General features: G+C 49.2%; 1 protein-coding gene and 1 long non-coding RNA gene across 4 annotated transcripts; one reads left to right on the forward strand and one right to left on the reverse strand.

The window, feature by feature from the left end:
- Positions 1-6,660: 6,660 nt before the first annotated feature.
- On the reverse strand, positions 6,661-25,694 carry MEOX1 (mesenchyme homeobox 1). Of its 3 annotated transcripts, XM_004012966.5 has the most exons (3): positions 24,825-25,694; positions 10,070-10,242; positions 6,661-8,752 (listed from the first exon to the last, which is right to left on the reverse strand). In XM_004012966.5, the coding sequence occupies exons 1-3, from the start codon at positions 25,291-25,293 to the stop codon at positions 8,630-8,632; spliced, it is 765 nt and encodes a 254-aa protein (XP_004013015.3). In that variant the 5' UTR covers positions 25,294-25,694; the 3' UTR covers positions 6,661-8,629. The 3 variants fall into 3 exon arrangements, with proteins under 3 accessions (XP_004013015.3, XP_027830262.2, XP_060250885.1); XM_027974461.2 differs by lacking the exon at positions 10,070-10,242; XM_060394902.1 differs by having other exon boundaries at positions 6,661-10,242.
- Positions 25,695-42,791: 17,097 nt separating this feature from the next.
- LOC121820709 (uncharacterized) lies at positions 42,792-52,137 on the forward strand. Its single transcript, XR_006061404.2, has 5 exons — positions 42,792-43,227; positions 43,708-43,815; positions 44,651-44,776; positions 45,036-45,561; positions 49,254-52,137. It is a non-coding gene; the product is annotated as an uncharacterized LOC121820709 (long non-coding RNA).
- The last annotated feature ends 18,767 nt before the right edge of the window (positions 52,138-70,904 follow it).

Raw genomic sequence — 70,904 nt, forward strand, 5'->3', positions numbered from 1 at the left:
AAGCTGATGTGTGTGGCCATAGCATGGTAGTGAGTAGGGGTTCTGCTCTGGGCCAGAGTATCAGAAGCAAGACCCAGCATCCTGTAAACCCTTGACCTTCATTGCTATCCCCTACTGCCTCTCAGCAGTGCTTCTTATCTGGACAGCTTGGTGCTTTGAAAACTTTCTGCCTGTGGTATCTGTTTATCTTTTGTACTCAAAGCAAAGTATAAGATTGTTTTGTTTTTTCAAACCTGGAAATTGGCCCAGAGTGGGTAAGTGGCTTGCTTAAAGTCACACAGCAAATGAGTAGGACAGCAGATGCTAAAACCCAGGCCTCCTTCTCCTTGCTCTGTGCTTTTATTGTTGCTGGTTTGCAGCATCCCTGCAGAAATAGAAGAAAACTCTGTCTAGAACATGGTGTGTGTGTGTGTGTGTGTGTGTGTGTGTGTGTGTGTGTGCTATGTTGGGGAGGGGAGGTGAAGCTGGGGGAAGGAAGGTGGTAAGGAGTAAGAGATTTCTCCTCCTGCAGTGCAGAGCATATTAGAAGAAAACAGTCTGACGAAAGCCTGGTCTCACCAGACAGGCAGCTGGCCAGCTCAGACACAGGTCTGTAGCTCCCTGGCCAGGTGTGCTGGGTGCCTTAGAAAGGATTTGTGTTCCTGGAAAACTGGTTTTAAATCATTTTTAAAAAAGCAAATAAAAACCATCCTTTACAGGCGCTGGGGAAGCCTGCAGCTTGCTAGGAGGCTGCAGCCACGTTTCTTTCGGTACCATCAGGAATTCTTCAGAGACTTAAAATCGCTTGACTGGCTTTTCTCAAAGCATGGTAAACGTGCTGGATGGGAGAGAAAACCCAGCATCAGGCTCTGGGCCAGATGAGCACAGGCTGGATGGTAGACGCCCTTCAGGGGGGCTCTCAGACCCAACCGAGCCTGCTCCTTTCCCAGTGATGCCGGAGTTCAGCCCAGCCGCAGGCCCCAACTCTGGGGACTAGGCTGGAGTCCCGAGCCAGCAGCTCCAGTTAGGAAATTAAAAAAGAAAGAGAATCTCTTGCAGCCAGGCCCATGGTGAGAGACGAGTTAGGTCATGTCTCTTTCTTTTCAATCGGATATTAGTCCCGACCCTGATGTCACCTTCAAGCTATTAAGCATCACACTCAGAGGCTCACATTAGCTGCTCACAGACCTCTTATCAGGCGTGCTTCTGAGTCTTGCTGTTGTCAGTGGTTGGCCCTGGACACTATTTCTTTGTCCACTGCAGGTCAAAGGAAGCGGGTCTTTTAGATCTCAGGGCTCCGGCAGGGAGTAGGGGAGTGAGTGACAGAGGATCTGGTCCTGTGGCCAGATCAGTTCCCTTGAGCTGCAGGAACAAGGTGGGTGTCTACTGTCCCCCTTTTGGGAAAGGGTATTGCCTGCCAGACTTGGTGGGTGCTAAAGGTCTGGGCTGCATCAAGCCAGCTGGTTTAATCGGTCTCTTGGCCAGAGATTCTGCTATGTGGTCCATGTGGCCAGCAATGGGCACTTGTGAACTGAGAAGCCAGTTGACACCACTAATTTAACAATTCACCCATCCATCCATCCATTCCCCCAACCAGCTAGCCAGTGAGCCCTCTGTCCATCCAGCCAGTCATACATCCATCCATTCCTGCATCCATCCATCCATCCATCCATCCCTGCATCTCTGCATCCATCCATCCATCCATCCATCCCTGCATCCATCCATCCATCTTGTCCACTCATGCAGTATCTCTTGAACATTTATTATGTTTCAGGCATCATGCTAGTAGGTGGAAATAAGTGATCAGAGAAACATAATTCATTTTCTTTCCTCCAGCTTGGAATACAGACCACAAGTGATTAAACAAACAACAAGTAAAAGAATTATAAATTGTGGTAACAGCTATAAAGGTACACACACAAGGTGAGAAGACAGATCAAAGGACAGTGGTGGCCAGAGATGGTGGTGGCATCAGAGAAGGACATGGATGTGAGATATTTTTTGAAGTTATATTCAGGGTTTGTAGCAGATGGAACTGAGAAGTCACAACTGTGAGAGAAAGAACGTGACGAGAGCCCAGTGCTACAGTGGCAAAGAGAGGACACCATTTGCAATTGCTACCTTGGTAGTTGTATGGGATTAGTTGGCACAGTCCCCTCTGCCTGGCTGGGGAATATATAGCTCTTAGTGGAAAATATTTCTTTTTTTTTTTTTTTTTGAAAATATTTCTACTCAATGTAAGGAAAAGAATTCACCCACCATGGGCTTTCTTGTTTACTGGAGCTGTGGCACTTTGGGGTTCCAGATAGAAAAGAAGGGATTCCTGCCTGATACTGGTTCTCCTCTTTGAATAGAAGAACTGTTAGGAATGCATCCTTCACAGGGTTTGTGCCAGGCAGGTGGGTAGATTTCTGAAGCCCTGAGTCCTTCCAAGCTCTTTCTTTTGGAAACGGATTCTTTTATCTTGCTTTCTTCTCTCTCCCTCTCTCCAAAGGGCAGTCACGCACTTGCTTGTCCTTGATGCTCTCTGAAGGGTGGAGAAACCCATTACTGAAGAGTTACTCTTGGAGAATTCTTGGTTGTTTGGATTCCTACCAAGCCACCAACTCTGGTCACAGTCACTGGTTCCCATCAGGGAGTCGCCAGTGGGTGGACTTGCTTCCCTCATATAGCTTTGCACTCGAGAAAAAAGCAGAAGGTTTTTATCAACTTGAGGAACAGTTGGTCCCAGCTACTGTTCATCCAGCACTGGCCAATCAAATGCCAGTACTGAAGAGTGGGAGGAGTCAGGGGGTATTCAAAAGAAACCAGAAAACTTGACTGTTGCGTGTGGTTGCAGTTGTTCAGTTGCTCAGTTGTCTTCGACTCTTTGCGATTCCATGGCCTACAGCACACCAGGCTTCCCTGTCCTTCCCTATCTCCTGGAGTTTGCTCAAACTCATATCCATTGAGCCAATGATGCCATCCAACCATCTCATCCTCTGTTGCCCCCTTCTCCTCTTGCCTTCAATCTTTCCAAGCAGCAGGGTCTTTTTCAATGAGTTGGCTCTTCTCATCAGGTGGCTTCAGCTTCAGCATCAGTCCTTCCAATGAATATTCTGATGTGTGTCTGCACATTTAATTTCATGATCAGACTCTCTTCAATGGATTAACTATTATTAAAGAAATTAAAATTCTCCTATTGAAAGAGATTTTCTTCTATTGACTTTAGAAATTGGATAATGTTGCTGCCTGATGTCAAGCATCAGCCTCCTGTTGAAAATTGGGCCATACTGTCCAATTAAAACTTCCTCTGTCTTCCTTTCAAGCTGTGCTGTTAAGTGCTAGTAGAATACCTAAGTCCTTATGGGGTCCAGGTCCGGGAGATCTTTCCAAACAGAAAAGAATGAGCAGTGGATATAGGCAAGAAATCACACTGTATGTGCACGCATATGGAATAGTCAGTGGTTTGGTATTGCTAGAGCACGGGTTCTATGGCACGGGGTACAATGAGATTGTAGAGACATGCAGGGGCCAGAGCACAGGAACCCGGAAGGCATACAAAAGATTTTGAATTATTTTGTCGGTGATAGGAAGTCATTGATAGATTTTAAATCAGAGGTGACAAGGTTGAATTTCTGTGTGTGCAGTTCCTTAGGGGATGGACTTTGAGAGCTATTCAGTTCAGTTCAGTTCAGTTCAGTCGCTCAGTCGTGTCCGACTCTTTGCAGTCCAATGAATCGCAGCACACCAGGCCTCTCTGTCCATCACCAACTCCTGGAGTTCACTCAGACTCACGTCCATCGAGTCTGTGATGCCATCCAGCCATCTCATCTGTCGTCTCCTTCTCCTCTTGCCCCCAATCCCTCCCAGCATCAAAGTCTTTTCCAATGAGTCAACTCTCTGCGTGAGGTGGCCAAAGAATTGGAGTTTCAGCTTTAGCATCATCATTCCTTCCAAAGAAATCCCAGGGCTGATCTCCTTCAGAATGGACTGGTTGGATCTCCTTGCAGTCCAAGGGACTCTCAAGAGTCTTCTCCAACACCACAGTTCAAAAGCATCAAATCTTCGGCGCTCAGCCTTCTTCACAGTCCAACTCTCACATCCATACATGACTACTGGAAAACCATAGCCTTGACTAGACGGACCTTAGTCGGCAAAGTAATGTCTCTGCTTTTGAATATGCTATCTAGGTTGATCATAGCTTTCCTTCCAAGGAGTAAGCGTCTTTCAATTTCATGGCTGCAGTCACCATCTGCAGTGATTTTGGAGCCCCCCAAAATAAAGGCTGACACTGTTTCCACTGTTTCCCATCTATTTCCCATGAAGTGATGGAACCGGATCCCATGATCTTCATTTTCTGAATGTTGAGCTTTCAGCCAACTTTTTCACTCTCCTCTTTCACTTTCAAGAGGCTTTGACAGCCTGAACAAAGGCAATGGTGGCTGGAAGGCAAAGCATGCACAGGTGTAAGAGAATCTACATGAGAACTGAAATCAACAGGATTGGGTCATTGATTGGTTCTGCAGAGGAAAGACGTTATTTTCAAGGATGTGTCACAGGTATGTAGCATGAGTGAATGGGTAGGTTGTGGTGTTGCCAACTAAAATACATGATTCAGAATGTAGACAGAGAAGCCAGCCTAATCCAGAGAATGGAGGGTTCTCCTTTGGGTATTTTGAGTCTGAGGTACCTGTATGTGGCAAAGGGCAGTTGACAGCAGAATATGAAACATGAAGCTCCCAGAGCAGGGGTGGAGAATGTTGATTTGGTGCCAGAATGCCAGGATGCAAATCTCAGTGTCATCAGTGGAGTGGTTGGTCTCCATGTGGTGGTGCCCCAGTGACAAATGACCCTCAAATCCCAGCAGCTTACAACAGCCAGTATTCATAACGTCACTGACAAGAGATGAAGGTTATGGGCTGGCTTTGGTTTTGCTCTATGTCTTTCTCATTCTGGAACCCAAGGTAATGGTGGAACCTCCATCTCAGCCTCGAGCAGAAGGAAAAGAGCAATGTCAGAGCCACAGGATGACTCTCAAATTTCTGCATCAACAGGGCACCCAGCAGGGAACATTCTGTTAGCTGGAGCAGGTGACATGACAAGACTGAAGTCAATGGGGAGGGGCCATACCCTGCTTCCACAAGAGTACAGCTGATGGCAATGGTCAGGGAGACATATTCATCTACAGGGGAGGAAAAAAAAATTGGGACCCAACCATATGATTATGGGGGCTTCTCTGGTGGCTCAGTTGGTAAAGAGTCTGCCTCCAATGTGGGAGACCTGGGTTCGATCCCTGGGTTGGGAAGATCCCCTGGAGAGGGTAACGGCTACCCACTCCAATATTCTGGCCTGGAGAATTCCAAGGAATAGTCCAGGGGGTTGCCGAGTCGAACACGACTGAGCCACATTCACTTTCATATGATAATGAGCTTCCCTGGTGGCTCAGAGGGTAAAGAATCCACCTGCAGTGTGGGAGACCTGGGTTCGATCTCTGGCTTGGGAAGATCTATTGGAGGAGAGCATGGTAACCCACTCCAGTATTCTTGCCTAGAGAATCCCCATGGACAGGAACCTGGTGGGCTACAGTCCACAGGGTTGTAAAAAGTCAGACACGACTGAGTGACTAAGCCCAGCACACATATGATCTGTGATGACCACTAATGGGCTGTAAACCCTGGGGGACATATTCAATTTCTCTGTTTTGCTTACCTTATCTGTAAGACAGGAACAGAAGTACTACCTCTCAGGATTATTAAGAGAATTATTAATTAATAATTTAATTTGTCCATGTAAAGCACTTAGAACAGTGCCCAAGTGACTTCCCTTATGGTCCAGTGGCTAAGACTCCGAGCTCCCAATGCAGGGGGCCTGGGTTCAATCCCTGATCGAGGAACTAGACCCCACATGCCACAGCTGAGATCCAGCACGGCCAAATAAATAAACAAATATTTAAAAAAGGAGAGAAGGAGATAGAAAGAACAGTGTCTGACAGAGAGTAAATGCTGTATAAATGTAGGCGGATGGAAGGAAGAGGGAAGGTAGGGTTACCGTTTAATGGGTAGCAGTTCAGTTTGGGAAGATGAAAAAGCTCTGGAGATAGTGGCAATGGCTGCACAGCAGTGTGAAAGTACTTAATGCCACAGAACTGTACACCTGAAAATGGTCTAAAATTTTGGTTGGGGGCATTTTACCACAATTTAAACAAATGTAGGTAAATGGGATCATCTGGGGAAGGTAAGAAGAGGGAGAAAAGGGCAATGGACAGAAAGATAAAAATCTTGTAACTAGGAATGCTGGCAAAAGCATTGAGAAAGGGAGATTAAGTCTGCATGGGAAACAGAGAAGGAACATTCTAGACAGACAAGAAAACCAACAGAGAGGCTGATGTCCTCTGAAGCCACAGGAATTGAGTTAGCAGCGGGTGTTGGAATGCTTGGGGTGTCTGCTTTGCTTGGCTTTGAACCTGAAACTTCCCTTTGGCACCTTGATTTTGGTGGGTCTGCTTTCTTCTGCCAGCCCCTGATGATGTCATTTCTGGTTACCACCCACACCGGGGCCAAACGGCCTCAGAGCCAAATCCTGGCCAGGACTCTCCTCTGAGCTCCCTCCCTCCTCGCTGTCCAGCCAGGCCTATTTTGTCCATTGCTGACATCTTGGTGAGAGAAATCCCTTGTAATTAAAAAGACACAGAACTGGGGACACTTTTTCTCGTGTCATTTTTATTACTGTTGGTATATACTGTTGCACCCTGAAAAACAAAAACCTCCAAACATTGAATTTAAAAATTAGGGATGGTTAGTTTTATGGTCAAGTTTCCTTTATTAACAAAAGAGTTCACCTTTTGTTTACAGAACTTTGTTTATTTGATAAGCCACAGGTTAGGGAAACTGAAAGCTAAAATTCTCCAGTGGGAAATAAAGATAATACAGTCAAGGAAGACAAGACTTAAAAAAAAAAAATCCATTATATTTGCACCCCTACGTTTTGAAGAACCAAAGGATACCTTGGTTTAGAGCATTTCTGTTTTCTTGTTGTTTCTAGATCTTGTCTGGCTGAGGCTCACATGAGTATCAGAAGACCACATACAGACATGTGGTTCCTAGCTCTTCCAGGAAAAAAGACCTGGAAACTCTGCTCTTTTTTTTTTCTTTTTATTGATTTTATTTCTTGAAGAATTTTCTTACTAAGTGAATTGATCTTACACAGTTAACTTGATGTAATCTAAAGAAAATAGATGAAGTATACTTTAGAAAAAATTACACATGCTCTAACCAGCCATCTCACTTGGCAATCATTTTCCACAGAGTCTGTCCTTTCAAGATAGGGAGGTGGGCTTTTTGCTTTTGTATTTTTTTTACACATGAATGATTACATCTACGTACAAGAACTCAAACTCTTGCTGACCTCCCTCTGCAACACCAGCTGGTGTTTGGGGACAGAGCACTGGGGCAGGCAGGGGCCTCTCTCAAGGTGTCAGTAGCCCCAGGTTGCTGGGCCAACAGTCCTGGGGTGGGGGTTGGGCAGTCCACACATAAATGTGGCAGCTCCTCCCATCATAACAGCATTTGTGGAATGCACACTTCGGAGGGGCTCAGAGGCATCCCATGGAGAAAGTAGGACATTTTCTTGGACCTTTTGCAGCCAGAGTTCTTTGAAAGCACAAGACCCTGCAGCTGGAGAAAGAAACCACGCCAGGGTCCCACATTTCTAGGCCCTCGCCCAGTAAGCAGCCCTAGTATGGCTGCTCCATCCTCGGAACACAGCCCTCACTTCAATAATGTGAGCATCTGGATAGTTTTTCCATCCAGAAATTACTGATTTAAAAGGAATAGCTGTTCCAGAGACTTGGAGTCCAGCTCAACAATCCCAGGTATGTCCCTGAATTGATTTTGAAGAAGCAGGTGCTGTCCTGGGTCCCTTCTCACCCACCCAGTCAAGCCAGCATGAAAAGCCTGTGTGGGGACCACAGAGACCTGTACCAATCTGTCCTCCTGACTGTCTGCTTCTAGCCAGCGCTCATGAACTTGCCCACAGAGCCAGCCAATTTGGATTCATGGATGGCTTATGATTTGTAGCAGCTAAGTTTCTGTCCTCAGACTTCCTTACATTGATTTTTCCTGGGGTTTGGGACAACTGAGGTCCCCCAAAGCCTCAGAACAAAACCCAGAAGGAGAGGTGGTTGGTCTAGGGTGTGTGTGTGTGTGTCTCCTTGCTTTTCTTTGGGGGCATCTGCTTTAGTGACTCACAGCGGTCTCAAGGCTCCTCTCCCATCAGGCCAGGTGTCCAGAACTGGAGAAGGTCTGGCCGGTGTGGGAGGAAGGTTGTGAGAAGGAGGCGTGGGTGGCAGCTTAGACCCGAAGAAACAGTGTCCCTGGAGCTATTCTCCAAATTCACTTGGGTCGGATCTGGGCACTATATGATTGACTCCATGAGAACTGTGGGAAGCGAAGGCCCTGGGGAAGGGGCTGCTAAAGACAGAGTAATGCTGGACAGAACTTTCTAGAAACTTCAAGGCTCCCAGGAACCCTGGGCAGCTTTCTATCCAGGAATCACTGTGAAGTGTGGAGAGGCTGCCCTGGGAGAGTGGGAGGAGGTTAAGGTGGGATTGGGGTGGGGGTCATTGGTAAGGGGCTCAGTCCTTAGTCTTTTTTTTTCTCCCTGGAGAATCTCACTCTGAACTTGGAGAGGCGGCAGAGTCCCCATCCTCAAGGTCCTGCCCATGGGGGGAGATGGGTTGACCCCCCTTCACGCGCTTCCACTTCATCCTTCGGTTCTGGAACCACACTTTGACCTGATGAAGGAAGCAGAGGAGCCTGGTCACTTCAGGGCAGGCGTGACCACCTCACCAATACTGATGCTCAAGGTACCTGGGGTGCAGCTCCAGGGAGCCCAGCTCGAAACTCTGCTTGCCTCTCTCCATGCCTCCAAAGGCTCCAGGTATTGAGACCAAAGGTAAGACTCATCAATCTGCTCAAAGACCTGTCTTATGTCTCCAGATAAAGAAAACCTCACAGACAGAAGAACTGGTACTAAATGTCACTTTGCATTGGCCCCACCCCCTTCACAAGCCCCACCCCTCTTATGTGGACACCCCTCCCTTAAGCTTCTATTACCCAAGGATCTGGGAACACAGAATCACCAGCCTCTCCCTTAGGAACATTTGGAAAGCATTTTTCAGCTTAGGTAGCTCTGGTGTGGGCATTTTCTTATCTGAGCTTCAGCATTTACCTGCATGTAAACCTTTAGGGTGGGATTATGACCCAGCTGGAGACCGGAGAAGTTAGGAGAAGATGTGATCGAGGTCCCAGAGCTATGAAGTGGTACAAGCAAGATTTGAATCTAAGTCCTCTGATTCTAAATCCAGCACTCCAACAGATCACTTTCTCAACTGAAAGCTGCTATCAGTTATTATTAAATTTTACTCCACATCAGAGCAAGAGCATGGGTGGAATGCTCTGAAGAAAAGGCCAAAACAAAGGGCGAGGAAGTTTTTCTCAGAATGTGCTCAGGAACCAGCTGCATGTCTGAATCACCTGGAGAACCTACTAGAAATGCAGATTCCCTCTATTATTGCACTATCACACTGTGGAACCCTGGAATCTGCATTTTAAACAAGGGCCTGGGTGATTCCACTGCGCACTCACGTTTGGGGATAAGCAGAGCAGAGGTTTCAACCCTGGCTGCATGTGAGAATCACCTGGGGGACTTTTTACTTTTTTTAAATATTTATTTATTTGGCTGCACCAGTCTTAGTTGCCTCATATGAGCTCTAGTTCCCTGACCAGAAATTGAACCCCATCACCTGCATTGGGAGCAGAAGTCTTAACCACTGGACCACAAGGGAAGTCCCAACCTGGGGGACCTTTGAAGAATTCTGATGCCTGGACTCCACCCCAGACCAGTGAAAACAATCTTTAGGGGTGAGCTCCATACATCCACCTTGTTAGACTCTCCGCAGGTGATTGTCAGGTACAACCAGAATGTCTGGATTGGGCGGAGGGAGAGGAGGAAGGAGAAGATTCCAGGAGAAGGGGGCAGGGAAGTGGGGGATGAGAGAGCACAGAAAAGGAGGGATGGCCGGAAGAGGAGGGGCTCCTCCATGTTGCACCTGCCGCTCGGAGAGGTCCAGGTTTACAGCGATCTCATATCTGCGGAGCCGGGTCAGGTAGTTGTGATGAGCAAACTCAGCTTCGAGCTCCCGCAGCTGCTCCTTGGTGAAGGCTGTCCGCTCCTTGCGGGCCTTGCTGGCACCCTCTGGCTTCGCTCGATTCTCCTGGTTGTCTGGGGAGAGAGGACCCCAAACAGGAAGACATGAACCACAGGGACCTTGGTTTCCTTTCTTTTGTCTTCAAGCAGAGGCACAGCCTTTCCCTGTCACTCTTATTTCTAAAAGGATGCTGAGAAAGATCCCACTGTGTCCCTTTATCATTCCTTCGAATGTCTTAACCCTAAGAGAAATGGAAAGAATTCAGGATCCCAACCTCAAGTGCCCTGCCCCTCAAACAACTATTTTTAATATCCAGAGCACAAGAAGCTGCCCTTGGCTGCTGAATGACCTCTACCACCTGAGCCACCCTCAACTTGACACTGGTAGTGGCTGTGAGCTTGTGGGGCAAGATGCTTTAAAAATGAGGTTCTCTGTCCTCGGGGAGATCAGCCCCATCTAGGAACTCATTATGAATGCAAATCCTTGGGCATCACCACACACACACCTGCTGAATGAAAAACTCTGGCAGTGGGACCCAGTGATCTGTTTTAACAAGGCTTCTGATGATTCAGACACACAGTCAGGGTTACAAACCACTGCTCTAAGACCTGGCTTCTTAAAGGATGATCTGGTGGCAGTAGCAGCAGAGCCTGGGCACTGACCAGACTTGCATGATCTCCTGCTGCTCACCCCTCATCCTCAGATATCCTGAATCAGAATCTGCATTTTAGCACGATCCCCTTAGGAGTTAGGGCTTCCCTTGTGGCTCAGATGGTAAAGACTGCCCCATTCCAGTACTCTTGCCTGGAAAATCCCATGGATGGAGGAGCCTGGTGGGCTGCAGTCTATGGGGTCGCTGGGAGTTGAACACGACTGAGCAACTTCATTTTCACTTTTCACTTTCATGCATTGGAGAAGGAAATGGCAACCCACTCCAGTGTTCTTGCCTGGAGAATCCCAGGGACGGGGGAGCCTGGTGGGCTGCCGTCTATGGCGTCGCACAGAGTCGGATACAACTGAAGCGACTTAGCAGTAGCAGCAGCAGCAGCCTGCAATGCTGGAGACCCAGGTTCGATCCCTGGATGGGGAAGATCCTCTGGAGAAGGTCATGGCAACCCACTCCAGTATTCTTGCCTGGAGAATGCCATGGACAGAAGAGCCTGGCAGGCTACAGTTCATGAGGTTGCAAAGAATCTGGGACACCACTGATCTACTAACACTATTACTACCTTAGGAGTTGTGTGCACATGTAAATTGAGAAGCGCTGCTTTAAGTTTCTTCCTGGCTTCCAAGACCTGGCTACCCTAGCCTTTACCTTTGACACCAGGAGGTTCCCAGTCTGGAAAGTTCATTTATGAAGGAGGCTCTGAGTTAGACATAGCAGGGGCTCAATCGCAGCTGTTAACAGGGGTGCAGGGACCAAGCACTTTAGGTGTATCAGCCACTTAATCTTCACAGTAATTCAGCCAGGTGAGTTCTAGGACGAAACCCATTTTACAGAACAGAAAACTAAGCACAGAGTAATGAAGTAAATTGTTCTCTTGGCCAGTGAGTGGAGGGGCTGGAATCCACTCAGGCAGTTTGACTAACATACTGTTCTAATGAAATACATGTAGGAGGGCTTTACAGACTGTTAAGTGCTGTATACATAGAAGGGACTGTATCGTGACCTCCCGGAGCAGGGTAAGAGACGGTGGTGGGTGGAGAAGCGTGAAGGAAGGAGACGGACACACCCACACAATGAACTACCAACGCGTGCCACGTGGCCGGGAAAGGGCTTCAGGAAGCACGTTTTACGCAGGGCTCTAAAAATAAGAAGTCTTTCAACTCACTGTCCTTGTTTTACAGACTGGGAAGCTGGCCAAACCGCCAGATTGCCAAGCGGGGTCGGGATTCAGAGCCCCCTCGTCCACTCCGCGTTCCGTTGGGAACTTCAGCCTGCCGGTTCTTTCTAGCTCTTTCCACGCAGTCCCTCGTATTTCAGTTGGCTAGTCCCCCGCCGGGAGCCCGGGAGAAGGGCGGGAAGAGGCGGCTCAGAAGTGGGGAGGCGCGCGGGACAGAGATGGGGGCGCCTCCCGCCCCGGCCGGGCGTCCGGGGGAAGCGGAGAAGGCGGAGGAGGGCCGCCCCCGGGGATCCCCACAGCCCCGATTCCTGGGCTCTCTGCAGCCCCGATGCCCGGCTGTCCGCGCCGGGTCCGGGTGGGGCGCCCACCCGCGCCCGGGGGCCGGGAAGGAAGGGGGCGAGTTCTCCGGCCGGGCTGCCTGCCCAGACCTCTCCGGAAGCAGAGCGGGGGCTGGAGGGGAAGGACGCACCGCCCGGCCGGGGTCCCCCAGGAGTCCTTAGCCTTGGCCGTCGCGGCCCAGGGAGGGAGGGGCGGTCACGGTCACGCCGCGGAGGAGGAGCGAGGCCGCGAAACCTGGCGCGGTTCCCATCCGCTCCTGCCCGGGGGCTCAGTGTTTCCCAGTCCTTTCCTTTCACAGCAGCGGGTGTGTCAAACCCAGAGGACTTGGGCCGAGGTTTGCATCCTCGATCTTCTTGCTGGAGCCTCTCAGGAAGTCGCTTAACCTCCCTGGGCTTCAGACTCCTCATCCAGAAATCTACCTCCCAGCGTTATTGGGAAGCCTGGACAAGCTGCTGTAGGTGGAAGATGCTTTTAAAACTTCAAAGCGCTGATTCTTCAGTTCCTTGAGATGCCATCTGAGGGCTTGGGGTAATAGCAGCTGCCACTTCTTAAAGTCTTCCCTGTGCTAAGATGCAGTCACGGCTTTAATCGTCCCCACATAACACCGGAAGGAGTAGGCAGTATTATTATCCCTTTATCTTTGTCATGTGGATTTGTGTGATAATTTGATTCATAGCTCTCTGTCCCCAGGGATGTAACTGCTTTTCTCACTTGCTACTGAACCCGGCACATAGGAGGTACTTGCTAAATGTTTGCTAAATCCTTCTCAGTATACAGAGGCAGAAGCAACCTCAGAGAGGCCCGGGAACTTGGCCAGGCAGCTTTGGGTCAGCGGAACTGAGATTTGAATCCAGATCCAGCTGATCAGAGCTGTGGCCATCAGCAGCCCTGGTGTCTGGCTGGCTGGCTGGGGGCAGCTCTGTGCATCTCCACCTCCAGGGCTCCCAGAAGCTTTGTCCTGGGTTGATGCTCACACCCCGCCCTCCCCTTCTCCCAGGCCTGCTTAGGTGTGCATAGGTGCCCTATGGACACCTCTCCCCACAGTTATACCCATCCTACACACACATACAGAGTCCTGCACATCATCTTCCCTAGAGAGAAGAGGGGAGATTGGGAAACGAGCCCTTTGTAGCTGGTCTTGGACTGGTTGTGGTGGGGCAACAACCAGGGTAACCCCTCCCTATCCACTCTCCTCTCTCATCTCTTATTATCCTGATTTGGGCACTGGGGCCTCAGGATAAGCTGGGAACCCACTGTCTGAACCCGTATGTGAACCTCAAGGCAACATTTGGCTAAACAGGGTGGCACCGGGAGGACCTTTGTCCCTCATCAGCTTCCCACAGGTGTTAAGAACCCTTTAGAAATGTTAGAAATAACAAAAGGACTAGAAGTATATCAAGGTAGCTATCGCAACCGCTGTGATCAAAAGGCTGCTTCGAAGGTAAAATGAGATGGGAAACGTGTGTTAACACAGCACAGTGCGTGGCATTCAGCTGAGACTCCTTTGAAAGAACCACCAGAAGAGGTTCTCCTGGGGATGATGCTGGAGAGGGAGCGCAGGCAGAGGTGAAACACGATGCTTCTCGGGGCACCACGTCTCAAGAACTGTGCGAAAAGGATGCCTTTTCAACGTCTGGCCTTGTAACTGTTTTCCCTTCTCCCAGTACTTTTGCGTATCTGTGCTTGAATCTGTATCACTATTGCTTCCAGGCACAGTAACTAGAACTGATCTGCATGAGGATCCACATCAATCCTCCTGGTCCTGATTCTTCCTCAGGGCCAAAGGGTGCCTCTTCCATGACAGCAGAGGGAGGAGGCTGGCGTTTAGCAGGCTGCCTCTGTGTCTATGGAGGAGCCATGTGACCCCACCCCATCCTCTGCACACCCTCAGAGGGAGCAGGGCCATGATGGAATGGTCCAGAGTGCCCAGAGAAATGCAAACAGGATGTGTGTGTGTGATATTGCGGTTTCCACCACGAGCTTTCACACCATCCAAGGTAAATTATTTCATAAATAGCTGTCACGTTTGGCAGGCCTTCTTATAGTCAGCAGACAGCTTTATCTGGACTAGAGGGAGGCTCAGACAGACCTTGGGGAATGTGCCTTTTTTGGAGTCCTGTATTCCTATTCCCCAACTCTTACAGCCATTTAACATAAATTTCTATCCAAGACCAGATAGATGGTCACATGCCCCATGTTCAAATAGCACATTGCAATTGACGATTGACAATGGGTTTCTTTCCCCCAGAGATAAACTTCTGTTGGGCTTTCCTCTGTACTACAGAATCATAGAATAGCAGACCTAGAAGGGGACTTAGAGATGATCTGATGTGGCCTTTTTACCTTACAGGTTAAGGTAAGAAACTTGCCTAAAGACATACAGCAAGTTAGTGGCAGAAGTGGGCTGAGAACCCAGATTTCCTTGAGAGGAAGCTATTTCCTTGCTATTAGGTTGCTTCCTATTAGATCCTCTTAATTTTTCTGTGAGGTAGGTAAGGTACACATTAGACCATAGAACAAATGAGGAAATTGAGATCCAGAGATTAAATGGCTTGCCCAAAGTCCCCCAGGACCCATCCAGGCTAGGTCACCCTGGGCTGCGGGACAGTGAGTATGGAGATGTGGTTACTCCAAGGAGGGCAATCTGAATCTGTGTCCAGGTTGGCCTCCCAGGGACTTCCCCAGGTGCTGCTGCTGCTGCTGCTAAGTCACTTCAGTCTTGTCCAACTCTGTGCGACCCCATAGACGGCAACCCAACAGGCTCCCCCGTCCCTGGGATTCTCCAGGCAAGAACACTGGCGTGGGTTGCCATTTCCTTCTCCAGTGCATGAAAGTGGAAAGCGAAAGTGGAGTCGCTTAGTCGTATTGGACTCTTAGCGACTCCATGGACTGCTGCCTACCAGGCTCCTCCATCCATAGGATTTTCCAGGCAAGAGTACTGGAGTGGGGCGCCATTGCCTTCTCCGTAGGTGAGACCTTGGCAAATCCTCTGAAAATGGTGCCTGTAGTTTCCTGGGCTACAGACCAGACCTTTAATGTGCTCATTAGCTCTGTGTGTGTGTGTGTGTGTGTGTGTGTGTGTGTGTGTGTGTGTTTTAATTTGACCACACTGTGCAGCATGTGGGATCTTAGTTCCCTGACCAGGGATTGAACCCACGCCCCCTGCATTGGAAGCATGGAGTCTTAACCACTGGACCACTGGGGAAATCCCCTGCTCATTAGTTTTGATACTTTCAGCTTCAGAGAGAGGAGTCAAAGCCCTCAAAATAGACAAGACCTGGATGGAACCATTCCCCAGATGCCTTTGCATCCAGACCTCTCTGTCTTCCTAGGACTGGCCAGCCTCTCTCTCTGGGCCCCGCCCCACCTCAGTGCCTAGACCCTTTTCCTCTCCCATGGGGGCCTGAGGAGACATGGTAGGGCTCTCAGCTTCTTTGAGGAGCCCAGCAGTGGGCCTGGGGAATTTAGGTTATGTTCTCTGGGATGGGAATGCCTAGGGCTAGAGTCATGTTTGCAGAGAGTCCCAGGTGTTGGTGGTGGGGCAGGCAGTGATGGTGGGCTCTGATGAGGGAAAGTGGAATGGACTGAGCAAGGAGTCGGGGTGTGGAGACCATGAAGTTTTGCAGTAGAGAATTGGAGTGGGGAGGGGCAGTGGAAATGAGAGGTAGGAGCTGCAGTGAGCTTCTGAGATGGTTGGGGAAGGTTCAGGCACCGTTGGGCTATGTGTTTATAAGTTCCAGATGTCACCCTCAGCTGTCACCAAAGGAAGTGTAGGCTTTAGGACCCAGGCCCCACTGCTCACACGGTTCCTTCATCATTGAATTCAAGGAAGATGGGAAAACATGAAATAGAAAAGGCTAGAGTAGGGGTGGGAGCTGGGAGAGGCCAGGGCAGCCTGATTCAGTGGGCAGAGTGGGCACTGAGGAAGCTGGCTCTAGGGATCTCCAGGGGCCTCGAGTCTTGCCCCTCAGAGGTGGGTATGGATTTGCAGTCACTGGATGTGATACTCAGGAGTCATGCTCATGACCCAGGTGACGCTTACTGAGGTTGTCCCTTTATTTTGTTATCACGTCCTTTCCTTCTTTGTCTGTCAAACACCCTGCTTCTCTAGGGATTCATTCCTAAATAGTCTCCACTTTTTCTTCTCTGTTTGTGGGGAAAAGATAAGAATGCCAGGATGGGGACTTCCCTGGTGGTCTAGTAGTCAACACTTCACTTCCCAATGCAAGAGATGGAGGTTTGATCCCTGGTCGGGGCACTAGGGTCCCACATGCCTTGTGATCAAAAGACCAAAACATAAAACAGAAGCAATATTGTAACAAATTTAATAAAGACTTTAAATAACGGTCCACATCAGAAAAAAAAAAAAAAACTTAAAAAAGAATGCAGGATCTCCTTGCGGCCAGAAGCAATACCCTATAGGAATGGAAAAGCTCTAGTGGCCAACAGATCCTGGACTAAGGCTAGGGAAGCTCTGAAAGGGATTTATAACTGGAGCATTTGTGCCACTGCTAGAATCTTGTCCCCGTTTCCTCTGTTTATGGGCCGAATCGTGTCCCCTCTATCAATTAATATGTTGACATTCTAACCCTCAGTACCTCCAAATGCAACTGTTTTGAGATAGGGTCTTTCAAGAGGTGATGAAGTTAAAATGAGGCTGTTAAGTACTTTCACAGAAGTACTTTCTGTACTTTAAGTACAGAGTACGAAAGTACTTTAAATACTTTAGCTCAGTCGTGTCCGACTCTTTGCAACCCCATGTTCTACACAGTCCATGAGGTTCTCCAGGCCAGCATACTGGAGTGGGTAGCCATTCCCTTCTCCAGGAAGGCTGTTAGTGTGAGCCCTAATCCAATCTGACTTGTGTCTTCATAAGAAGAGATGAGGACACAGAGAATGACCACCCCCAGAAGAATGACCAAGTGAAGACATGACGAGAAGGAGGCCGTTTGCCAGCCAAAGAGAGAAGCCTCAGGAGAAACCGAACTGCCAACATCTTGATCTTTGACTTCCAGTTTCCAGAACTGTGGGAAAATAAATGTCTGTTGTTTCAGCTACCCAGTCTATGGTATTTGTTATACGCAAGCGAGCCAAGATGCCCCCCACCTAACTCCCTACAGCTGTGCTTACCACTGAGGCGAGAGAGGGAACAAGGCCATGATGGGCACAAAGCTGATGCAAGACCATAGGGACCTCTCTGCAAATTAGAAAAAGGTGTGCTTTCCTCTAGCCTGGTGAGCACAGCCACTTGTTCACGTGGCAGTTGGGCCCTTTAACTGCCCAGCCAGGAGCCCCGCTAAATGCCTGACCATGGTGGGTCCCCTTTACTGCTCAGCCATAGCAGCTCCCTCTGCTGGACCCAACCCCAGTGCCCTGTAGGGGATTCCTGTGAGTCAGCCCAGCCTGTATGTGGATGTTTACACATCTTTCTGACCCCAGCACTCACCCTGACCCTGCACTGGTTTTATGATCGAAGTCTGGCTCTCTGCACACTTTTTCATGAGTGAGACTATAAAAGTCCTGATGCATTTTACAGAAGCGCAGCACACATGGTGAAAACCCCATACCAGGCGGTGGAGGCACTCTCAGAAAGTGAGAAAATGAATGAGTGAATGCCAGATTACAGTAGAGGCTATTGGCCAGACACACAGCTTCTGTATACAAATGTTACCGTAGGTGCTAGTGATACTGCACAGGTGAATCAGATAGCATTCCAGCCATCTAGACACCTTCCGTTTTAAGGAAAAAGGCTGCTGTATGCATCTATAACTCTGGATATAAGCCAACTGTGGTTTGATGCTAAAATAGAGTTGTCAACAGGGCATGCTCCACGTGTGTGGAGAGAGAGGTCACCAAAGGATTCTTGGATACTCAACAAACCAGGAAGAGAACGAAATTACCTCAACATAATAAAGGCCATATATGAAAAGCCGGTAGCTAATATCATACTCAGTGGTGAAAAACTAAAATAGTTTTCTCTAACATCAGGAACTAGGCAAGGATGCTCATTCTTACTATTTCCATTTGATATAATGCTGGAAGTCCTAGCCAGAGCAATCAGACAAGAAAAAGAAGTTAAGAGGCATCTAAGTCAGAAAGAAAGAAGTCAAATGATCTCTCTTTGTAGATAGTGCAATCTTGTATGTGGAAAACCCCAAAGATTCCACAAAAGCCTTTTAGAAGTAATACATTCAGCAAGGTCGCAGGATAGAGAACCAACATGCACAACTCAATTGTGTTTCTATACACGAACAAGAAACAATTCAAAAGGGAAATTAAGAAAATAATCCCATTCACAATACCATCAAAAGAATAAAATACTTAGGAATAAACTTAACTAAGGAGGCAAATGACTTGTACAATGAAAATTACAAAAACATTGCTAAAAGAAATTAAAGACACAAATGAAAAGAAAGACATCCTGTGTTCATAGATTTTGAAAGACAATATTGTTAAAATGTCCATACTACACAAAGTGATCTACAAATTCAATGCAATCCCTAAGAAAATCCCAATGGCTTTTTTTTTTTTTTGCAAAAATAGAAAAAAATTATCCTAAAATTCATAGGAAATCTCAAAGAACCCTGAATAGCCAAAACAGTCTTGAGAAAGAAAAACAAAGCTGGAGGCTTCCTGATTTTAAAACACATTACAAAGTGACAGTAATCAAAACAATGTGATGCCGGCATAAGAGGAGACACATACATCAATGGAACAGAATAGAGAGCCCAGAAATAAGCCTTCACATAAATGATCAAACGATATTCAACAAAGGTGCCAAGGCTACACAATGGGGAAGGAACAATCTTAAACAAACGGTGCTGGGAAAACAGGATCTCCATGAGCAAAACGATAAAGTTGGATCTTTTCTGCACACCACACATAAAAATTAACTCAAAAATACATTAAAGGCCTAAAAATGCAAGACCTAAAACTAGAAAACTCCTAGAAGAAAACATGGAGAGAATGGATTTGGCAATGATTTCTTGGATATGACCCCAAAAGTATGGTCAACAAAAGCATTCCATAGGGAAAACAGTATAGTGGTTCCTCAAAAGATTAAAATAGTTACTATATGATATCCAACAGTTCTACTTCTGAGTATATATCCAAAAGAATTCACAGCAGGATCTTAAAGAGATTTGCACATCCAGGTCCATTGCAGAATCATTCATAATAATCAAGAGGTGGAAACAAACCAAGCGGCCATTACAGTTAAATGAATAAAGAAAATGTGCATATATGCACAGCAGAATATTATTCAGTCTTAAACAAACTAAAGACATTCTGTCATATGCTACAGCACAGATAAGGCTTGAGGACATTGGGCTAAGTAAACTAAATCTATCATGAAAAGACAGATACTGCTTGATTCCACATATATGAGGTAAAAAGCTGAAACTCCAGTACTTTGGCCACTTCATGCAAAGAATTGACTCACTGGAAAAGACTCTGATGCTGGGAGGGATTAGGGGCAGGAGGAAGAGGGGATGACAGAGGATGAGATGGCTGGATGGCATCACTGACTCGATGGACGTGAGTTTGAGTGACCTCTGGGAGTTGGTGATGGACAGGGAGGCCTGGCGTGCTGCAATTCATGGGGCTGAAAAAAGTCGGACACGACTGAGCGACTGAACTGAACTGAACTGAAAGTAATCAAATTCTTACAAACAGAAAGTAGAATGCTGGTTGCCAGGGCCTGGGGGCGGGGTGGTGCAGGGAAGAGGGTAAAAGGAACTGTTTTTCAATGGATGTAGAATTTCATTGTATAAGATGAAAAAGTTCTAGAGATCTGTTGCACAATTATATATATATAGTTAATGCTACTGAACTGCACACTTAAAAGTGGTTATGATGGTCAAGCTTACATGATGTGTTTTTGATCATATTAAAGAAAAAAACAGATTTCAAATATTAGATATTTGATGGTAAGAAACCTCAGGAGATCTCCTTTATGAAGTTACAAACTGTATTTATAAAATCAGCCACAGGTTCTAGTGATACTGTCATTTGAAACTTCTTAACTGTAACTTTCACTGAAATGATGCTATGTACAAGTGGAATCATGAAGGAAGGATGGAAGGAGTGAAGGATGCTTGGACTAGATGGCTTTCGAGCTGGATGTTAAAATAAGGCAGAAGGGTGTGAGAAGAGAAGGGTGTTTGAGGCAAGGGGAAGCAAGGGGAAGCACTGAACAAATCGGGGTGGTGGGGAGAAAAAGCAGGGTGCCTTTTCAAGGCAACTGAATTGGCTTGGTGTCTTGTTGCATGGTGATAGAAGTGGAATGGGTGGGCTGTAGAAGGAAATCAGGTGGGAAAGAGGCCACTTTGTGGAGAGTTTTTCAGCCTCAGGGGAAATTGAGAGTGTGCATAGCTGGGCAGGGGCAGGGCAGGTGGACATCAGATCTTACAGGGGAGAAAACAGGGAAGGAGGAACCCTGGGAGGCACACATGTCGGAACTTCAGGAGTATGCGGTGGAGGACAAAGCAAGTCTGATGAAGACAGAATGACTATGTGAGAGCATCAGCCAGCAGCAGGGATCCCAGGCACAGAGGCCCTCCCAGGCGGCTGATCAGATTCACCTGTTGCCACCGGGCTGATCACACGCGACCTTCCCTTGAACCCCGTCAGGAAATCACCGTGAAATCCTTCATTCCCATAAATTAAAGACAACCATGGTAGCTGTGACAGATTGGGGGGCAAACAGGAGTGGCAGCTGTCCTTGCCAGCAGGGGTCTTTAACGCTCCCTGGCCCCCCGGAGTGGGGGTGGTTAGGGCATGTTAACATCACAGCCAACTCCTAAATCAGCTTTGTGCTGTGAACCAACAGAAAGTTTCAGAGTGGGGTCCAGGGAGCTCTTCTTTCCTGACCATTTACTTGAGCAAATCAGCTCCACTCCCAGTGATGGCAAGTGATGGGAAAGCAACTGGGACTGGCAGAGCTTTGAAGGAGACTGGGGAGCAGAGAACGTTCATTTCAAAACGAACTTTCAGTAACTTTCTGTTACCGGACCCTTCCTGGCCAGGCCAACCAGCTTGGGACACATTTACTAGGCACGACTCACTCCCTCCCCCAGCTTCTCTGGTGGCTCTCTGAGCTTCAGGCTCCTAATTGATGGCAACTGGATTTCAGGACCAACAATGATTTTGAGAATTTTCCATATTTTATACCCCAGGCTCAGGAATTTCTGAGACAGCATGTTTGAAACGTTCAATTCCACTCTCCCCCCAAACAAAGGACTATTTGTCAGATTCTATGTTTTGGAGACTAGCTCTGTAAAGACAGGCCTGATACCATTCACAACCACTATTTATCGAACTCATGTGCCAGGCACAGGGTTCATCTCACGGATCACAGCGTTTAACCTTCGCAGGGACTATGGGGAGGATGATACTGTTATAGTCCCATTTTACAGCTGGGGAGACAGAAGCTCCAAGAAATTAAGGACTTTCCCAATGTCAAGCAGTGGGAAGTGGCAGTGCCAACCCGCAACCTGTCTGCCTGATTGTGAAGCATGATGGAAAACACACTTCTGATCAGTGCTGGTTAACCTTCAGAGATGGCCTAGCAGGGGCCGGGGTGAGACACTCACATTGAGCACAACATGCAAGGGGTGCCAAAAACCACTGTAATGAAGAGAAAGAATATTTTAACGCAATGTTTAAAAAAATCAAAATTCTTACAAAAAGTCCATGATGAACAGGATATCAAAGTTTAAAACAGACAGTCCAACCAGTGGATCAGGATTGATAGGGTGGGTGGGGGTTCTTTGTTTTGTTTTTCAATATTTATTCTGGCTGCGCCAGGTCTTAGTTGGGACATGCAGGATCCAGTTCCCTGACCAGAGATCGAACCCCAGTCCCTTTGCATTGAAAGTGTGGAGACTTAGCCACTGGACCACCAGGGAAGTCCCAGGGTGGTGATTCTTTGTGGATTTGTCTCTTATGATCTGAATTCCAGACTCCTTGAGTTAGTTGTGAGCCCGGCCCATCGCATTCCCTTTTCTTTAGGTTCTTACAAAGCTGATCTTTCCTGCCTCTTTAATTAAATCCAAAAGGACGATGCAAGCCACTGGGGGATAAAGATTTCCATGTTGACCAGAGAGTATCTGGAACCCCAGAGAATAAATGAGAGTCAGCTAGCTGTGCCCTGCCTTGTGTGACTGCTGCTGCCAGTGCTGCTTCTGAGAGGACCTTGAGGGAAAGCTCAGGGCCCCTCCTGGGTGGGAGCCTCTCCTGACCAGAAATTGACCCTATGAAGAGGGTGCCCTGGGGTGGCCAGCTGCTTGGCATGCGAGAAGCACCATCCACGGGCCACTCATCAAAAGGAAAGATGGTGCATTTGGGTCCAGCTGAAACATGTAATGACCTTGTCTAAGCCTGGCCCTTGGCTGTGTCCATGCCTTCCCAGTACCCTTGGCTCACAGCTCCCTGGAAAGTGGCTGGATGCAGCTGAGGTGGGTGTGGGCAGAGATTGAGGAGTTACAGTGGCAGGCGCTGTAAAGGGGCGAACTCTTCAACTAGGCACAGAGCCAAGGAGCTGAGAGTTCCTTGGAGAGGAGAAGCAGAAAGTGTCCCATTCTCAGCAAATTTCCAGCCAGGCCTAGGAACAGTTCAGGGTTTAACCGGGTGAGAATTTAAAGAGCCCTTCTGTTCATAGCATCCAAGAGGGCTATGTTTTGTTTTGCTTTGCTTTTAACTCAAAGAAATTATTATTTTATTTATTGGTCTTGAAGCATGGCACCTGGAATCTTAGTTCCCTGACCAGGTATTGAACCCTTGCCCCCTGCAGGGGAAGCACAGGGTCTTAACCACTGGACCACCAGGGACTGTGGTTTTTATCATCCACTGTGAGCACACTGAGGGACTTCTTCAAGCATGGAGACCAGATATTTCAAAATGAGAATTGCGTTTGAGATCTACTGAAGGGTGTGGGATTTGGGGTCTGAAGTCTGAGGTTTGAGCTTTCTTCTAGGGTGACCAACTGTCCTGGGGACACTGGACTTTCAGTGCTAAAACCAGGAAAGTGCTGGGTACATTCGGATGAGTGAGTCACTCTCTGTTAACTCCATGTTAGCAGAACTCCTCTCAAGCTTTTCAGTCTCTTCTTTTCCACATGTAAAGAATCGAGGCACTGATAAGACCTGATAGACCAAACTTGAACCTGTGTGACTCAGAACTATCATATGTTTCTTACAGCACCTTGAACCCCCTCAGTCATAGCATATCCACTGCCAGTGGCTTCTGCTGGCCTCCCCTCCCTCTCAGTTTGAGCTGTTTAGGAGTGAGAACACCTTATTCATCCCTGCAGCCCCAGGGCCTCTGCCAAAACTCAGCAAACAAAGATGCTCAGGAAATCTGGGCTACTTTGAAAGCACTTTGTAAACTAAAGCAGAGAGTGTTCTCTTTGGTTGGTCTTCTCATTTGCTGCCTGCTCCTCATTAGCCCCATGAAAACTCTTCTGTAGGTTCAGACAGATAGATGTACCCTGAGGGCAGTCGTTAGGAGGACATAGTCGGGCAGTGGGTGCAGGAAGCAAGGGCACTGTCTTGTTCTGGTCGAGATAGAGACGGGGAATGAGACAAAAGGTGAATGGGTGGTGAGAAAAGTTGGGAGATCCCGTGGGGAGATGAGGAAACAACAGTCCCCACCACCAGGAGCAGATGGACATTAATGGGGTCTGAACAAGCAGGTCAGCTCCATCCTCTGGCCTCTGATACTCCACCAGGGCTTACCCTCTGCTGCTTGCCTCTCTGACTCTCCCCCAAATCAGTGACTCCTCAGAAGGGCTCCTCTGAGGAGTGGCCTTTGGGAGATCACCCAGACCTTAGCAGGTTGTGCTGCCCCTCGGCCTGTACACACAGCCCAGCAGGGCAGTGCATTCCTCACGGTCAGTCTGCCCCAAACCCTAGCATTTGCCTCTCGCATCCCTGCCCTATGTCTGCTTTGCTGCCTCTAGACTTCCAGAGACACAGAGTCCTGGTTCTGTTTGATTGCCCAGGGTCCCAGCCTTGGTCCTAGCCCTCTGAGCCTTGGGGAGTAAACTAACTCTCCTGGGGAGTAAGCCCTGGGGCTCTCGGGGCCATTTGGAACAGGCTGGGGCATACTGGGGAGAACTGTGACCCAGACACAGTCCAGTTCAGAAAAGCTCCCTCCAGCCTTTGCCAACCTGTACCCAGAGGCTCCATCCCACCTGCCCTCCAATCTTTGTGGATCCTGTTTCATTCTCTTTCCAGCACATCCTTCTCGGAACCCAGGAGAGGTGAGGACACAGACATAGCCCCCATCACCAGAGAATCCTAGAATTCTGAGCAGAAATACCCCCAAAGGTAACTGGTTTAAGTCTCCGGCCTTTGGGGAGGTTAGATTATATTATCCCCCATTCACATCAGGCTACCTAGGCTCAGAGAGGGCAAGCAACTTCCTCAAAGTCACACAGTAAAGGAACAGTCATCTGTTCCTCAGCCACCTACCTGAATTCTCCTTTTTCCGTCTGGTTGACTTCTTCTCCGTCTCATTGGCAGTGCTCCCAAGGACCTCATAGTCCTCGCCTGGGCCTCCCGTCGTGTCCACCAGGCCTGGGCTGTTGGCCCCTATCTCCTTGGAACCCCCCACGGGGCCTGGGTTGAGCCTACGCCGGGCCTCTGACACAGGGAAGTGCCAATCGGGGGGTTGTGGGAAGGCAGGGTGCTGCTCAGTAAAGCCTCGCTCCTCCTGGGGCAGGCTGTGTGGGGTGGCTGCCAGGCATGAAGCTGAGAAGTTGGGGTATGTAGTTGTCGCTGTCGCTGGGAAGTCTGGTTTCTGGTGGAAGGAGAATGGGGTTGGCGGGTAGTGGGGGAGCCCTGAGGCTCCAGTGCCTTCCAAGTGGGGGTTTCGAAGGCAGCCCCAGACAGGGGCCGGGGGGTGGGGACCCCTCATGCAGCTGCTGGCCGCTGGATCCATCTGCGTCTGCTGCCCGCCTCAATCCTTTCAAAGGTTGGATTCTTACACTTTTTATATTCAAATTGTTAAAAATGCAACCAAAAAAAATTTTTTTTTTTTTAATGAACAGGAGGGCAAAAGTGTTCGATAGAAAATTCGCCCCAGGAACCAAAACAAAAACCAAAATGAAAGTTGCTCCTCAGAGTACGCACACGTGTGGGTGGCCACACATATGTGTGCCCGCACCTATGTTGGATTTGGCTCCTGGCTTCCTGTTCCCCCTGACCCACCAGCCTGCCTAGTGGGGTCCCCTATACGTGTATTTGTCGCCGATGACACTAAACATTTTCACTGTCCCAGCCCAGACGCACCGGCTGACGAGGGCTTGTCCTGGAGCCCGCAGCAAATGCCTGCAAAGAGCTGGTCCAGGGCTGCTGAGACACACTTTTAAATCCTGCGGTGGGGAGAGAGTGACAAATTTCTGAAGTGAAATGTGAGAGAGGAGAGGGAGGGGTTAACCAGCACACACACGATCCCCTCCAACCAAAACCCGAGCAGGCAACTATTAATCATCAGAAACCTTATATGCACATCTAATGGGATTTGCAGATGGAGTCTTTTAAAGAAACATTGTCTGTATTTTTTTTTAAGGAAAGAGAGCAGCACACACACACTTTCTTTAATGTGCCTCCTATAACACTATGAAGTTATTTTATTGCACTGTTAACAAAATTCCCCAAGTCTTGGATTTGAAAAAAGACTTAAGTCAGATCCAGAAACCATCAAGTGCCAAATTCCAGGGAGTGAAGCGGGGAATAAGTGCAAGAGACAAGTTTGCTGATTGCATTTGATTTAAAGGCCCTTCTACTGCTGCTTGCAAAAAGGAAGGTGGATTAAAAGCAATCTTTTTTTGCAAGTCTCAGTGGCCCACTACGGTCTGTAGTAGAAAGAGAGACACACTCCAGAAAAAAAAATTATTTCTCTCAGCCCACAGTGACATTCTCACTTTCTCAGTAACTTAAAAAAACAATCAGATTCTTCCTTCCGCTCTTTAACCCCCAACTTACATGCCAATTAGCCACACTCTTGTCTAGTGGGGTTTCAAGTCATTTTTCCCCAAGGCAAAGGAAAGACACTTAGGTAGGTTCCTTGAAGTTTCTCCTGGCTTCCCCCACCTGCTCTCTGGCCCTGTAACCTTCGCCCACCTGCTTTGTCTTCCCCACCCCCAGAGGCCAAGTTTTCCATGGAGTCTGTGCATGGAAATTGGAATCAGGAGCTTCTCGTTTCCCAAAGAATTCTCTCTCTCTCTTTTTAAAAATATTTATTTACTTGGCTGCACCAAATCTTAGCTGCGGCATGGGGGATCTTCGATTTTTATTGCAGCACATAGTATCTAGTTCCTTGACCAAGGAATGAACCCCGGGCTCCCTGCATTGGGAGCGTGGAGTCTTAGCCACTGGACCACCAGGGAAGTCCCCAAAGAGTTCTCTTTGACAAACAGTCTCATTGTCTAAGAGCTTCCCTCGTGGCTCAGAGGGTAAAGGATCCGCCTGCAATGCATGCAGGAGACCAGAGTTCAATCCCTGGGTTGGGAAGATCCCCTGGAGAAGGAAATGGCAACTCACTCCAGTTTTCTTGCCTGGAGAATTCCATGAACAGAGGAGCCTGATGGGCTACAGTCCATGGGGTCACAAAGAGACAGACACAACCGAGTGACGTTCACTTTCTCATGGTCTTATAGGCTGGTGCCCATCACAGGAGGATCCATTGCCATTTCAACTGGCCAGTCAGTCTACTCAGTCACCATGGCCTGCTTGTCTCTCTGGAGGGTTAATATAATTTCTTGGAGAGTGACATTCCAAGCATATAGGGTCAGAGCTCCTTGCCCACTGAATTATTTACATAGTCCAGTGCAGCAGGATTGGGGCTGAAATGGGAATGGATGGTAAGAACAGTGTATATGCTGGCTGGTTCCAAAGATGCCCAAGGTTCCCTGAGGAGGGGCCCTGGGTCTCAGCTCTGAGGCCTGGAGGGAGCACACATGATGTTAATTAAACAGGCATCTCATCTTCCAGAACAGGCAGCCAGGGTGTTGCAGGCTGGTGGAGGAGATGGGGTCAAAGCCACAAACCAGACTCCCCTCTCCGCTTTGTCCAGGACTTGCCCATTGAGCGTACATCTCTCCTCTGAAGCTTACAACCCTCCTATTTTGGGTAAAGAAAGAATTACACTCTACATTTACACACATGAAGAAGTAGAGGTTCACTCAAACAGATTATGTGAGCTGCTCGGAATCACACATCTAAGAAATGGCAGAAGCAGGCATTGCCCTCAGGTGGCCAGCTGTCCAGTCTGGAGCACTTTGATGCTGAGGAAGGAGCACAGACTTTGGGGTTAGACAGTTTAAAGTTCAAATCCGGAATCTGTCACTTCCCAGCTGTGTGCCCCAGGACAAGTCACTTCATCTCTCTGAGCTTCCATTTCCCCTAACCTGGGATGGTCCTTACAGCTTCTACTCAGCCACTGATCTTAGTGCCTCAACCACGTTCCCCAGTGGATGCTACAGAAGCCCACTGGGTTCTCACCTTTGCCATCTTTTACAGGAGGAAGCACAGAGAGACTGCATAACCTGGACCAGGTCACACCCCTGGGAAGTGGAGGATCCAGGATTCAAACCCAGGCAGCCTGGCCCTACTGCCTCAGAATGCCCGGCCCACGGATGTTGCAGAATTCGAAATGAAACCATTTATGCGAAGTGCGAAGCAGGTAATGGATCATAGTGGCTCCCTTCCTAGTCCATCTCGTTTTCCTTTACCAGGATGATTCCAAATGGGACTGAGGAATGGGCACTGAGGGGATTCCACAGAGCACAGCCTGGGGAGGTTCCTTGAGGGGCTGCAGGCTGTGGGGGCTCTGGAAAGAATCCACAGGAGGCTGGCAGGGAGAGGAAGCTTCCCAGGGTCTGGCCTGCAGGCTGTAACCGGATTCCGGCTCTGTCCTCTCCATCTGGCCAGGGACCCCATCCCAGGGAGGCCCAGGGCCTGGCCCTTTGCCCCTGGGAGGCTGGGTCCTGGGTCGTGGAAGGGGCTGAGAGGTCAGGAGGGGCTCGGGGAGGGGCACAGGGGGCCCTCTGCGCTGAGGAGGCAGGGCCCTGGCACCCTGGCGCCGCACAGCTGCCAGCGTCTGTCAGCCTCCCCGCAGGGCGCGGCCGGGGGCCTGCTGGCCTCTCCATCTTCCTGACAGGCTCCTCTTCTGAGGCCGGGAAAGAACAACAACGGTCCTCCCCTCACGGCAACCCATTTGTTAGATGAAGGCCGGACACCGGCACCTTTAACCTCCTCAAAGTCAGCGTGTCCCCGCCAAGGCCCTGAGACCCGCAAGACAGAGATGGATGGACGTGGCTGTTTGTGGAAAAAAGCCCTGAGTGGCCAAGGAGAGCAGGGTTTCCAGGAAGGGAGGGGACCCCATTTCTGGTTGTTGTTGGGGGAGTTGGAGGAGGAAGAGGAAAAGCCTGCGTGAGGAGGAGGGTCCCTGAGGAGGACGGTGGGCTTGGCCACACCTGAGCCATCCCAAGGAGCTTTTGGAATTTCCCCCATTGTGCTCAACACGTGGGCGTGTCCTTGGGAATCCCCCACGGCTCCCCACCCTTGACCTGTGCCTGCAACTGCGGGGCTGTCAGGGGAGAACCTGGGCCTGGAGACAGAGGCTCGAGTTTGACGTGTGGCCTTGTCCTTCTTCCACCATGTGGCTTCAGACATGACACATCCCTTTTCTGGGCCTCAGTTTTCTCGCTGTTGAAGCAGAGACGACAGTACTCACCTCGTGTGGCCGTTAAGAGGATCCACGATCTGATGTCTGCGAAAAGAGCTGGCTGACCACAAAGGGCGATGCGCGTGGGGAATTACTATATCTCCCCTTTCCTTACTCTGCTGGACTATGGGGCAGGTCACGGCTCCATAGAGGATGAAGACAGCGCATCCCAGCTGCCCTTTGACCCCCATACCTTCTTTTATGGTAACATAACAGAGTGTTGAGGTCATGGCCTTGGGAATCAGGAGAGTGTGGGTTCACATTTGGCTCTGATAAATCTGTAAATCTTTTTTGGCTGTGCCGCATAGCTGGTAGGATCTTAGTTCCCTGATCAGGGATTGAACCTGGGCCCCAGCAGTGAAAGCGCTGAGTCCTAATCACTGGGCAACCAGGGAATTCCTGAGCCTCAGTTTCTTCATCTGTAAAATGGGAATAAGTTTTTTCTTCTTTCCCTTCTTTCTCAGTTGGGTTGCTGAGAAGTGAATGAGGTATAGTAGGAAATCTCGTGCCATAGCTTAGTGCACCGTGTTTAGTGGTACAGTCTGGATGACGACGATGGAAACACCTGAGGTTTTTGCCTTGAGGACAACTTCAAAAGGCAACTTGAGAGGGAGAAGGCCATTAACGTTCACTCACGTAGTAGAACAAGAGTCGAATGAGACACCTGATCCCCAGCAAGACCATGTAGGGTTGAGAGGGGAGACAGACAAGCTGTCTGTCTGTCTTCCAAGGATGGAAACCATTTTGGACCAGAATGTTTGTGGCTGGTCCTGGGATTCATTTGGAATCTATATGTCCTTTGCTTCTTGGAAGGCTTTGAGGTACCAGGGTCACTACTGACCTCTAGGACTTTTATGAGGCTCAACCAATTCGATGGACAGATTGGCGTTGAGTAAACCACAGAATACTGTCCTCACGACGATCACAGATGCTCCCAGGAAGCTTGCAGGACATTCCACGCCAAGGATCCAATGACAGGGTCTTGCTTTAAATCCCAGAAAACACTGTGTTAATATTAGAGACAATTTCTCAGCTGAGTTTCCTCTCTTGTGCGTAAATTTTTGGTGCAGCCATCACTTATTTGCACTGAGACTGTGGGCAGAGGACTGGAAAACACAGTCATCTGAGGCACTGAGTCACCTGATTCTGAGCTCCAGCTCCTGAAGGTCACCTGACCTCGGTCTCCTCAACTGAAAAGTAGCAGCTCTCTGTACAGACGACCTGCAGACACTCAGTAGGTGCTCAATAAACGTGCCCTTTCTAGAGCTTCTGTGCCTGTAGGAGCTAGAAGCATGTGAATCTCAAGGGCAAGCTCTCAGTTAGGGCAGCCAGGAAAAAAAATACAGGCAGCCCAGTTAAGTATGCTCTGTGTAATATTGGTGGCCCAGTGGTAAAGAATCCGCCTGCCAATGCAGGAGACACAGGAGATGTGGGTTCGATCCCTGGGTCGGGAAGATCCTCTGGAGAAGGAGATGGCACCCCACTCCAGTCTTCTTGCCTGGAAGATCCCATGGATAGAGGAGCCTGGAGGGTTATAGTTCATGGGGTTGCAAAGAGTCAGACACGACCTAGCATACAGCCACTCAGATATAATACTGGGGACACGCTTAAGCTAAAAAGGAATTTTTTATTTATCTGAAATTCAAACTCAACTGGGTGTCTGTTTTCCGCCCCCCGCCCGCCCCGCTAAGTCTGGAAACTGTCATCCAAGGCAAAACTAATCTTCAAGATGGAGAAGACTCTGGCCTTACTTTCTGAGCCAGGATATCTGCACTTTGACAGAAGGCTCTGGCAGGACACTCTCAAGGGGAACTTCCAGAGGGAGGGGTGGTGGTCAGGCAGGTTTTACTTTGTCTGTGGGCTTTCTGGTTGCAAGAGGAGCCCAGGGTCCCCCAGGAAATTCTCCTGCGGAGGCCTTGGGAGTGAGACAAAGCAGACAGGAGGCAGGAGGAGGAAGGGTGTGCAGGTGGAAGGAGTGAGGACAAAGGTGAGTGCCCTTGGGCAGGAAGTGCTGAAAGGGAGAAGGAGGGAGGCCCGGGCAGGGCGCCAGCCTGGGAGACTCCCGGGCCCACTTCCCTGGGCGCGCCTTTCCAGCCCCTGATGCAAGGCAGCCAGGCCATTATTTGGGGAAAAGACCAGCTAACCAGATAGGACAGCAAACCAGGGATTTATGTGGTGTGGGAACAGCTCGGGTTTCCCTCACTGTTTATCCAGCAGTATTTTTTAAAACAGAAATCAGCGCGGGTAACCACAGCTGTGAGTTACTGGCTCTGGCTGCAAGGCCCTTGAGGGCTGAGGAGAGTGGAGGGGGTCTCCTCAAAGGTGCTTTGCTCTGCATCGGCTTAGAAGTTGCTAAAGGAATGTGTCCTTCCAGAGCCTGGGGCCAGGTGGGAAGGGCAGCCCTGGGCAGGCTCCAGATCACTCTCTCTCCTTAGGACAAACACCAGCATCCCTGGGGGAACTGTGACTGTCAAGGCCTGAAGCCTTAGAGACCTCTGGGTCTAGGGGTCATGAACCCTCAAGGGGCCAGGCAAGTAAACACTAGCTAGGGAAGCCAGCTGGGATACCCAGGCTACAATGAGAGACAGAGGGGGCCCAGAGCTGCTTAGCAGTAGTAGTTTAGTTGTTAAGTCATGTCCGACTCTTGCAACCCCATGGACAGTGGCCTGCCAGGCTCCTCTGTCCATGGGATTCTCCAGGCAAGAATACTGGAGTGGGTTGCCATTTCCTTCTCCAGGGAAGAGCCGCTTGACACTGGCCAATTTTGCCTTGCAAGAACTTAGTTTTACCAGAACTTTCCATTATTTTTTTTAAAGTCAGGATTCTAAATCTTACAGGTAATTTCTCAGTTTGTATTGATATTTATTTATTTATAAGTGCTTATTTATTTATCTGGCTGCACCAAGTTGTAGTTGTGGTGCGTGGGATATAGTTTCCTGACCAGAGATTGAACCTGGGCCCCCTGCATTGGGAGAGAGGAGTCTTAGCCACCGGACCAGGGAAGTCCCTATATTTATTTATTTGTAATGGAAATATAGTTGATGTACAATATCATGTTAGTTTCAGGAGCACTACATAGTGATTTGACATTTGTATATATTCTGAAATGATCATCATGATGTCTCCATCTAGCCCCATACAAAGTTATTACAGTATTATTGACCATATTCCTTATGCTGTGCATCGTATCCCCATGGCTTAATTATTTTATAATTGGAAGTTTGTAGCTCTTAATCCCCTGTACTTATTTCAAACAAATGGCAAATACCTGTTTGTTCTCTGTACCTATGAGTCTCTTTTCATTTGGTTTTCTTTGTTTTGCTCTTTAGATTCTACATATAGATGAGATCATACAGATTCTGTTTTGTCTTTCTCTGTCTGACTTATTTCACTTAGCATAATACCCTCTAGATCCATCTGCGTTGTCACAAACAATAAGATTTCATTTTTAATGGCTGAGTAATATTGCCGGGAGAAATATCAATAACCTCAGATATGCAGATGACACCACCTTTATGGCAGAAAGTGAAGAGGAACTAAAAGCTTCTTGATGAAAGTGAAAGAGGAGAGTGGAAAAGTTGGCTTAAAGCTCAACATTCAGAAAATGAAGATCATGGCATCTGGTCCCATCACTTCATGGGAAATAGACGGGAAACAGTGGAAACAGTGTCAGACTATTTCTTTGGGCTCCAAAATCACTGCAAATGGTGACTGCAGCCATGAAATTGAAAGATGCTTACTCCTTGGAAGAAAAGTTATGACCAACACAGATAGCATATTGAAAAGCAGAGACATTACTTTGCCAACAATGGTCTGTCTAGTCAAGGCTATGGTTTTTCCAGTAGTCACGTGTAGATGTGAGAGTTGGACTGTGAAGAAAGCTGAGCGCCGAAGAATTGACGCTTTTGAACTGTGGTGTTGGAGAAGACTCTTGAGAGTCCCTTGGACTGCAAGGAGATCCAACCAGTCCATTCTGAAGGAGATCAGCCCTGGGATTTCTTTTGGAGGGAATGATGCTGAAGCTGAAACTCCAGTACTTTGGCCACCTCATGCAGAGTTGACTCATTGGAAAAGATTCTGACGCTGGGAGGGATTGGGGGCAGGAGAAGAAGGGGACGACAGAGGATGAGATGGCTGGATGGCATCACAGACTCGATGGATGTGAGTCTGAGTGAACTCCGGGAGTTGGTGATGGACAGGGAGGTCTGGCGTGCTTCGATTCATGGGGTTGCAAAGAGTCGGACACAACTGAGCGACTGAACTGAACTGAATATTCTCTCTCTGCGTGTATACACACACACATATATATGTGTGTTTTTGTTGTTCTTGTTTAGTCACGAAATTGTATCCAACTCTTTCCAACCCCATGGACTGTAGCCTGCCAGGCTCCTCTGTCCATGGGATTTCGCAGGCAAGAACACTGGAATGGGTTGCCATTTCCTTCTCCAGGATCTTCCTGACCCAGGGAGTGAACGTGTGTCTCATGCATTGAAAGCAGATTTTTTACCACTGAGCCACCAGGGAAGAGCTATATATATGAATATATTATGTGTATATATGTATATATATATATGTTTCACATCTTTATCCATTCATTTATCAGTGGACACTTTGGTTGCTTCCACAGGTTGGCTATCGTAAATAATGCTGCAATGAATAATGGGGTGCATGTATCTTTTTGAATTAGTGTTTTTATTTTCTTCAGGTAGATACCCAGAAGTGAAATTGCTGGATCATATGGCAGTCCTTTTTTTAATTTTTTGAGGAATCTCCATAATGTTTTCCATAGTGGCTGTTCCTATTTACAATTCCATCAACTGTTCATGAGGGTTCCCTTTTCTCCATACCCTCACCAGCACTTGTTATTTTTTGTCTTCTTGTTGAGAGCCATTCTGACAGGTGTGTGAAGTGAAAGTCATTCAGTCATGTCCAACTCTTTGGGACCCCATGGACTGTAGCCTGCCAGGCTTCTCTGTTCATGGAATTCTCCAGGCAAGAATACTGGAGTGGGTAGCTGTTTCCTTCTCCAGGGGATCTTCCCAACCCAGGGATTGAACCTAGGTCTCCTGCATTGCAGGCAGATTCTTTACTGTCTGAACCACCAGGGAAGATGGGTGTATAGTGGTATCTAATTGCGGTTTTGACTTGCATTTCTCTGCTGATTAATGATGTTGAACATCTTCTCATGTGTTTGTTGCCATCTGTATGTCTTCTTTGGGAAAATGTCTATTCAGGTCCTCTTGTCACTTTTGGGAAGGTTGTTTGGGTGTTGTTTTTTTTTGATGAGATAGTTAGTTGTAGGATCTCTCAGTTTTTAAACATTGGTGATAAATTTAAAACACTCCTAGTCCAGGAATTCCCTGGCAGTCCAGTGGTTAGGACTCGGCGCTTACACTGCCACGACCCAGGTTCAGTTTCTGGCTGGGGAACTAAGATCCCACAAGCTGAGTGATTCGGTCAAAAAACAAACAAAAAGTCCTGTGGGCACAATTTGATTCTTAAACTGCCAATTTGTAATCTCTGGTGTCCTCCAAGTCTGCCTGCTCTCCATTTTACAGATGATAGAGCTGAGGCTCAGAGAGGCCTAGTGACCTGCCCAGGGCTGCACAGGTCACTGTTGGGAAAACCATGGGTCCAGGAAGCCTGTCTAGTGCTCCTTGCCCAAGATAGCAGATTTGTTGGCTGAGCCCGAGGTCTTAACAAGCAATTCTCAAGTGCGTCCCGTGTATCTCTCGTTTGCACAGACATGAGGTTTACCAACACACTCATAACCTACTTGATTCTAGCAATGGCCATGAGGGAGCAGGGCTGGCATTAATCCATTTTCTTTTACAGGTGAGGAAACCGAGGCTGGGAGAGGCTAAATGATTGCAAGGTCAACAGTCTTAGAAAGGGCTGGAGTTAAGGACTCCAGTAACCCCTCTATGATTTTTCTACCCCCAAACTCTGTCGTATTTGGGAGATTCAGCCTGAGATAGAAAATAGACTCCTAAAAGGGAACAGTAAATGGATGGGATACTTGAGTAAACGGAATATTCTTCGTAACTTAAAGTTAATTGAAAATCCATAGGTTATCAATTTTCCAAGCAAGTGAATAAAACAAGATATTTCAGAGAGCAATTACACAAGCAAGGTTAAATCTTTCTTTGATGATTCCAAAGGCATTTCAGGGGAACGTAATGCCTTGGGGCATCATTACGAACACCAATAATTACCGTGTAGGGCTGTGAGATGAGTTCTCATCAATTTCCTCCTGGCTATTTGGGGATGTTCTAGAAGACTGCAGCCCATGGTGGTGAGCATATGTCTGTGTTCCTGTTGCTCTTTCCTTCTTTGCCCATTTCAGGGCAGCTCTGTGGAAAGAGCAGTGACTCATGAGGGATCTTGCTGCCCTTCACCTATAAAATGGGGATAATACTGACTCCTATACTCACTGTATAGGTCCTACTGAAAGGATCTCAGATCTCACAGCATCAGATTAGGAAAGCATTTCTGATCATAGGATACAGCAGTTTCATTTTACCATGGAGGAGTCTGAGACCCAGAGAGGTCAGCGGCCTTGTCCAAGATCACACAGCCAGGGATGGGGTGTTGGCATCCGGTTTCTCTGCTTCCTCAGTTCAGTTCAGTTCAGTCGCTCAGTCGTGCCTGACTCTTTGTGACCCCATGAACCGCAGCATGCCAGGCCTCCCTGTCCATCACCAGCTCCCGGAGTCCACCCAAACCCATGTCCATTGAGTTGGTGATGCCATCCAACCATCTTATCCTCTGTTGTCCCCTTCTCCTCCTGCCCTCAGTCAGTCAGTCAGTCATTTCAGTCTCTCAGTCGTGTCCGACTCTTTGTGACCCCATGACGTGCAGAACGCCAGGCCTCCCTGTCCATCACCAACTCCTGGAGTTCACTCAAACTCATGTCCATCGAGTCGGTGGTGATGCCATCCAGCCATCTCATCCTCTGTCGTCCCCTTCTCCTCCTGCCCCCAATCCCTCCCAGCATCAGGGTCTATTCTAATGAGTCAACTCTTCGCATGAGGTAGCCAAAGTATTGGAGTTTCAGCTTTAGCATCACTCCTTCCAATGAACACCCAGGACTGATCTCCTTTAGGATGGACTGACTGGATCTCCTTGCAGTCCAAGGGGCTTTCCCAAATACCACACTGAGGCAGAAAAGACCTATAGGAACTGAAAGATTAATCACACTTGCAAACAAAGACACATGAGGTCTCTTTGGCCACAGAGAGGAAAAGTTCAGATCTCCCCAGCCCAGTGTGGGGAGGCAGTGAACTCCTTAGTTCAGGGCTGGGAGTTACCTAGGCTGGGGAGGTAGCTGAGACATCATCTTGTGAGATTTATGGTTTCATGAATGTTAAAATTTGGTAATTTCGAGTATGTAGTCTCCCAGGCCCTTCTTCTTTTAATTGAAGAAATAAACAATCTCCCCTAAGGAATCCTTGGCCAAGGGGAAAGGCAGGGGCAATGTTGACTGAGGACAGTGGCAGCCCAGGAGGACATGGTGTCATGAAGAAGTCAAATGGCCAGAGAGCTAGCTGGCCTGCCCTGAGCCCCAGGAGAGGCAGGTCACAGGGGGTATGCCACACATACGAACACGCAGACACACACGCACACCTCCTGCCCAGGCCCTGAGTCCCGACAGGAGCACATACATGCAGCCACCCGTCACACAACATCCGATCTAGAGCGGCTCAGCGCATGTGTGTTCATGACAGGTGTTCTCAGAGCAGCTAGTGGACATATCTACTCACCCTTACGGGGTTTCCCAGGTGTCACAGTGGTAAAGAATCCACCTGCCAATGCAGGAGACACAAGAGATGCAGGTTCGATCCCTGGGTCAGGAAGATCCCCTGGAGAAGGAAATGGCAACTCACTCCAGTATTCTTGCCTGGGAAGTCCCATGGACGGAGGAGCCTGGTGGACTATAATCCATGGGGTCAAAAAGAGTCACATGGGACTGAGAACACACACACACACATACTTAGGGCAGAGCCCCCGTCATCTGAGCAGAAATACCAAAGCACGGACAGACACACAGCACAGCCACAAACACTTGATCCAGATACTCTGTCCATGGATTCTCCAAGCAAAAATACTGGAGTGGGTTGCCACTTCCTTCTCCAGGGGATCTTCTCGACCCAGGGGTCGAACGCAGTTTTCCTGCATTGCAGGCAGACGCTTTAACCTCTGAGCCACTACTCACTCCCACTGACACACACACACACACAAACACACACACACACACACACACACACACAACTAGATGCACTAGAAGGCACATCAGGATGGAAGTGTCCCCACATTTGTTTCCCTTTCTACATATGAATGTTCGCCCTCCGCGACCCCTTTAAGGAACAGTTTTATTAGTCCACGCTCTCAGATGGTTGCACACAGAGATGAGCTCTGAAACTCCAAAGCACAGTACATGGGCTCTCTGGTCACACACACATACACACACACATATACATGCACACACACAAGCACACAGTGATGCATGTCCTCAGCCTTTGAATTAGTTTCGTTGGTTTCATTTTGAGACAGTAACACCACTCATCTCCTCTGTCAGCTTAACCCACGGCCCAACTCCCACATTTGGCACACAAACAGTTAATGTCCCAGTTCTTAGACCTTCAAAACATCTCACACTTGGGTCAAAGGGTCCTGCCTTATAATCTCTAGAGGAGCTTACACCTACAAGGAAAGGAAGTTTTAAAAAAAACTGGTTCAAGGGCTTTGTAAGGTTGAAACATTTTCGCAGAGAAACGAACTCTGGTCATTAGGGCGCCATCTGGTGGTTATAAGCAGAACTGTAGTGCATTCTGCAAGGTACGCTCAGTCGCGTCAGACGCTATGGGCTGTAGTCCGCCAGGCTTCTTTGTCCATGGGATTTCTTGGGCAAGAATACTGGAGTGGGTTGCCATTTCCTCCTCCAGGGGATCTTCCTGACCCAGGGAGGGAACCCGCACCTCCTGCATTGCAGGCAGATTCTTTACCTCAGAGCCACCAAGGAAGCCCCGTTCTACAATGGTGGTGGTGGTTTAGTCATGTCCAACTCTTGTGACCCTCTGGACTGCAGCCTGGCAGGCTCCTCTGTCCAGAGGATTCTCCAGGCAAGAATATTAGAGTGGATTGGTATTTCCTTCTCCACGGGATCTTCCCAACCCAGGAGCTAAATCTGGGTCTCCTGCCTTGCACGCAGATTCTTCACTGACTGAACTATGAGGGAAGACCATTCTACACAATGAGCTCAAGCTTAAGCTACTCTTCCAGAGTGTGAGGACCTGCTTTTGACCCTAGATTGGTGCGAGAGGGTTGGGATGTCAAGCGCCTATGGTGCCTGTGGTGTCTGTGGCCCCACAGCTGCATAAAGACAGAGAGTATGGGAAGAGAGCTCCCCGTGGGTTACCGAACCTCTCCCCTTCAAAGCAGCCCAGGCTTGTGTAGGTCCCAGCTTCTGTTTTCTGGATTTTAAATGGAAGGTATATGAAAGCCAGTGGGCTGGGCAGTTGTCCACTCTACAGGCCCAAGTGTCCCCTTCCAGTGGCAGAGCTGGGAGGCAGATGCGCTCAGGGCCTGCGTCTGCCTTGTTCACCTGCCCAGGCACAACAAAGCGCCTGGCACAGGACCTGCCTCAGGTGCAGTCTCTAACATGGAGCAAAGAATTCGCATCCTACTAGGTTCCAGGGCCAGGTGGGGTGGGGCAGGGGCCAGGTGGGACTCGGGGAGCCACCGAGGGGCTGTAAGGACAGGAGTGGCACGGTCAGATCTCTGTGTCAGACAAACCCCTTTTGGTGCTGTGGCCGAGAGCGGTTCCATGCAGCGAGGTGATGATAACCATCATGCTGCCGTGAGCCAACACGTCCAGTGTTCTGTGTCGGGGTGTGGAATTCTCAGGACCTGGTCCAACTAAGAATCTGAAACGATCAAATAACTAAGGTAGCGCAGGCAGTGTGCACAGGCCACCAGACCGGGAGACGGGTCGGCCTGTGTGCAAATGCTTGGCCTGCCTCACGCAAGCCACCTGAACTTGGGTTTGTGGTTTAGTCTATTTAAGGTCAGTTTTCTTGTCTAGTGAATGGGGATAACGGCTAAAACCTAGATTAGATCATGTGGGGAAAAGTGCTCTGCCAACTGTGTAAAATTATAAAGGTTTTCTCCTTTTTAAAGGTGTTTATTTGTTACTAGACTTTTCCTTAGATCTTATCAACCGATAGGTACAGACATGGGTTAAGCTAACAATTTCTCCCCACATTTCACAGGCCACACAGTGGTCCCCACTGGCCACACAGGCTTTGAGCAGGGTGTCACTCTAGCTGTCCCTGAAATTCCACGGGGAATGTCCTAAACTTTGGGCTTGCTCTGCTTTTACTCGGAAGGCATTTGAGGGCTTGTATTGTCTTACAACACTTTGGCCACCTGATGCAAAGAACTGACTCACTGGAAAAGACCCTGATGCTGGAAAATATTGAAGGCAGGAGGAGAAGGGGATGAGAAAGGATGGATGACATCACCAACTCGATGAACATGAGTTTGAGCAAGCTCTGGGAGTTGGTGATGGATAGGGAGGCCTGGCATGCTGCAGTCCATGGGGTCGCAAAGAGCTGGACATGACTGAGCGACTGAACTGACTGATTGTCTTACAAAGGGGTGGGTAGGGATGATCTTTCTGAAAAGGTGACATATGAGCAGAGACCTGACGGAAATGAGAGGGGGAGAGAGGGTTTTGAATCCAGGAGAAGAGCAATCAGGGGCAAGAGAACAGCCTGTGCAAATGCCCTGAGGCAGAGGAGCACAGAGAGAGCTCAAGTAATGGTAAGGTGGAACAGAGTGAGCAAGGTGGACAAATGTAGTCAGGGACACAGCTGGTGGAAAGAAGGAGTACACAGGGCAGGCCACTAGACATTGGGACCTGTCTTGTTCCAAAATGGAAATCAAGGCTGCTCTGGGTGTTCTCCATGGAGAAGCTGCCAGGGACTCAGTACCACCCTGAACACCTGATGATACAAAATGATTAGTCTGGTCCCTCTGACTGCCTGCCACAAAGTCTGATTTCAGAGATGAGACATACACATCTAAAACAATAACAAAGGGCATAAGACACACAAGTATATAAGACACACACTAAACAGTGTGGCATCCATAGGCTTTGGATGCCTAGTAGGTCATTTGGTCCTGGAGTGGTCCCGGAAGTCATCATGGAGGTATGAGCCCGGCATGGCCATATGAAGGAGAGGGAAGAGGGCAATCAGGAGCGGGTACAGTCCTGACAAAGGATGGCAGGGGATAGGAAGTGTCATTCCGAGAGTAAATGTGCCACATTTCAAGAACAATGGTGTCTTGATTATTTATTTAACATGTATTTATTGAGCCATGCCCTGTTCCCGAGTTGAGCCACATGTTGAGTGGGTGGCCCATGGCAAGTCCCCAAATCTCTCTGAACCTAAAGGCAGTATGGTAGCTACACCACCATCAAAGCCAGGTGCACACATGGGGCCCACAGTGACGGGTCAGGGGTTACGGTGGGGGTAAGGAGGCGCGCCTGGAAGGAGTTCATAGTCCAGAGGAGGGAAGGTGGCAGCTCTGTTAAGTGCAGATTATGCCTTCACAAGTCTCTGGTGGAGACTGAGACTTGCTGCTGAGAATGGGTGAGCAGAGTGGGCCTTGTGGAAGGACAAATGGCCTAGCAGGACAGGGCTGGGGGCCACACTCAGGATGAAGGGCCTGCCTCTCCTGAAACACACTTTCGAAGCAGACTTGTGCCTCCAAAAATTCAAGAGTGAAAATTTCTAAGAATCTAGCTCATTCTCCCTGTGTTGCTCAGAGAAGACTGTAAATAAGAGAAGACTTGTCAACCCACAGACAAGTGCTGAGCACCTCCCTAGGAGATCAGAGAAGAGAACCTGGCCTGGGAGCTCCTGCAGAGGGTTCTTGGGGGACCCAGCCAGGTCTTGAGGAAGAAGAGCCAAGGTGGGGAGGAAAGGGTGCCAGGACCTTTGTTCAGAGGAGAGAGGTCTCGGGGCAGGGCTGGCCTGGGAAGGGGAAGGGAGGCTGGGGTTGGAGTGGGACAGGAGGGAGATGTAGGACTCGGGAAGCTCGGAGGAGGGAGGCAAGTGTATGAGCAGGAATTGGTGGAGCTGCCTGTCAGGAGGGACAGGAAAGAACAAACAAGAATACGCACGGGGCATCCTAGAGTCAGGGCAACAGGGAACAGGAACAAACCGGAAGGGAAGGTTCTGGTGGAAAACAAGGAGAGAGAATGGTGGGAGAGTCGCTGAGAGTCAGAATGGAGAATTTGGGGTGGGGTGGGAGGAGGAGTCAGAGGGTGCAGAAGATGCTGAAGTTGTGTGTGTGTGTGTATGTGTGTGTGTGTGTGGCAGAGTAGGGGGCATGATGGGGGCTGGGCTATGGCGGAATCCAGGCTGTGTGTGTGTGTGTGTGTGTGTGTGTGTGTGTGTGTATGTGTGTGGCAGAGTAGGGGGCATGATGGGGGGCTGGGCTATGGCGGAATCCAGGCGGAGGGTGGTGGCAGGAGCAGGAGGGGATGGCAGCGGGGAGGCCAGTGTCCTTTCACACTCCCGCGGGAAGCAGCTCTGGCTTCAGTGGATCTCTGGGATTTGCTGCTGGAACGCTCCTGCGGCACAGCAGAAAGCCCCTTGAATGAGTGCCTCAGGGCCCCTCCCCTGTCTGGGGCTCTCATAAACCCAGCGGTGGGGCACACCTGTGTTTGTGGGGAGCAGCCCAGCCCCCCTTGCCTTTTGTCACTGAACAGGTCGCTGAACTTGCAGAGCAATCAGACCCCAGGCAGGAGGGGCTGGAGGGCAGAGCAGACCCTCCTTCCACCACCGCCCCAAGGATGAGTGTCTGCCTGGTGCTTCTCTGGATGCAGCGAATGCGTCTGCTTTTCTTTCTTCACTTGGGGATCAGAAAAGAAGGTTCGAGGCCTGGCTTTGCCCCCTTGCTGCTCCGGGGGTCACCTCGGAGCCTCCTAGCTCCTGTAAGCCCGCCATTCGAGGAGACGGCTGCCAACATTACCTTCAGGGTGCTGACTTCTCTGGTTTAAAACCCTTTCTCCTCTGACAGGGAACCCCACCCCTTGTCCCCCTGCACTCATTTTCACCTCAGAGAGGTCAGATTGGGGTGAAAGGTCAAGGTGAGAGGTCACAAGACCTGCTGCTTCCCTGGGGTGAACAGGATTCCCAGGCGGCTTCCCCCACCCGCCTGACTCCAGGGAGGCTCTGAGGCCCCAGGCAGCCAGTGCAGAGCTGCCCCAGGGCCCGGTGGGGGACGTCTGTGCCTCTTTCCTCACCAAAGGAGGGCACAGCGGTGACTGTGCTCAGGTCCCAGGCCACAACGCGGTCCCTCCAGCTCCCACCACTGTGCACTTGGCCTCTTCCAGGCCCGGGTCCCTGTCCCTGCCCTGAAGAGAGTTTGCACCAAGAGTCCCTCCTTGACCAGGGGAGGCTGGTCAAAGTCACAGCCACGGGGGCCCTTGCCACCGTGTCCCAAGCACTCTGACTTTTTTTTTCCAGAGGAAGCAGAACCTATGAGGCCTCACCCTCCAGCCCCATTTCATTCTTCTTAGAATAAAGCCCTGTTTCCGGTAATTAGGTTTGATGGCTTTGGCGGGGGAGGAGTGGGGAGGATACAGAATACCAGGCTAAGAGAGACTCGTGACAATTTCTCCTTAGGGCGGGAGGAGTAAGCCAGGCGTGAAACACGAGCAGGACTGGGAGAGCTAGGAGGGAAGGCTGACCACTAACACCAGCGCCCGCCCCCGCCCCCAGCTCCCATGGACTCTGTGAGTTGACATTTATCAAAGGAGCTGCATGTACTCGCATTTAATTTCTTCTCCTGTATTGATCATTGGGGACCTTTCTCTTAGTTCGGGATCACAGAAAGCACCAACGTCTGCCAGGTGGGCAGCCCTTGGCACGTACCCTCTGGGCAACTGTCTAGAGAGTAGATGAACTTCTTCCATTGGGTTTTCTGAGACAGCTGAGGACAAGCGCCCTCCCTCCACACACACCGCCTTCAGGGATTCAGGGATCTCAGGTGTGCTAACCCTGGGATTTCACAGATCAGGAAACAGAGGAAATCGCCTTTCCATCACCAACTGGGACCAGATCTCTGGAGGTAGGCACAGGGAAGGTATCCCGTTTTCCCGCAGTCAGCCTGAGAGCCGTGGCGCTGTCCAGGGACTCCCAGGTTCCCCGTAGCAAGAGAAACGCCCTGGCAATGTTTGGCCCCCACCTGCCCACAAATTTTGGCTCCAAGGAGCCTTGAAGGGAGAGGAGCCGCGGGTCCCGTTGGTCCAGGGCTCTGGGGGTTGGAAAGCCTAGGCCTGGTCCCACTGCGGCCCCGCCGGCCGCCCACGGGCTCCGTACTCCCCCTGCTGACCAATCCCAGAACTACATCACCCGCTTTGCTGAGTGCAAACCCCTCAGAAAGCAGCGGGAAGTGCCCACTGGTACCAGGAGAACCATCCTCTGTCTCACTATGGAAACTGGCCTGTTTTAGTTTCCTTCCTTTGATTTACTGATTATTTTGGGGGTTGAAGGTGAAAGGAAGGCATGAGTCCAACAAGGTTGGTTACAAACGCTTCTCTCCTTCCAGGGAGGATTTGAAGACCAGCCCTCTCTATTTTTAGAAGAAGAGCAACTGTCTGTCTCAGGTCTTCCCTGGTGGCTCAGCAGCAAAGAATCTGCCTGCGATGGAGGAGAGGTGGGTTCAATCCCCGGGTCAGGAAGATCCCCTGGAGAAGGAAATGGCAACTCACTCCAGTATTCTTGCCTGGAGAACCGAGGAGCCTGGCAGGTTACGATCCATGGGGTCGCAAAGGGTCAGACATAACTGAGTAAAACTAAACAAAAACAACAGCTGTCTGTAGCTGGTGATTTAGATTTGATTTTTAATCGGCCATCAAGATATATCATGAAGGAAAAATGAAGGAAAGTTTTTTCTGTGAAGGACCGAGCAAGTGTAAGGTGGGACCTCACGGGTGAGTGAGGGGAGGAGTAAGCAAGGGGATGCTAGGGGACCCCAGATTTAGGGACAAATCTGGGGAAGGGGTTCATGAAGCTCCTGAGTCAGGAAGTGCTGCTGAGTGGACAGTGAAAAGAGTCATTGAGGACACTGTCTACCAGAGTCATCACCAGCCAATGCCCACAGCAGAGACAGCCCCACAGTCTGTGCCCAGGGACCTGCCACTGGATCACCAAGGCTGCACCCAGAATGGGAAGTTATTCTATCTCCACCCCATTACCTGGACCCTTGGAGTGCTAAAGCAAGTCTCTGGACCCCTAGGCAGGTGTGGAGAAGAGTTCTCACGCTTGTACCTGGGAGGGAGTTTAAGGGGGAACACAGGGAACCCCCTGACAAGAATCTGACTGCAATGCAGGTGATCCTGGTTCGATCCCTGGGTTGCAAAGATCCCCTGGAGAAGGGAAGGGCTACCCACTTCAGTATTCTGGTCTGGAGAATTCCATGGAATGTATAGTCCATGGGGTCGCAAAGAGCTGGACACAACTGAGCGACTTTCACTTTTTTCATTTCACAGGGAACCCCCTTATACACAAGATCTTCTGGAGGGTCTTGTTCAAGAACTGAGCCCCCTGGGATGAAGGGGTCATGCCTTCATTTGAACTGCTCCACAAGTGGTCCCACCCCAGGGAGGGCCTGGAGGGTGAGGGGGAGTAGCTGGGTGAGGCTGGGGGAGGTGGAGAGGGGGAGAAGGAGGAAAAAAGGGAGGGAAGGGGGAGGGGATTTATGTTAATCCTTGACAGAGAGTTGAGGGGTCTAGAGATGGTGGTGGTGGGGGGGTTATTGCAAGGCAATTTGCTGCTCCGAGAGGGTTTCCCTAGCTCTGGGTGTGTTGAAGGCCAGATGGCCCAAGGTTGGGTCACACCAGAGTGGCCGAACTGCCCCTCCTCTGCTTTTCTCAGCATTGCTGGTCCAAAGAGACTCTCCTTCAGACAAGAACATGGCTGGCAGAAGGCGAAAGATACTGCAGAGGGAAGGAAGCGCAGCTCTGCTACCCTGAGTATTAATATGATTTAGTAGATACACAGGTCACCCTCTCATGACTGAAAGCCATCCTGGAAGGCAGGTTTGCAGCCATTTCTAGGCAAAATGGCGTGATGAGATGAAATAGCTCAACTCCTGACCATTAAGTCACGAAGGCCGTGGCCGTCGTAAATCTCAGCGTCTGCAGCCTCCTCTGTCCTGCATGGAAGCACAGCACAGCCAGTGCCAGCTGCCTTGGTGGGATTCTCATGGTCTTGGCAGTGCCTCTGAAGACTGGGCAGGCTCAGAACCAAGGACTATGAGGGCACTAGAAGGCCACACTGAATGTTAATTATTTTTCCTGGGTGATCTGGAGTTTTTCCTGATCTGTACTGGCTCAAATCCTCTACAACTCACATCAGACAAGCTCACCCTGCCACTTAGATATCTGACCACTTTGGGAAGGTAAGCTTATCTCCCTGAATCTTTATTTCCTCGTATTAAAGGGTGAGCAAGGTAGTTTTTGAGGGTGAAATGATATAATAATCACAGTGTGCATCCTGGTACAAAATATGCCTTGTATCTTTTTCTTACAAAGCCTGGCTCATTTCTGTCCCCTCTGCCAGGGGTTTCTTTCCCCTGTTGTCTTCCTGGCTAATTTTTTATCCATCCTTAAGGGCCCCCTCCCCAGGAGGTCCTTCCGAGTCAAACAGAGCTGATAGGCTGCTTCCTTCTGTGACTGTACTTAGGGCCTTTCACATGCTGGTTTTAAGATTTAGAGGCAAGATAACTGAAGCATGGAAATGGCTGGATTTGCCTTGTGTTTAAGGAACTAGAAAAAGGGAGATGGATTAAAGAAGGTAATGGTTGGGGAACATTTCAGACTACTGGGTTTGGGATTAAAGGAGATGTAATTATTGGAGTTAGGAATATAGTTCCCCTCCCTGGCTAGTGGATGGAGAAAGAACGTGCCTTGTCGTTCCCGGACACTAGGCCTGTAATTCCACTGGTGGCCACCAGGTGTCAGTGGTGTCCCTAGGATAGCTTGAGTGTTGAGAGCGGCTTCCTCTTAGCACTCCTCCCATCCTGTAATAACGAAGCTAGGGCGGCAATTCTTGCTACTCCTGCCCTGCCACATCTTGTGATGACATTTACTGGCATCCCTAAGAATCTACCTCAAGGACTATGAAGAGCAAGTTCACAGACTTAGGAACTTTAGAACTAGTAATATGACACCTATGACATACTTCAGGTGGTGTGTGGTGACATTGTATTTGAAAAGCACTGGGCTAGAAATGCTGAGAAGCAAAAACTCCAGTGAGGAGGTTGTCACTGTTGCGATTTTCCTGGTATCTTTTCAGAGAGGCAGCAGAGGGGAGTTATTAAAAGCATGACTCTGGAGCCAAGCTGCCAAAGTCTGTCTGTCTCCACCACTTATCAGCTCTGAGAACTGAAGCAAGATTTACCCTCTCTTTGCCTCAGTTTCCTCATCTGTGAAATTGGAGTCCAATCTCTTCTGGTTGTTGGGAGGATTAAATGAGTTAATACAATGCCAAGTGCTGAATCAGTGTCTGCCACACAGCAAGGCCTGAGAGAGCATTAGCTCTTATTATTATTAGAAGAGGCCCCAGCTTACCCACTTGCATCAGATGTTAGGTCAGAGTGTTGTTCTTTTAGGATCAGACATGGAGGATTTCCTTGATGGTATGGTGGCTAAGAATCTGTCTGCCAATGCAGGGGACATGGGTTTGATTCCTGGTCTGGGAAGATTCCACATGCCACGGGGCAACTAAGCCCACGTGCTGCAGCTAGCGAAGCCCACACGCCTGGAGCCCGTGCTCCACAGCAAGAGAAGCAAGCCGCTGCAATGAGAAGCCCGAGCACCGCAACTACCGAGTAGCCCCTGCTTGCTGCAACTAGAGAGGGCCCACGTGCAGCAATGAAGACCCAGAACAGCTGGGTCTTTTTAAATAAATAATAAAAAATAAAAATAAGAAAAATGTAAAAGAAAGATCAGACATGGAGAGATGGTAGGAAAGAGCTGATTGAAATACAACTCTCATCCCAGCAGACAGGGCTTCATGGGTGAGCCCTGCCTTTAAAGGGCCTTCTCATTTCATGCTCTTCTGTTGCTGTCTTGATAGTCTTAGTCAAGCATGAAGAAAGGACTTTGCATTTTCATTTTGCATCGATCTTGCAAATAACATAGTGATTCCTGCAAGCAGCTTCCTTTGAATGCAGAAAGCTCTTGCCCTCCTCTTCCTCTTCTCACACCAATTTCTTTCTCCTCTCATCACAGGCAGGCCCTCCACCTGGGGAAGATTTGCCTCAGACTGAGCCTTTTTCCCCCTGCAACATTTTAAAGGAAAGGTCTCAAGAATCTAGCAATGCTGAAATAATTTTAGAGTGAACACTCGGAACCTGCCCCCAAGAGCATTTCCTCTTTTTGCTTCATTATTTCTTGTTAACCATGCTAAAGCTTCTAGCTTTTAGTCTGGACCAAGAAAGGCCTCTTGGGCTTCGGGGTCCGAGGATGGCCTGCAGGAAAGGACACTGGGGGTGAGAGGGGAAGCTGTTGGGGGTTCTGGAGAATCTTCTGGGGAAAGGCCCTGTAGAAAGGAGGTGCAGCAGCAATTAGGGCAAGTTCTAGAAAAGCAAAAAGCAGCCATGTGCTCACTTGTGTCCCTTTGCAGCCCCATGGACTGTAGCCTGCCAGTCTCCTCTGCCCAGGGGATTTCCCATGCAAGAATACTGGTGGTGGGGTGCCATTTCCTCCTCCAGGGGATCTTCCCAACCCAGGGATCAAACCCCGTGTCTCTTGCATCTGCTGCATTGGCAGATGGATTCTTTACCACTAGCGCCACCTGGGAGGTTGGAAAGGCAAGGAAGGTGTCATTCTGGGGTTTGTGGACTGATATTTCCTACTTGTGCCCATAGTTCTGGTTAGTTAATTGTATAGTTTCTTCCACCTTCCATATTCTTCCAAGTGTTTCTCACAACGAGGTCTGGTGGGTAGACCCTGGCAGCCCCGGGAGGGGGCAGGGAAGAGAGTCTTCTCCCCACATTGCAGCTGGGGAGGCTGAGCCTCAGGAGTTCCTGGCATCACCTGCCCAAGGCTCTAAGAGGCACCCTGGGAACCACGCCCAAGTCCTTAGACCCAACGATAGGTCTCTTTCCTTTGATCCCATGGTGGGGGGGGGGGTGTGGTGGACAGCAGCAGCCTCACATTCCCCTGGGTAATTTGAGGGAAAAAATCCCTAAACTTTCTCTCTTGAAAATAGAGGGTGTCTGGGCTGTGATTTACCTTTGAGAGTGTAGTTGGGCCGGGAGAGATCCCATTTCAAAGGGTTTCTCTGGACAGTGCCGGCTTCTCCCTGCCTGCCCCAGCTCCCCACCCCCCTCCTGAGTGCCACAGGCGGGTGACACCTGTATTATTGCTAAGGGTTAAAAAGCCCCCGAATCAATAAAACCCATTAACGAGTGTTGGTACCTCGAAGGCTACAGATAAACCCCTTCTGCTCGGTGAGTTCAATCCCATAAAACAGCTCTCCCCTTTCGATCCTGGCATTCATTCGATAGAAAATGTGGAGAAATTTTTAAAAGGTGACTTACTAATTGCCTGTAAAATAAAAGGCAGATGGAAGCTTTATTACAGTTGAAGGAAGTCGGGAATATTAAGGTAAAATGTCAAATAACAATTGATTTTCCTCAGACATAAAGGGACGATTTATGGCTTCCTAGTTACTACAAATGAGAAATTATTTGAAGTTCTAAAAAGTATGAGGCGAAATAAAGATTAAGTAGAAGATGAAATCATAGGGATTTCTCGGGGAGGTGACTTCAGTGCCCCTGGGACTAGGATTCATGTGGCTGGGGCCCCAGGCAGCCGGGGCTTCACGTGGTAGTTTCAAGATTTGGAGGCGAGACGTCTCTAAGGAGTGTTTGCTTTGTTGGAGGAAGTAAGAAAGGAGATGGGGCAAGAGACAGTGCTGGTTAAGGGTAATTTCAGATGGAGGGGGTTTGGCATCCAGAGAGAAGGGATTATTGGAGTTGGGAGTATAGCTCAGCTCGCTGGCAGGTGGATTCTCAGATCTAAGAAAGGAAAGTGAGGGGACCACGGTGGCTTTCTTCCAGGCAGCCTCTCCTTGTTCTTCCAGGCCACAGCACAGCCCAAGGCCCTACACTGACTTTTCCTGGTCTGGTCTAACCTGATCTCCACACTGAGAGCCAAGGAGAATTCACTTCCTGGCTGCCAGACCCTGTTCTAGGGCTTATCTCCATCTGGAGTCCCCCAGAGACTCCTTGCCAGTAGAATCAGGGCAAGTTGTTTATTTGAGAGTTGTGTGTGTGTGTGTGTATGTTAGTTGCTCAGTCATGTCCCGCTTTTTGTGACCCCATAGACCGTAGCCTGCCAAGCTCCTCTGTCCATAGAATTCTCCAGGCAGGAATACTGGAGTGGGTAGCCATTCCTTTCTCCAGAGAATCTTCCCAACCCAGGGATTGAACCTAGGTCTCCTGAGTTGCAGGCAGATTTACCATATGAGCTACCAGGGAAGCCCTTATTTGAGAGGTGCTCACAGCCAATCCCATGGATGGAGGAGCCTGGTAGGCTACGGTCCATGGGGTTGTGAAGAGTCGGACACGACTGAGCAACTTCACTTCCACTTGTCACTTTCCTGCACTGGAGAAGGAAATGGCAACCCATTCCAGTATGCTTGCCTGGAGAATCCCAGGGACTGGAGCCTGGTGGGCCACCGTCTATGGGGTCACACAGAGTTGGACACGACTGACTGACTTAGCAGCAGCAGCGCAGCCAGTTCCAGCAGGAGAGTGGAAAAGAGAGGCAGGGAAGGGAAGGCAGCTTAACCTGGAGAATGTTATCACGCTGTGGGTGATGGGGGTTTAATCTCGCTGGGGGACTCAGGGAGCCAGTGGGAGAGCCATACCTCAGAGCGATCTGCCTGAAGGACAAGGGAGCTGGAGTATTTATACACCAAGTCCATTCTGTCCTTGGATGAGCGTGCTGAGGGAGCTGGGAGCATTCATGCTGTGGCACTTCTGGGCCCTCAGACAGTCACAAGTTAGGTCCTTTGGGGCTTCTCTGGTGCTTCAGTGATTAAGAGTCAGCCTGCTGATGCAGGAGACATGAGTTCGATCCCTGGTCCTGGAAGACTCCATGTGCCTTGGAGCACCTAAGCCCGTGTGTCACAGCTTTTGAGCCTGTGCCTAGAGCCCACGTATTGCAACTACTGAAGCCCTCGTGCCTTGATTACTTACTGCTCCGAAACAAGAGGGGCCGCTGCGATGAGAACTCCGTGCACCGCAACTAGCCGGTGCAACAGCGAAGACCTAGCACAGCCTAAAACAAATATTTTTTTTTTCAAGTTTTCTAAAAATTGTTAGGTCCTTTGGGCTCCAAGATGATGGGACCCTGAGGGATATGGGCAGGGTACCCACAGACTCTGCCTCCTTGCTTTATGTATGTATATCAATCCTCAGCATTCCCATTATGTGCAAATCAGAACTCCCACTTTATGGCAGGGACACGGTAGGTGGAGAGGTCACATAACTTCCCCAAACGGGTAGGGCTCAGCCTGGAGTGGCTGAGCTCACGCCTTTTCCTTAATAAAAGAGACGAGTCCAGGAATATGTGCTTCAGTAAGCTGCCAGGCAGGCTAGGCAGGCCACCAGCTAGACTTCGAGAATGACCGCCACAGCCACTGCCCACCTCTTTTGCACAAATTTTCACTTTCCCTCTTCCCCTCAATTTGGGTCTGTTTCCCAGGAGCTCTCCTGGGAGCTCCCTGAGCCAACTCCCTGTCCCTGAGGACCCAGGCTGGAGAGAGCCATCGAGAAGAAGCCTTCCGGCTCTGTGGCTCCTGAAGCCAGGAGGGGTGGTGGGGGTTGGTGGCTGAGAACAGGGGACCCTGCGGGGGGTGCGTTTTAGGGGAGGGGGGATGCCCTGGAAACAGTCACTGTTTCCTTAGTTTCTCAGAAAAGAGGAGGGGATGGGGGGCATGTAGTGATAACCCTTGGAGGAGAGTGGCTTCTTCTAAGACTGAGGTCGGTTTGTGATTGCTGTCGTTCAAGTCACTCAGTTGTAAAGAATCCGCCTGCAGTGCAGGAGACGCAGGAGATGTGAGTTCAATCCCTGGGTCAGGAAGATCCCCTGAAGAAGGAAATGGCAATGCACTGCAGTATTCCTGCCTGGGAAATTCCATGAACAGAGGAGCCTGGCAGGCACAGTCCACAGGGTCGCAGAGAGTCAGACACAACTGAGCAACCGAGCTCGCAGGAAGAATGATGAAGGCATAGAATGGAATCCCCAGCCAACCCATGAAGATCACGTACCATGAGTGAGAAATAAACCTTGGTTATTTAAATAAAAAGAAAAAAGCCTCTACTCCCTCACCTTTTCTGGCTTCTAGAAGCCCCCGTACTTTTCTAACCTCTTTTCTGTCCTTACTTCCCTCTTTCATTTACAAGGATCCTTCGGATATTGCATCCAGTGAGGATACTCTCCCCATCCTTTGTTTGATCACGCCTGGAAAGTCTCTCTTCCCATGTAGTAAGTAATTCTCATTAGGGCAATGAGGGGATTAGGGCATCTTTTGAACTTTTTTTTTTTTTCCAGCCACCCATGCTGCTTGCATGGGGAAGCCTGATGTGAAGAACTGACTCACTGGAAAAGACCCTGATGCTGGGAAAGATTGAAGACAGGAGGAGAAGGGGAGAACAGAGGATGGATGGCATCACCGACTCGAGGGACAGGAGTTTGAGCGAGCTCCGGGAATTGGTGATGGACAGGGAAGCCTGGCGTGCTGCAGGCCACAGGGTCACAAACAGACAAGACTAAGCGACTGAACTGAACTGATGTGGCTTGCATGTTTCCCAACATGATCTTAGTTTCCCAACCAGGAACTGAACCGGCACCCTTGGCAGTGAAAGAGTGGAGTCCTAACCTCTGGACGGCCAGTGGTTAGTCCTTAGGATGTGGACATCTTTTAGGGGTTGGAATAAAGACCAGAGTTTCTTGTCTCATTTATTGGCCTTGGGCCGATTTTGCTGACTGTGACCATGAGTAAGGCATGTCCCCTGTCTGGGCCTTGGTTTCCCCACCTGATTGCAATGAAGATGGACCTCTCCAGCCCCTGCAATCTTTTCGCTGGGGGAGTACCTTGGGTGCCGGGGTATTGTCATTCTATTTCGAGACCTGCCAAAGGCCCACAGTGGTGTGTGCTATTCCATGTGTGTATATGTTTAATTTTTAACATTTGGATGTGGTCCTAATCCAATAAATGCTTAGGAGGTTTCTACAGAAGAGATTAATTTTTACTAGAAAAAATATAATTGGTGGATGTTAAGGCGACTGCCCTGACAAATCTGCCTTGGCCATATATCTGAAAAAGTAAAAGACCTGATACGCTTGCACATAAATATGCCATCCTCCCCACAGGCCCCGGCGAAGCACTCCGGGGAGGTTTCCCTCGGTGATTTATTCTTCATTAATAAGCTCAATGCTATATTAGGATCAGATTTATGACTCTGCCTTTCCAATATTTCTGACACTTCATCAGCCAAGAATTACAAATGAAATCTTGACACTTTGTTGCTTCTCCCAGCTGGTGTCCAGGATGGGGAGGTCTGAGGAGCAGGGCACACAGGCAAGTTTCAGAAGAAGAGACAGTCAGCTTGACTTTGGATGACTTTATTTGTTTTTAATTAATTAGTTTTTGGCTGTGTTGGGTCTCCATTGCTGCGCTTGGGCTTTCTCTAGTTGTGGTGAGCAGGGGCTCCTCTTGATCACATTGCCATGGCTTCTCTTGTTGCGGAGCGTGGGCTCTAGGGATGCGGCTTCAGTCGTTGTGGCACATGGGCTTAGCTGCCCTGCAGCATGTGGAATCTTCCCTGACCAAGGATCAAACCCATGCCCCCTGCATTAGCTGGCAGATTCTTAACCACTGGACTACCAGGGAAGTCTTGGGTGGCTTCAGGATTGGATGCAGCTCGAGACGTGAGCAGTTCAGGCTGGAAAGTTGTGACCACAACCACAGCAGCTGCAGTGATGCCAGTGACATTTAGCAGAGGCCAGCCTTGGTGCCAAGCACAGTGATTCATTCATTCATTCGACAACTATTTATCGGGCTTTTACTGTGTGCCAAGTACTATGCGAGTTGCTTGATGACTGGGGTCCAGCAAAAGACAAAATGAAGCAAAGACGAAGATCCTGGCCCTGATGTGGACAATGCTTAGCGGAGGTAGGGGATGCTAATCAGAAAAAATGTGAATATGATACATCTAAAAATATATAGTATGTTTGCAGGTGATAAGGGCTTTGCCATAAAGCAAAGTGAAGGGAGCCAAGCATGCAGGTCACGGTGTTAATTAAGGAAGCGCTTCAGCTCATCGACCCAGGGGACTGCAATCATTCCCATTTCACAGATGAGGAAAGAATTGGCTCAGGTGGACAAGGAGCCTCGCAGTGAGATGTAGGGACAGTTTGCAAAGTGCTGTCTCAGTCCCCAGTGTCCATTCTTCCCTTGGCTGCACACCAGAATCCCCTGGCGACCTGAAGTATATTGTCAGCTGGGTCCCACCTACAGAGAGTCTGGGTGCACAGTGGGACTTGGAAGTGTTTAAAGGGCCCACCCGTGATGCTATTGCACCATGAGGACTGAGAAGACCAGCCTCAGGGCCAAGTTCTGGTGTTAAAGGCAGAAAGGTCTGCCATAGAATTTCATTGCTGCCCCTCTACCGTCCATTTTCTCACCTGTAAGATGCAAGATGTGGGTTTAAATATTTGGTTCCAGGACTTCCCTGGCAGTCCAGTGGTTAAGACACCACACTTCCATTGCATGGGGCATGTGTTTGATCAGGTCAGGGAACTAGGATACCGCATGCTTCGGGGTGCAGCCAAAAAAGAAAAACATTACGTTCATGCCCTGAGGATGGCATGAGAGTTTCATGTGGCCACAGTGCTCCGGTCCCCTTGGCCCTTCCTTCATGTCAGCATCCCACTCAAGCTGGCCCTCCTGACCCCAGAGTGACGCTATTATTTCGCTCCAGGAGCCAGAAAGCAGACCCGCGGTCACTCTGTAGTGCTGACCAGTGAGCGCCTTTAGCGGTCACAGTAGCCTGCAGTGATTTCTGCTGATGCCCCCCAGCATGTAAGGTGGCAGGAGGGGGACTCTGTCAGTCACCCCCATTTTGTTCATAAATTCACAGTAGGTTCCAGCATGGATGGTGGCACTCTCTTATCTACCCACCCCCTCTTGTGGCAGAAGGGATGAACAGAAGTATCTCAAAAAGTTTAAGGTGCTGGGCAGAAAGGGGAAAATGGTGGGTGTATGTGTGAGGTATGTGTAGGGAAGGCAGTGAGAGTCTGTGACTGTACTGCTGGACAGTGGATATTCAACCAAGGCTGGGGAGGCTTCCTGGAGGAGGAGGTACTGGTAGAGGCTGAAGAAGTGAGGCCAGCTGTGGGGTTTGGAGGGTCTTGTGAAGGGGACCCACTGCCAGCATCCCCACCCCGAAGAGGACTCCTTCTACTCCTCGCTCTGCAGGGGAACAGCTCGAATACCAGCAGGGAGGCGGGGAGGGTGAGTTAGAGCCAGCTGGGAAGAGCCAGGAGACACAGGTGGAAAGAGAAGATGGTTCCAGGCTGGGTGGGCCTGGATACCAGGCCTATGTGCACTTGAACTTGCTGGGGAGCCAGAGAAGCTTCCTGAATGGGGAAAGGGCAGGATGACAGTCCCGACTAGGGGGCAAGGGGGGAACTGAGTGGCAGCAGGTCATATGAGGACCCTACACAGATGCTCCTGTCAACGCGCTTTGTGGCTTGAGGTGTCATAACCGCCCAAGCCTCAGACTCAGGCTTATCTGTTGAAAGGGAGGTTATGGTGATTGGGAAGAACTGATTAGGTAAATAACATGAAAAGTGCTTTGGAAAGCATAAACCACAGTGTGAGTTCTGTTGCTAGTGTTTGAGGGACTCATTGAGCTAGTCTCTGCTGGCTGAGAACCACTGCAGTCAAAAAGAAAGAAAAGAAAGATGTTTGTATCTTCTGCTCCTGGACTAAAATTCATTGACATTGATCTAAAATAACCAATTCCATATGAACATTTTCTTTATTAGCTGCCATTACATATATATAATATATATGTATGTATAACATACATATACATATTTGACTGCTCCAGGTTTCTTAGCTGGGGCATGTGGGACCTAGTTCCCTGACCAGGGATCAAACCCAGGCCCCCTGCATTGGGAGTGTAGAGTCTTACCCACTGGACCAATAGGCAGTGCCTATTAGCTGCCATTTTATTTCCTAATCATGGACTCAATGGACGTAAGTTTGAGCAAACTCCGGGCTACAGGGAAGGACAGGGAAGCCTGGTGTGCTGCAGTCCATGAGGTCCCAAAGAGTCAGACATGACTTAGCAACTGAACAACAACAACAAATCGAATTTAAGGTGCAGGTAGATTTACTTTTGTAAATAGGACCCAATGGATTTAGTTTTGCCAGCAGCCTAAAAAGTTCCATTGGCTCAGACAGGAGTGAGACACCAGTTGGAGGTGCTGCAATGGACAAGGTCTTCTGACCAGCCCTCTGGCACCTGTTTCTCAGCTAGACTGCTGTAGAATTCCCTGAGCCTAAAAACCAGATTCCCCCCTCTCTCACCTTGAGGTTCTGTTTCTCTAAGTCTTGTATGAGACCCTGAAGCCTGTGTTTTAAAAACTTTGCAAAGATCTTAGATGACCATCCAAGTCTAATATTTATAATATTTCCCCTCATTCTTCATTGTCCTTTTAAACCACGCTGGAAATTGTCCTGCTGGAGTGCAGTTCTAAAACTGGCCACAAGATGTCGCTTTTCAGCCACAATTCCCCACCGTGTGACCGCGCAGGGAGGCAGGTGCCTTCTGCGGAGAAATGGTGGCCCTCCCCGAAGGACCAAGGCCTCGATGTCCTGGTTCCTTCTCAAAGTACAGCTTCTCCATGGATGTGAACTGTCCTCGCTGCCAGCCTGCCCTGCCTCAAACAAAGACTCTCAGCAGACAAGAGCTGGGAGCAACCAACCGAGCTATTACTAGCTTCTGTTGTGTTTGTTTGGGCTGGAGAAAGGAATGGCAACCCACTCAAGTATTCTTGCCTGGAGAATTCCATGGACAGAGGAGCCTGGCGGGCTACAGTCCATGGGGTGGCAAAGAGTCGATCACGACCGAGTGACTAACTTCACTTCACTTCATCGTGTTTGAGGCTTCCCTGGTGGTTCGGTGGTAAATAATCCACCTACCCGTGCAAGACTCTTGGGTTCGATCCCTGGGTCAGGACGGTTCCTCTGGAGAAGGGCATGGCAACCCATTCCAGTGTTCTTGCTTGGGAAATCCCAGGACAGAGGAGCCTGGTAGACTACAGTGCATGGAGTCGCAAAAGAATCGGACACAATGACTAAACAAGAACAAAATTGTGTCGGAGCCACCAAAGACAGAAATATTAGAGCTAAAAGGGACCTCAGAGCAGTGCAGTGGGTTTTGAACTTAGAAGATGTGGTCTTGACTAATATACTTGGTTGTATATTGTGGTACCTCTGCCTCAATTTCCTCTGTAAAATGGGATAAGAATATACACTGTGTGGATAGTGGATATGAGGACAAGGAGAACGATGCACGTAAAGCTCATGGTCATGGCCTCCATCGGTGGACGCTTTGGTTGTCACTATAGTTTTACATATGGGTTCCCTGAAGCTCCATGGAGGGAGGTGACTTGCCCAAGGTGACATAGTCGGGGCGTGCTGGGTCTGGGGGCTCCAGCTCAGAATTCCTGGTTCTCATTCTATCACTACTCTCAGTCCTCTGATCCTTCCTTTAGGGAAAAGTCAAAACCCCAGGAGATCGTGATTCTTTGCACTCCATGGACTGTAGCCCTCCAGGTTCCTCTGTCCATGGGACTCTCCAGGCAAAAATACTGGAGCATGTAGCCATTCCCTTCTCCAGGGGATCTTCCTGACCCAGGGATCGAACCTGCGTCTCTTGTATCTCCTGCATTGGCAGGCGGGTTCTTTACCACTGAGCCACAGGGAAGCCCAGAAGGTGGCACGAAGTCTAATAAAAGACAGCTTTTGAGGGGGTTGAGTTCTACCTGAAGAGGGGGAACGCCTTGATCATGGCTTGAGGACAGAGTGGTGAGTTCCCCTCTGGCCTTTCTTTGGTTTGCGGATGAGAATGAATCTCCATCCCTGGGACCGTGAGAAGCTTAGTGTCTGCGCCATCCAGGAGTGCAATGAGGATCAAACCAGAACATCAGAAAGACTTGTCAACATTCAGTGTGATCAGGGAGCCCCCAACCCTTCCCCTGCATCCCTCCCCCATCCCTAAGAGAGGTGGACCCTCCCAGGAGGCCATGAACCCAAGATGTGGCACCAAACTGGGATCCCAGAGACCTCAGCCTAAATCTGGTTCTACTGCAATTTGCTTTTTGTCAAATCACTTCCTTGTTTGTCAGCTGGGGGAGTTGAATGAAATTATTTGGGGGGTTTCCTTCTGGCTCTCATAATCCTTATGTGCTCACCATGCCCTCTTCAATTTAGTCCAAGAAAACGTTAAGCCATGGCAGTCCCCTCCCAGTGGTGGCAGCCCCTCTCCCTCTTTGGGCAGGAAGGTCAGGGGTGAGGCCAATACAAGAGGCAGCCACTGTTGCCGGAAATGATAACACGGACTCCCTAGACTCACACTTGTCCCCTCTGCCCGAAACCTCGCCTGTGGCACCCTCATGGCCAGGCGCAGGAGAGCGTCTCAGCCCTTCTCTGAAATGGATACGCTGGTCGCACCCGCCCCAGGCTGGTCTCATTTGCCTTCTTCATTTTTAGACACATTCCAAACTTTTCAGCAAATTACAGTGTTTGCCAACTGGCCGTCTGGAGCCCAGGAGAGATGCTATTTATAGGGCACTGGGACGCCATCCCAGAGCAGCCTGTAAGAAATTGGGCCAGAGTGGCTGGGGGTGGCATCCTGCACCCTGGGGACAGGCTGGAGCTCTTGGAGCAGACTGGCAAAGCTGAGAAGCCTATGGTAAGGCCCACCGGCACAAGTCCATACCAGGGCCCGGGGTCTGCCCGCTGTGCCCTGCACATCCAAGGCTCTTTGGAGAGTCCCGAGAGCCTTGGAGACACAGAGGTACTGCCACGAGTGCTGAGCAAAATCAAGGTTAAATCTCATTATGGATCCACTCTTGTTCGTGCTGATCGCTACCCCATTTCACTTCATTCACTCCCTCTCTCCCTCATCTCTCAGGGCCTGGGCATCAGCTCCATCACCACCTGGGAGCGTCAGGTCACCTTGGTGAGCCTTGATTTTCCCCATTGGTGCAGAAGGTGGATCTGAGCTCCAAGGGTCATTCTAGCTATCCGTGTGAGACTCCAGCAGGTGTCTAGTACACAGCAGGTGCATAATAAATGTGTTGGTGTTCCCACCCTCTCCAGTACTGGGCATGAGGGCACACAGAGAAGAAATATGAATAAATGTGGTTGTTGTCCTTGAGAGGTGGGGCACAGTTCAGCTGGACATGCGCAGGACAGAGCAGCCCTCATGTTTGTCCTGGACATTGCAATTCACAGAGGGATTTGTGGCACGTGCCACTCCCTGTGAAGTGTGGCCATGCCCTTTCTTGCTTTCCTTCTTTGGCTGCATCGGGTCTTAGTTGTGGCACGCGAGATCTTTGTTGCAGCGTACAGACTCTTTAGCTGCAGCACGTGGGGGCCATGCCTAGTCTCACGGGAAGCACTGCATGTCAGAGAGGGTGAGGATTGGCAAGTGGGGAGGTAAGTGGGGAAGGGGCCGAGACCTCCTGGTGCCTTTTCAGGGCTTTGCTGTCCATTTTAACATGCTCTCTTGGAACTTCTGGATGCTGGGTCTCCCCTCTGTGAGGCTCCCTGTTTTCCAATAAGAACGCAATTTTCTTACACTCTTTCTTCTCTCTTCTCACCCTTGGAAAACTCTTCCTGCTCCCAGAAAAGGATTTGGTTTGGTTGTTTGCACCACAGCTCATGCCCAAATTACTGTGGGGTCCCAGGTGCTCAAGAAACTCAGTGTGGTGCTGGAAAAGACCCTTGAGAGTCCCTTGGACAGCAGAGAGATCAAACCTAAAGGAGATCCTAAAGGAGATCAACCCTGAATATTCACTGGAAGGACTGATGCTGAAGCTGAAGCTCCAGTACTTTGGTCACCTGATGCGGAGAGCCAGCTAATCGGAAAGACCCTGATGCTGGGAAGGATTGAGGGCAGGAGGAGAAGGGAGTGACAGAGGATGAGATGGTTGGATGGCATCACCGACTCAATGGAAATGAGTCTGAGCACACTCTGGGAGATGGTGAGGGACAGGGAAGCCTGGTGTGCTGCAGTCCATGGAGTCACAGAGTCAGATACGACTGAGCGACTAAACAACAACCCAGGCTCCATTTCCCACCGGGGAAATCGAGGCTGCCCTTCTCTGTTAGGAAGGGGTGTGGAAGGCAACTGTTAAAGACTTCTTTTTTGTTCCAGATAATCTGATATTTTTTTTTAACCACACCATGTGGCATGTGGAATCTTAGTTCCCTGACCAAAGATCAAACCCGTGCACCCTGCATTAGGAGCCTGGATCTTAACCACCAGAATGCCAGGGAAGTCAATGTCTGTTTTAAAGGGAAGCTTTAACTATTCTAACATAATAAGACTTTTTTCTTCTATCTTTTCTGTATTTTCCATTTTTCCACGATGAGTATGCATTATTTACTTATTTTGCCAACAAACTTGACAACTTAATTAAGCTGAATGATATCAAAGACAAACTGTAAAAATTAACTCAGAGAATAACATCTGAATAGCCTAATATCAATTAAGGAAATTGAATCAGTAACTAAAAACTTTGAAACAAAGTAAAAACATGCATTACTTTTACAATTAAAAAGGAAATTTTCATCTAAAGGAACAATCAGACTCAAGGCAAGATATGCTTAAGTGCCAAGCAGCCAAGTGGCAGGAGAAGCCACTTGGTCACTGAGGCTCTGAGTGGCCCCACCTGGAGGGAGGGGTGGGAAGGAAAAGATCAGGGAGGATGGTGGGGGCCCCCTGAGGGGCTCCAGGGGCTGTAGGCTCCAAGAAAGAGGAGGTGGATTATGCTGGGTACCCCTCTGCTCCTCAGCACCCTGGACAGTGCCTTGCACGCAGTAGGCCCTCAGTAAATACCTGTTGCGCTCAAGGCAAGGTGAAAACAGAGGGGAAAATGTGCTGGAGGTCATGGCGGAGGAGAGGGTCCCATTAGGCTGGAGTGGAGGGTCTACCCAGGGAACAAAGATGACCTGAGACCCAACTGGAGAGCCTATTCAGTGCTGGTCCCAGCAGGGTTTCTCCATCTCCGGAGAGAGCAGCCACCCAAGGTGGGGGCTAAGGAGTGACATTTAGAAATTGGCATTTTATCAAAATGGAACTGGGGTGCTGAGCTGTGAACTTGAATGGACTCTGGGGGTGAGGAGGGGATCTACGGATCTCCTAGGTTTCAGACAGTCTCTGAGAGCCTCTCCCCTGGGGATGGCCTCAGTTTAGGCCAAGTCTGGAGTGTGAGGCTGCCTTGGGGGACACAGCTAAGTAGGGAGCTCATGACAGAATGCCCAGGGTCCCAGAGAGAAGATGGGGCTGGAGAGCTGGGAGTCATTCCCACCTTGAGAGCTGACTGAGGGGAGCAGGAAGTGGAGGGGTGGGTGTCCGGAAGGCCCAGTGAAAGGCTGGGGAGCGGAGAAGGCACTGGAGGTGTAAGAGGGGAGTAAGCGTAGGGAAGGGTCACTGAGGCAAAGGGTAGGGAGAGCCTCACAGAAAATCGGGAAGATGAAGCTGGGAAAAGGCCCCCGGACACTGGCTGGATTGTGGCCTACAACGGTCCTTTCCTTGCAGGTCTCAGAGCAGGGGGCTCAGCCAGTGACTTTCCCAACCCCTCTGCCTTTGCACGTGTTCTCGAGCTCTTTCATCAGACAGCTTACTAGTTATACTAGATGATGAGAATAAAAGTCCACATCCTTCCCACAGGGTCTGGCCCCAGCACCCTTCCTGAGCCATCTTGCGTCACCCCCACTCTGCCCTTCCGTTGCCTCCTGCTCCTCCAGCCTCAGACTTGCTCCTCCAGGAAGCTCATTCCTGCCTTGGGACCTACGCACTTGCCATTTCCTATGACTGAAATCCCCTCCCCTAGATAAAGCCACATGACTCATCCCCACTTCCTTCCCCCAGTCCCCTTATCAAAGAGCCTTCCCTGGCTGCCCTAGCTCCGCGGCACCCACTGCCCTTTTCCTCTTCTTCAGCTTTCCTTTTCTTCCTGTCTCTATCATCCCCTGACGTGGCGCATTTACATGTTGGCTGGTTTCTGTTGTTGCTGCCCATCTTAGTCAGCTATTACTGAAGCAATGCTGTGTAACAAACCACCCCAGTACTCAGGGGCTTAAAACAACAGCATTTCTTTTTCTTATTTGTGAGTTTGTGGGGCCGCTAGGCAGCACAGCTCCAGGTTGTAGCTCCTGTGCAGATTCAAGTAATTCTTCATTGTCCTTGGACCAGTGGGACTTAGCCTTTCCATGGCGGCAAATGGCAGGAACTTAAAAGCCAAGGTAAATGTCACAGGATATTTAAGGATGCTCACAGTGCTGTTGTTGTCCAGTTGCTTAGTCATGTCTGACTCTGCAACTCCATGGACTGCAGCACACCAGGCTTCTCTGTCCTTCACTATCTCCTGGAGCTTGCTCAAACTCATGCCCATTGTTTTGATGATGCCATCCAACCATTTCATCCTCTGCCACGCCCTTCTCCTTCTGCTCTCAGTCTTTCCCAGCATCTTTTCCAATGAGTCAGCTCTTCGCATCAGATGGCCAAAGTACTGGGGCTTCAGCTTCAGCATCAGTCCTTCCAGTGAATAGTCAGGGTTGATTTCCTTTAGGATTGACTGGTTTGATCTCCTTGCTGTCTAAGGGACTCTCAAGAGTATTCTCTAGTGCCACAGTTAGAAAGCATCAATTCTTTGGCACGCAGCTTTCTTTATGGTCCAACTCTCACATCCATACATGACTACTGGAAAAACCATAGCTTTGACTATATGGACATTTGTTGGCAAAGTGATGTCTCTGCTTTTTAATATGCTGTCTAGGTTGGTCATAGCTTTTCTTCCAAGGAGCAAGCCGCTAACATTCTGCTGGCTAAAGAAACATCATGGCTAAGTCTAATATCAGCAAAGTGAGGAAATATATACCCCTCATAACAAGTATGTGGATGTATGGGTGTGGTGGGTGGGGGTGGGGAGTGACTCTTTCCATAACCGTACTTCAAACTATCACATCCCCCAGGAACTTCCCTGGTGGTCCACTGGCTAAGACTCCAAGCTTCCAGTGCAGGGGGCCTGGGTTTGATCCCTAGTCAGGGAACTAGATCCTGGATGCCACAATAAAAATCCCATGCACTGCAACTAAGACCAGTGCAGCCAAATAAATAAATATATTTTTAAAACTCCCAAACTGTCACATCTTTCAATAGAACATAAACAGGGGCTGGAGCTGGGGCCAAATCCAAGTTTTATCCCCAGCATTTAGAATAGTTCTCGGCATATAGCAAGGGTGCAATAAACACTTGTTGACGGAATGTATAAACGAGCCGCTTAGCATTCAGATGACAAGGCTGCCCATCTCCTGCCAGCTCCTGTGCCTAAATGTTGGTTGTCTCCCCATCTCCCTAACACAGCTCCCCTCCCCCCACCAACCTGGGCCCAGGGATTGGTGCTGTCACAGGAGGCATGAGAGCCTCCTGTCTCCCTTAGGCTCCCAATACTTTTGAGAACCAGTATTCTCCTCCCCCAGTGCACCTCCATCCTCCGGGATCCCCTGGAAGAAGCTTTCAGGGCTGCCCAAGCTTAGCCAGACCTTACATCTGGCCCCATTTGCCCTCCCAAGCTTGGCCTTGTTTTCTGATCATAGCTTCATTCCTCCTATATGACTGCCGGTCCTGGCCAGCCATGAGGCAAGGGGCGAAGGGGATCTGTTTCCTGGGTCTTTGACTATTGAAGAGCTTGTTCAGTTGGATTGAAACAAAGAGCTGCTATAAAGGATGGTATTGAACAATCAGTGGAATTAGAAAATGGACTGGAAATTAGATCATAGTATTGCGTTGGTATTCAACTTCTCGAGATTGAGTATTTTCCTGTAGGGATGTAGGAAAATGTCCTTGGAGTATTTGAGGAGGGGACAGATCATGATCTCTGCAGCTTACTCTTAAGTGGTTTAGCAAAATAAAAGACAAGAAGAATACCAGTGTATTTTATTATATTAGATATATGCATGCACAGCAAGAAAGAACAAAAGCAAATATGGCAAAATGCTAAGAATGGGAGAATTTAGGTGGCAGGCGTTTGGACGTTTTACAACATTCTTGCAACTTTTCTTTAGGACTGAACATTTTCAAAATAAGTTTGATAACAAAAACAAAAGCTGACAGGTAGAGCCTTTCAAATATTCTCGGAGGGAGCTGGTTCCCTCTTTTTTTTGTCCTGTCCTTTTCTCTCAAGCATCCCTACTCCCCACACAAGGGCCCAGAGTTTTGTTTACTAAACAACTGAGCAATGAGCTCTCACCCCCTGATTCCATCAATTATAAATGTGCTTGCAACTCACCACAGGACAATTTGTGATGGACTGTGGTTTGTGGCAAGAGTAGTATCATCCAAGTTCACCGCAGCCTCGAGTAGAGGTGAGGGCTGGGGCCAGACTCAGGGGTGTGGGGGCGGCGCGGGCAACCGGGCAGCCCTGCCACCTTCCTGTTTGTCAGCTGAGAGAGGCTGAGGAGGGCAGTGTGCAAGTGGGTCGCTGCTCAGGCTGGCTACTGCTGCCAGGCCAGTCTGGGCAGGTCTGTGCCACCAGAGCCAGAGGCTTCTCCAGAACCTTCTGAGGTGTCCTGGCTCCTGGAAACCGTGGAAACACTCCCTCCTCCATGTATCAATCCGTTTAATCTGCACAACAAACCTAGGAAGAGCTATTGTTATTATACCCATTTTGCTGATGAGGAAACTGAGGCATAGAGAAGTTAAGAAACTTCCTCAAAGTCATTGGTAAGTGACAAAACCAAGTTTTATTCTCTTAGCCATTATGCCATATTACTAAGTGGTTTCCATTAATAGATACTATGTATGTTTAACTGACACCTAATGATTCTAAGTCATGAGTAGCAACAATTTCACTGCTGCTACTCATGATTTATAATCAGGAGGGACTCACCTCCCTGTTGATAATGCCTTTTCCCGGGGTCAAAGCATCTATTAGCTCCTACTGTGACTTTATAAAGTAGAAATCCATGATCTGGCATACAAAGCCCTCTTTCCTATTGAATTCCCTATTTCTTCTTTCCCCTTTCTGGTAATAGCCTTTTCCCTCCCTTACAGGGAGTTTTAAGGAAGCTGACCCTGCTTTGCTATGCCATAGACCAATCACGTGACCGGGCTTGGCCAATCAGGTCACAGAATCCCCCAGCCATAGTGGCTGGTGTAGGGAGGGACACATGACCTGCCAGAGCCAATGAGGATCTATTCTGGGACTTCTCTCTGAACTCTTAGGAAAAGAAAACCTCTCCTAAAGATGGGGGGTCTGGGAGACTGAACGTGACCCAAGAACTCCCACAGCCACCATCCGTTTCAACCTCCAAACAGTTTTCACTCTTTTGAACTATTCCAAATCTTAGTTTTTCCCTACACTCTTCCTTTCACCAAAACTATCATGGCACTGAAGGGCTTACGTGGTTTCTCAGAGTTTCACCTTCTGGCTTCCCTGGTTACAGTGACAGTCTGAGCCCTGCTTGCTTTCTGCTGATGGTGGAGAAGGATTTAGCGCACCTGTCCTTCTTCCTCGGTTAGTTCTCAGACCGCAGTGCGCTGCCTTGCTCTTCTCCCACACAGGTAACAAAAGAGAGAGTCAGATCATGGCCCTAAATATTCCAGAGGCTGGTGGTGAGGCAGAGAGAGTCCAAAATTGGGGCTAGAAGACTTTGGTTCGAGTTTAAACTTTGCAATTTATGAACAGAGTGTTATTATGCATGATAGTTAATCTCTCTGAGGCTCAGTTTTCCCATAAGCAAAATGGGTATTGCCAAAAGTTAAAAGAGATGTGGTCTTTTGAAGTATTCTCTGAACTATAGGGCACTCTGCTTCCTGATTGTTGCCTCAACCAATAGAGTTGGGGTTCCCTTACTCTGGGTGTTTTTGAACTTCTGGTCATTGTGGGATGCGTGACTGAGCACAGGTCTTTGAACAGCCAGTTGAGGCTGTCTTCTGTGTTTCTGGAGCATTCCAGAAATTCCAGAATTCCAGCATTCCCAGCCAGTGCCAACCACATATGGACCCTGGATCAGAGTTTGCAGAATGAGTGAGTATGTGAGAATGTGTCAGAAAACAAATGTAGACACTGTCTTATTTTAGTTAACATTACTCCAAGGGGCCATTCCTGCTACAGTAATATTGCACAGAACCCAGAAATTCCAGCATGTGAACTGAGATTATGTTTGTGACTTAAAGTGACCTTAGAATTCTCTCTTACCTAAGAGTGGACAGAAAAATCATGGACCTGCAGGGTTTTCATTCAGAAAGAAGGGAGATTCTCTCATGAGAGAAAATTGAAAGGAAAATGAGGGACAAAAATCAAGTCGTGTTTTGATGATACTAGGAATTGGGCTTGTTCAGTGTGTCATTTACATCTGCCATTACAGAAGTTAGGAGGGAACCTGGGAGTCTAAAAATTATATTCATAAAAGTCTCTGAGGCCATGGGAGCATGAGATGAGGGGGTCCCTTGGCTAAAATTTTGTCTGAAACCCCAAGAGTCTTCCCAGCCTCTCAGCCCCTGTCTCTAGGGACCGTGTCCTTCAATCTCACTGCTTCTCCCATGGACTGCTGGAAGTCTGAATTGGTCCCCCACCCCCCTCTCCCAGGCCCCAGCTGTGGGAAGGGGAGCCCCCAAGCAGTAGGCCAAGCCCTATTCCGCCTGGACCCCGATTCCCATCCATGGGGTGATCTTGGCAGTGGCCAGCCTGAGTGGTAATTACTGCCAAGGTACAGGGAGCTAAGGTGGATCCCCCAGGCCCCCACCTCCATGTGGGCAGTGAATGGCCCTGGCCCCGGATAAGACAGTGTCAGCAGGCGCCTGCCCAAACCCTGCTGGGTTCCCAGGCCCCTGGAGCCCTCTCGTAATAGGAGCCACTTGCCCCACAACCAGTGGGTGACCAGGTTTTTAATCTTGGAGGCCCCTTGCATCTCAGCTGGGAAGTGGGTTTGTCATTCGGGGAGGGGAGAGCCCGTCTGGGAATGCCAGAGGGCTTCTCAGCAGAAGGGGGTCGTCCTGGAGCATTATGTCTCCATTCCAGACCAGTCCCCCCCCAACCCCCCCGCATCCCTCCAACCTCCTCCAAACCCAGAAGATGGCGCTGCACTTCCTCGGTGTCTCTGACACACCCAGCAAATGCCCGAATTCAAAATCAGGGCCGCTTATTTTGTACTAACTCTGATACATGTCAGATTGGGCTGCCTCTTAGCTAAATCCTCATTCTCCCATCCTTGAAACTCTCTCTGACCTTCTGCCTGTCAGCAATTGCCCTGTAAAGACCCTCTCCTGGGCCACTGAGAAGCTGCCTCTAGGCTGTCAGGAAAGGTGAGAAGAACACCAGGCCAAAACCTGCCTACTCTCTGCCACAACTTGCTGTGTGATCTTGGGCAAGTCACTTCCCCTCTCTGGGCCTAAGTTTTTAAAAGTAGGGGGACAGGGACTTTCCTGGTGATATAGTGGATAAGAATCCACCTGTCAATGCAGGAGACACGGGTTTGCTGCCTGGTCCAGGAAGATTCCACATGACATGGGTGCCGCAACTGCTGGAGCTGTGTTCTACAGCCCGCACTCCATGACAAGAGAAGCCACAGCAATGAGAATCCCACGCACAGCAACAAAGAGTAGCCCCACTCGCTGCAACTAGAGAAAACCCACGAGCAGCAACACAAACCCAGCTCAGCAAGAAGTAAATAAACAATTTTTTAAAAAAATACGGGAACAGACTTGGAACTTCTTAAGCGTCCAGTATGTACCCTGTTCTCGACATGCATGATCCCACACAAGCCCTTGCAGTTACCTTGTGACGCAGCCTTCTTGTTCTCAGTTTATAGGGGAATGGATGCTGCCTGGCAGAGATGAGGCAGTGGTCACAGGCCACATAGCTAGTTGGGCGGTGAGGGCCAGGATCTGAAGCCAGGTCTTTCAGACTCCACTGCCTGAGCACTTTTTCCTCCTCAGTGACCTCCAGGTGATCCTGAGGACACCTTCCAGCTGAGATTTTAGCACCTCGGGTCCTCACCACCTCTCCGTGGCCTTTGCAGTCTGACTACCTAGTTCCTTTTCACTAAGAAATTGCTCCTCCCATCTCATCTTTCCTAAATTTGGGGGGATATCCAAGCCACCCAGGGTTTCACCTCTAAGCCTCCATTTCCTAATCTGTAAACTCAGCTTTCTAGGGAGGGTTGATAACCTCAGATACCACCTCCTCAGTGAGGTTTTCCCTGACTACACTGTGTGAACCCAAGTCATCATTCTTGCAGGGGTCAGATTGTGTTATCTTTATTTGCTCCCCACCAGCTGTCTTCTCACTACAGTGGAAGTTACACAAGGGCAGCAGTGTGACCTGGTATTTTCACTGTTATATCCTGTGTGTGTGTGTTTGTGTGCTCAGTTGTGTCTGACTCCCTGCAACTCCATGAACTGTAGCCTGCCAGGCTCCTCTGTCCATGGGCTTTTACAGGCAAGAATACTGGAGCAGGTTGCCATTTCCTATTCCAGGGGAATCTTCCTGTTCTAGGGATCGAACCCAAGTCTCTTGCATCTCCAGCATAGGCAGGTGGATTCTTTACCACTGCACCAACTGGGAAGACCTGTTATATCCTATATCAGCACCTAAACCATGCCTGGCACCTACAGAGCTCAGCATGTATGTGTTGAGTGGACAAATGAATGCATTTTGTAATAATACAGCTACCAGTTCTGGAAGGTTTACTATGTGCCCGATACCATGTCAGTCTTCACAACGACTCCATAAGGAAGGTCAATTATACCAATTTTACAGATCTTGAACCTGAATCACTCAGAGGGTAAATAACTTGCCCCACATCCTATGGTCTGGCTTTGAACCTCTGCATGTCTGACTCTAGTGCTCATCAGGTTGCTTTGTGAGCTCAAAAGTGCCCTAAAACTCAAGTGACTTATATCAACAGAACTTATAAGTTCCCTCAGCCTTGCTAAGACCTGGACCTCTGATATCTGTGGAGCCCTGTGTGTACCTGGCTCTCTCCTAGGCCTCTTCTCTTACCAGAGGAATAAGCACCGAGGCCCCACAGAAGTCCCGAGTACAGCGACCTGGATCTTTTTCCTCTCATGGGCAATGGTCCAAAATTGAAAACAAACACTTTAAAATAAAAGCCATATTAAAAAACAACCCCAAATTTCTGCCTTAAAATATGGTGAGCCAGGGGGCAATTAGCAATTATGCTGTATTTTATTATGAGAAGATGAAATTCTAATTGGACTGATTTGAATTCCACACACCTCCACAGATTGTTTTGGGAATTAAGGTATCAGTTGTATCGGTAATTATGGTTTACCATTAAATTACCCCCCCACAGAAAACTGTTAAATTGTCTGTGACAGGGTTTAAATTTAGCCCAGACCCATGTCCAATGAAGACTGCGCGAGTCAATACAAGCCACCCGGAAACCACTGGGTGCCCTATGCCAGGCGGTAATTAAGGGTTGAGGTTTCCAAAGTTTTACCTGAGACAGCAGGGACAAGCCCCGGGCTGCAGGACACTCACGTGGAGGGCTTGGCCGCCGCACCCCCCCCACCCCCCAACCAGAGCAATGTTCTAGGAGCCTGCCAAGCTCTGCAGGGCCAATACCTGAGCTGCAGTAGGCATCCTGGAAAGCAATGTAGTTTTAGTTGATGGGTAATATCGATACTTTGGTGAGGTATACCAGCACAGAAGGAGCCCAGGGGCAGTGGAGGACAGTGTATGGCATAGCGACATTGCAATCAGACACTCTGGCATTGAGTCCCTGCTCTACCTTTTAGGGAGGAAACTCAGGATAGCCACTTCATCTCTTTGAGCCTCTGTTTCTTCATCTGTCTAATGGGTATCTCTCCCCTGCCTCATGCATGGGTTATTATGGAGATTAACTGAGAATAGCATGGTGACAACAACCATGTATGGTCCCCTTGTGATGTGCCAGCCATGTGCATTCATCTTTAATCTCTACAAAAAATCTATGAGTTGGATAAAAGTGCTGTGTTAGGAGGACTGTTTGACTGAAAGTCATTGACCTGGGATCCAGTGAACTTAAGCCAACTAGAAACTTATTGGAAGGGCAAAAGGGAGTTCATAGAATGGAGAGGAAAGTTAGAGAAGAGGCTCTGAGTAGTCAGACCCTGTGAGTGTCATGGGCCTCAGGATCTGGAATTGCTCGTTACATTCTCCTGAGTGCCCTAGAGGAACCAAAAATCTCTGGTTGCCTCCCCCATCCCTGGGCGTTGAGCTGTAGAGGCCCCTTGGCTCTACAGGATGGGAGGCAGAAAGAGGAAGTTCCCAAAGGGCAGGCACCTGGGTCTCCTACTCCTCAAGACAATACAAAGAGTGTGAGGGCACACTGGGATGCTGGGGAATGGATACAATTCTTACCATCCGCATTTTACAGACATGGAAACCAGAGCTGTGAAGCCACTTGTTTAAGTTCACACAAACAGTGAGCAGAAGAGTGGAGACTTAGATCCATGGCTCTCCTAGGAAATGGCTTCCTCCCTTCAGTCCCCGGTTTGGACTTTTCTAGGGCAGGACTGGACATTAGCGTCTTTATACAGTACTGTGAAGTCTCATGCAGATGTCAGCCTGGGTGAGAAAGCCTCAGGATGGAGGGGCTGCTACCCTCACCCAACTCATAAGACCAGCCTGTCAATGAAAGAAACTTCTCTGATCTTTCTATGTTCAAACACACAGCTGTCAGGAAGCATCGGGAAGAAAGAGATTTAGAGACTGTCAGATGATCAGGACTTATTTTGCGGTGCAAAAGGGCTCTCCCTTCTCTTACCGCCAGTCCTTGACATCTGCTATTTCTTCCACCTGAACTGATGTTTCCCCATCAGAATTTTACAATCTTACATGTTCTTGAAAGCTGGGCCCAAATTCTACTTTATCGAAGAAATTTTCCTGATTCCTCAACCAGGGCAGACCTGTTCTTTTCCTGGCCCTTACAGATTTGCTCTCACAGCTCTGGCCATGCTCTGCACGGAGGTAACAACACTGGATGTGCGTTAAATTGTACTGAGTCTGTTTCATATTCTGTTCTATAAATGAGGAAATTGGGGCACAAAGGTTAAGTCCACTTGCCTACGGTCATGATGCTATTAAATGAGGAGGCTGGGTTAGCACAAAACCAGCATGATAGATGCCCTCTGCATCTGTCCCTCTGTCTGGAAGTACCTTGAAAGGACCCAACCAAAGCAGGAGGCTGTATTTTCTCCTTTCAAGAATCCCCCCTCCCCACAAAAGATTCTGTGGGCAGTTCCTCTTCCTTGAATACAGAACTAAGAAGTGGTAATAGGAAAGTGACTTTTTAATACCATGATGCAAAGGGATGAATTCTTCTGGAGCCTCCTTGATGTGACCTGATTGAGCAAAGGGTAAGACAAGCCGCAACCAATGAACTATGGAGGTCACTATCCATGGAACAGGA

Source organism: Ovis aries, chromosome 11 (assembly GCF_016772045.2).
Source record: "Ovis aries strain OAR_USU_Benz2616 breed Rambouillet chromosome 11, ARS-UI_Ramb_v3.0, whole genome shotgun sequence".
Lineage (NCBI taxonomy): Eukaryota > Metazoa > Chordata > Mammalia > Artiodactyla > Bovidae > Ovis > Ovis aries.

Bases quoted from the DNA above. Each gene is read 5' to 3' on its own strand.
- MEOX1 (XM_060394902.1), bottom strand. From the start codon at position 25,293: ATGGATCCAGCGGCCAGCAGCTGCATGAGGGGTCCCCACCCCCCGGCC. The intron at 10,243-24,824 runs GTAGGTGGCTGA...CTCTCTCCCCAG, and splicing joins ACGGAAAAAGGAGAATTCAG to ACAACCAGGAGAATCGAGCG.